Source organism: Perna viridis, chromosome 9 (assembly GCF_037379345.1).
Source record: "Perna viridis isolate PV_CMFRI_1.1 ecotype Kerala chromosome 9, ASM3737934v1, whole genome shotgun sequence".
NCBI classification, from domain to species: Eukaryota; Metazoa; Mollusca; class Bivalvia; order Mytilida; family Mytilidae; genus Perna; species Perna viridis.
The window spans coordinates 6,751,905-6,823,993 of NC_142453.1; the positions used below are offsets into that span (position 1 = coordinate 6,751,905).

Genomic DNA, 72,089 nt, shown 5'->3' on the forward strand with positions numbered 1-72,089 from the left:
CAACTTCTGCACAAAGACATTTCACCAAAATTGGAAAGTGATTTCTCCGAGGTTTTATATCTATTGATCTGAAATTGAATGTTATGCAATAGGAGGTTATTAAATTTTTGCAGTATTTATTTATTTAAGTTTTTTTAAATTCAATATTTTACACCAGTAGTCCTTGTTTACAATTTAAATTACTTTCCTGTTTATATTGGTCCAAATAAATATCTTTAAACGGTCCACTATTCACCATTAATCAAAGGCCTTTTAGAAAAAGTCTACAATTAAATTTAATTTGATTTTCAATACAAAACATGATAGGTTTGTTATAGGTTCTTGTTAAAAAACGGCAAGTGTGAGATTATCCATTTAAAGTCTATATCAGTATTTACGCCGTGTACATTTCATTCCCTTGAAACCATGGTGAGACTATACGTCTTTAACATGGCTGCCCCCATGGTGTGTCTGATATTAGAATAAGTTTAATGTTTACCCAGTGGAAGTCTTCCAAACATAGGATTTGCATTTATTTAACAAGGTAAAATGGTTTCATATTTTATTTATTCTGTAGAATAATTTCAAAGGTCATTTTCTAACGTGTGAGATGATATTGTCAACATATGTAAATTTATCTATCAGATCTTCGTAGTGTTTCCATTTAATATTAAGTCATTCGTATTAAATTGATTATCTTTTCAATAGTTTAATATAATACACAATATAAAGTATATATATACCGTTAGCTTGTCAAGTGTTCAATTCATACTTATGTATGTTTTAATTCTTTATAATCCAATTTCCAATTAGACTGTGATGTTTGCCGTTAAATTTTTCATGTATTTAAAAGCTAAGAGGAAAAAATATAACCGAACGCATCTTTTACACTATAATTTTCCAGCTTTTTAAGAGTCTCTCCTCCAATTTTGTTTGAATTTTCAGTTCGCCTTAGGATACATGTATGTTTCAACCAATCTTTTTATTAATCTTTAGATGCAAATTAATGCGGATACAAAACTAAAAATTAACAAAGACACTTCACCTCACGTTTTTGTGGCTTTCATTTCTTTTTGTCGTAAGTGCAGTTTTCTATTTGGTCTAGGTAAAAACCATTACACATTATCTAAAGGCACACAAAAGAAAGTCGGCAAAACTCATTCAATAACCATAAAGAGCTGGAATTACTTTGTAGGTTGATCTTGGCTTATTCATTTTAAGAAAATGGTATCACAACTTAGGTGCATGGATAGAATATATTTAAGACATCCCTTATAAATTGACTCGCAAAGAACGATAGCCTTTCTCCGTAATAATATGGCAACACTGGAATCAATTAAGATACATGTATATTGTAGTTTCACAAATTGTGTCACTACAACGACATAATACAAATGTATATATCAACGACACTTGTACCATTAAATCATGCCTTAATTATACTTTTAAACACATTTCGTGTTTAGAATATTTGCTATTACTACTTAGTGTATACTAATTATGTAATCTGTCGTTTCCTTTCACTTTTGAGTTGTCAATTCGTAATAACATTATAAAACCTTTTAAACACTCAAAATAATACACACCAAAAGATATACATGTTTGCCCTTTGTATTTTCTGTAATGTATATCTCTAGATGTAGCCCTTTCCGTATCATACTTTTCGTATCATACATTGCCTGGTGTTATCTTCAGTATTACCCCCTTTTTTTATATTACTATATACTGCTTATGATGTATCCGAACTATCCGAAGTTGTTTAGTTCCCTTGAAAATGCTTATGTTTGAATATAATTATGCCAGTGGCGGATCCAGGGGATGGTGCAAGGGGTTGACACACCCTTTTATAGGAAATTTGTCATTTTCATGTTTAGAGAAACGCCGGCTGGCACCCCTCTTTTTCAAAGAGGTCTTGGTCTGCCCCTGAGTATACTTTCTGTATTTGATGTGGTTTTTTTTCTGTCCATCAAAATTGTCTCCCTTTTGTAATTTTATTTATTGTTAGATTAAAGAAATTGTATTTATGTGAACTAAAATGCTTTAGGAAAGTTAAGGGGCGATAACCTAAAATATGGAAATCATCAAAAGCGATACATGTAGGTTCTAGAAGAGGATTAAAGACTCATTCTCGCCTCACCAAATCGAAGAATCTTTTACGTAATTAAATCATGGTTATGTAAGGAAAAATCCTCATAAGCTACATTTGTATAAGGCATTTCCTGACCACATTTAGTTAAAACGTAATATGTTTCAAACTATATAATCTCTCTATAAGTAAAAATCGATAAATTGACCCACTGTTTTTATTTAATTTAATTTTGAGCCACAATATAACAGAAATCTAATAAAATTTAAAGTTTTGACAAAAGATCCCAGACGGGAAAAGAATTATTTTTTCTGTGACAGATCGCTTTATTAATCTATAATTGTGTGGGTCTAATATCAAACATCCCACTGGTTTTTGAGGTTCGAGTTCAACGACATTTTTTAGTTGACAAGAATATGTACTGTGCCTTTAGTTACGTTTTCATTTGTTACTTCAGATCCATGGATGTAATATTGATCTTGTGGTTCATTTCTCACGAAAGAAAATGAAAAATAATATTCTTTAATAAATTATGCAGTACCCGGAGTATAAAACACACAGAAACATTGTTTAAACTATATTTTCACAGTGGTAATTTCGAAAAGTACTCATATATACAAAGGTATTAAAATTTGTTATTTGAATCCTCGGAATACTGTCACAGTGTTAGATTATATAATACTCTTATCGACCAAACCCGCGAAGACCAAGAGCCTATACATCCATTTCTACCGGAAGTGTTTTGTCATTGTTTTATTTTAAATTTCATTTTTACCTCATATTATAGTTTTTAATTTTTTGGCAACGGATACTTATGGATGGGAACCACACCAAATGTACTTTATAGAAGGCTCAAATACATATTTTGTCTACATTTATTGTCGAGCTGTACGGACAGACACACATGTTAATGCTTACAAAACTGTTAATACGTGTATGTAGATCAGTATTCTAGTCTAACTTTAATACACACCATCGTTTCTAATTTACACAAAGTTCCCAAACAAACACCCAAATACTTTGTTTTGTCAAGAGTTCAAGTGTAACAATGAAATCCTATATCCTTATTTATTTTACATATTGATTCAGTTTAATGCATACAGTTTCCCATTGTGAGCATGTTCTCAATTCAAACTTTTCAGATATTTTGGTATGAGAAGGGTTTCTAATTAGTATGTCTAGTTTAGTGCCAGGGACATTGTTCTACGCTACGGGATTGAACCGGAAGCACACTCCGACGCCAGCAACAATTTCTAACGACGAACTTAGTCAAAGATATGCAAGGTCAGTTCCGCAATATTGTTTATTGGAAAAAATGGGGGGGGGGAATATGTGAAATGAAAAGATGAGGTGTGAATAATAAAACAGATTACTTGCTGTAGTTATTAAAAAAAAACTTTAAGGAGGTAGACGTAGGGTAAAGGACATAACTAATGCAATCAGTGATATGTTTGTATCACAATCAATTTCACAAAAACCTTTCAAGCTTTCATTTGAAACATAATGAAATCAGTCCAAGTTACTTTGGTGCTTACATGAGATTGATGTAAAATACTGAATACAAACGTTCCACTGATTTGTAAGAGTTGCGTCCCTTAATCTAGGTCTACCTCCTTAAAAGAATCTCACGAAACTGTATTTTACTGCGATGAAGAATTAGATCATACAAACTGTCTTAAAACGGCCAGAAGGACAGGTCCATGGCAGCTCTAAGTCCTTCTCAGATAGTAAAACATAAATAAGGGTGGGGTGGGGTACAAATATGAAAAGGCAGGACGGTAACTAAGAGTTGTTTGTTCTCTATTTTTTTTTCATACAGGATCAAAGATAAAACTGGGTTTTTTTGTGCTTTCACACACTAAATATTTTTTTCATTAGATAATATTTTGTTGGTGATTTTGTCAATCCACACTCTACTTATCAAATGAGTGATACTTTGTTAATTACATTCAAGATTTTTTACAATAATTATTTAAAAGGCAGAAGCTTATTCAGTTGCCGAAAAGAATGGAGGGTCTGATGGTCCAATTTTTATTGGAAAATCTTTTGCAAAATTAGGACAATAAAATTAGACAATTGACTGGAACTCCCACCCTATCTTTTATAAATTTTAGGATAAAAATCCCTTTATAACTTTCTGAATCAGCCCCTAGTTTGTTTTAATGAGATCTGAAGTCTATACAATTCCAAGATATTTGTGACATTAATCGTAATACATGTACATGTAATTACCACATATTTAACCCTAAAAACAGTGACAGAAGCCTTTTAATCCGATCAATACATTTAAGAAAATTCTTATGCAAACAAAACAACAGTTTTACTGGACTATAATAAAATTAGAATTTGTGTCATAATGCCAGCGACAAGCATTATCTCGACAAAACCTCTTAACAAAAAGTCTTAAATCACAATACACAGTAATATTGTGTCATTCTAACGCAACTTCAGGTGAGAAATTTAAAAACGTAAATATTTAAAATGTTCGTGAGAAAAGCTGTTAAAGTATTTAGTACTTCTTATTAATGCTATACCACTTGAAAGCAAAAATTGTTGAGTTCGTGCTTTTTATACGCCTTTTTGATATATCGTAAGTACAAGTAGCAGATTTTTGTCTATGAAATTCCGGCACTGCCTATGGTAGAAGTGATTCATAGTGTAGAAAATCTCACCGAACTTAAGATGCTTTTTCGGTCTACATATGCTGTATTTTGGCGTACCGACAGTCCTTTCTGTAATCAGAAAATTTTGAGAAAACCATCTCCCAATAAGTACCTGTCCATCTAAAATTCAGACACTGGCTATGGCGAGGTGATTCATGGTGTAGAAAAACCCATGGATCACACAATGTTTTTTGGTCTACATATGCTAAATTTTTATGTGACAATAGCCCTTTCTTTATTTAGATCTGTACTTTTGAGAAAACTACACTTTAACCTCCCACTAAAACCAACCAAATCAAATCAAATCAAATCAAGAACAATAACTCTTGTAAAGTGATAATTTCATGTACAATCTATAAAAAAATTATCTCAAAAGCGCAACCAAATGAAAAACTAAGACTGGTTATGTGATCTGTAACGGTTTCTGAACAAGAAATAAAAGTGAAATCGGTGGGGTTTTGATATGCATGAATCACCTCCTGTCTGATTTTTATAAAGACTGATACTTAAAATCAAATCAAACATATTTCTTGTAAAGTGCCAATTTCAAACACAATCTACATATTTGGTATCTTGAAAGTGCAACAACCAAGTGACAAACTAAGACTGGTTATATGGTCTGTAACTATTTCTGAATTAGAATTAAAATTAATTCGATGGGCATTTGACATTCACAAATCAACTCTTGTTTGAATTTTATAAAGACTGCTACTTAAGTGTTTCAATATTGTATTACTACACACTAAAGTAAATTAGCTTGATAGATCCTGTAAATTAAAAAAAAAAACTTTACAATTAATTTAGAAAAAAACTGTCAGATTTGTAGAGTGTTTTTCCATATATTGCTTTATAAAATTCTTGTTTAGCTAAGGACAATGGTATGAATCCATTTTTTTAATTCATACCTGATTTATTATTTTTGTATATGACCATGGACTATATACATGTATTGTTCTCCATGATATACATGTACCCATGTTTTGAAAATGAATATAAGTACGTGATCAGTACTGTAGTTCCAATGTTACTCTGAGGAGCATGATATTTTTTCATGGGAGTAGGTTATACAAAACAGTTTTCCGCGTGCTAAACAATACTCAATATTATTGACCAACGCTCAAATATTAGTTTAAAAATATAATCAAAATGCCAATATAATACAAAATACAAAAGTGCGCCAATACGGGATATCAGGCCAATAATATGACGAATTTGATTAGTTAGTCAATAAAGGTATAATTTCGTAAGGTTTTCCATATTGACTGAGCTATTGGTCCTCGGCTGGCGATACTGGACTACGGCTACACATCAGTCCAATATGGCTAGTCTCGGACCAATAACTACGCCAAATTGAATATGGGAACCTTACGCGGTAATACTATGGTATTTGTATATGATGGGTTGAACTTTAAAATTTATTTTCCTGATTACGGTCCTTATTTAGAAGAAAAATGAAATACAATGCTAGAAAAAAATAATATTACTTTGATAACCGGCTAAATTATTGATAAATTTATTTTGAAGCATGATTTAAAAAAAAAATAATTTAGTTTTAAAGTTCCCAATATAATAGTTAAAATGTCTGCAAATATTTTTTTAATTGTACTGAACATTGTGCAACTGCTAAACGCATCCCTAGTTAAGCGAAACAAATGTTTTAAAATATTAAAAATGAATACGAGAGAAAATCGTAAAAATGACTTGCAAAACAATTGTGATACAAATTACCACATATAAATTTACAGACATTTACAGACATTTCACAGATTTACAGACATTTTACAGACATTTACAGACATTTTAGTAAATACACTGAAACATATGTCTCAACCGATATTATTCAGGCTTTAAGATTAGTTCGGGTTAGACACGTGTTCAGTTTATCAAGTTACAAATATATTTAAACTTTATAAGAAGGGACATTGCAAGTGTCTGGTTTAGAAGGTTTTCGGATTATTTAGGGTTCGCGGTTAACACGGGTTTTACTGTGTATTTTTTTCTACATCTTATGCACTTCATTTCAATTAATCAAATAGACCCTTTTGTGGTAAGTTGGTGAGCATGCCCAATAGACACTTCCGCGAGGTAGGGCTTGGGTAGAACAAAAGAATTTTCCTCGCGGAAGTGTATATTGAGCATGCTCGACGCATGCTCATCTACTACCCAAACGTTAGCACAAAAGGGTCTGTTGCTCAAATTAGACACGAGCCTTGATGACATGCATGACCTTGATAGTATTAATGATATATTGATGAAAAAATTTCATTTGTGTTTCCCGATATTTTTTGGAGGCGTTATTTAGATTTTCTAATCATTTGCATTGGAAATGCATAAACAAATAATTCTACCTTCTTTTCCAATATTTACCTTGTACTCTCTGACGCCAATTATAGTGACAATGATTAATTACTGATAGATAATCTGTAATACGTCACGTAACAGCCTTCATATCAGTTGGAGTAGAATTAATTTTTTTAATTAAAAGGTACTACTTGAGAACAAGAAAATTGTGAAGTGAAATCGATAGATGATAAATGAAAGCATTGTATTTCAATGTTTGCGTTGGAGAGTTAATATCAATAAGTTCTACGAAGAGGAACGTCGATATGTCCGATGATCCTCATTATTCTCATAGCCATGCACCTCACTCTCTGACAGATGCAGTCCAGATTCGAATGTATGTATGCCTAGAATGGTTTCGTAGCAGAAAATTGTTTTGTTTTCTAAACTTCTCCCAAATAATTTTATCTTCAAATACTTACAAATCAGCCCATCAGATTAATGGAAATGGTCAATTTCATGAAACTTTTTTTCAACTACTTTGGAGCAGGGACATGCTATATTTTGTACCACCATATTTTGAAATCACTCGAATGCTTACTCTCCCCTTTAAATTGATCGCTGCTTGTTTTGTTTATGCATGACGTTTATTTTGTTTTTGTCAAAACTTCGTCATTGCTTCGAAATTCTTCTTCGTTTTATTTTTCAAAGTACTGATTTTGTCATTTACATATTTACTGTTCATAGTGACACATGTCTATATATCTTGTAACCATTTCTGTTCTGTTCAAACAAGGATTATCTCCCCTAGTTCAAATACAATAACCCGAAGAACGTAATTTTCGAGAGTTAATGAAATTAAACTGCTACATGTAGACGTTTAATTTACAAGAAATTATCCTAAGCATCACGACTGATAGAAACCACAATTTAAGTAACAAGGATTTAGTCTATCTTCTTGTACATGTAATTTGAATGGTTTTAATTTGTATTTCGCATTTGGGAGTGTTCTTCAGTTACCATGGTAATGTCATAGGAAACACCCGATTCTTCGAATTAGGACTCCATGTTACACGTGATCTTGTTCTGAGTTGGGGGGGCCCCCCCCCCCCCAAAAAAAAAAAAAAAAAAAAAAACAAAAACAAAACAAAACAAAACAAAACAAAACAAAACAAAAACAAAACAAAAAAACAAACAAACAAAAAAAACAAATAAAAGGTTCAACGTAAAAGGGAAAACATCATATTAGATTGTGTCATATCCCTGTATGCATTATTGATGCGTAATAGGAAAAAAAACCAACGCGTGTGTAATTGGACTTCTTTATCAGCAAGAATATCATGTCATTATTCAAATTAACTGAACAGAAAGTTATCATTACTTGCTGATGGATTCTACTAAGCACTGTAATGAATTAAAACTGACAAAAATATCTGAGAATTAAAATAGAGGGAATACTATTCTCATCGTAATAAAACAAAGGTCATTCTGTCGTCCCTGAATGACCAAGTCCTTTTAACAGACAGAGATCTTGATAAATAAGCGCAATCTTTATCAAGTTTTACTTGATAGTGTAATCCAAGAGGAAGCTTGGGAAATAGATGATGTGTGCTATGAAATGGGGAGTTCATGACAAACTAGCAATGTACTTGGACTTTATACCGGATTAATAGGAAAATACCCATTTTATAACAATATATACTATATAATTACATTTGTATCATGAATGTTTGTATGAAAACGAACTCTTTATGCAAACATATTCGCGTTCCTGATCTTGAATTTAGTTGCTTTTTTGGGTATCTTGAATTATTTTCATTGAGATAACAATTTTATTTTTTTTTGATATAATAACATCAAACTGGGCCTGTCGCTTGTCCTTACCATACATGTGGCACAATGTATTTTAATACAGACTATATCTGCCTAAGTACAAAAAAGTATTCCCGACACTGTAATTCATACCACGGAAACATGGAAGAATAAAATTCATAATCATTTCGTAGCTTAAGTAGAATATGGCAATAATTGTCACATAACAAATGTCAGAATTACTAGGAAGTCCGTTCATCTGATGCAGCTACTGCCATTATAAATATTGAAATACTAAGCATACATTATCTTATTATTAACGACTCATTGTTCACAGCTGCATTTCAATTAAAACATTAAAACTCGTCATGTTAAACCCGATGATGCGAGTGATTACGGACGTACAAACCGTAACTTCAAAACACTAATAAACAATGAGTTTTGCGAGGCATTCGACCGGGTCATTCAATTGAAATACGACGTAGGGTAGATACACAATAAAGACAGGATAGTTGTTTATTGTAAACAAAGGCTATATGCTGATGATTTGATAATCTGTAGGTATAGCTAGCCACATTCTGTGAACAAGGCTTTATAGAAATTAGCTGTTTTAGTGTTCGAAATACTGCATTAAGTCAAAGTCGAAGTTTGGTGACTTTAGAATTTGGGACTTATTTTTCACTATTCGGTGTTTAACGGTAAGTTTATAAATCAAAATCCTACAGGAAAATATATTTATAAGAAAAATATATTGCTGATCTAACTATGTTAAGTGTTATTAGAGTTGAACTATATTGTTCAAATTTCAATATAAAACACTTGGCATTTAGAAATAATTATATGATATGAAAAAGCACTGATAACAATGCTTAAATATCAACTTTAAAAGGCAACGAACACTTCAGAGAACGACTTGACCGAAACTAGCTATCTATATGCAACGTTTAATCTCTTTTATACGTTTTTGAACAATGGGTCGTCTGGGGTTAATATTCGTGTAAATTACCATTTGATAAAAGCAAAACATTACTTTCATCTTGATGTGGATCATAAATACAACGTTTCTGTGAACTATGATTATTTTTCCTATACTTCATTTACTAGTTCGTCCTGGATTCCTTCCCGTATTTTGTAAGAATTAGGCAGTGGTTAAAACCTGATGGAAAAAAACACGTTAGTATTCAATGAAATCTCATTCAAGATGTTATATGACAATACAGAACTTTTATTTGATTTGTTTAGATATTGGACATGCATATTTCGATAGCAATAATGGAAAGGAAATATCAGACGAAAATACGATTGACGTATATAAGTAAATCAGTAAGAATCAGGCAAAATAGAAAAAGAAGAGCAAAATAATGAATCATGCTCAGACTAAACACACGAATTTGACAATGTGGGCACATGGTTTATGGTCATTCATCTTAAATATGTCAAGAGGATGTAGGAAAACGATTTCAGATAACATTTTGAATGAGATTTCATTGAATACTTACGTGTTTTTTTTTTTTCCACCAGGTTTAAACAACTGGCTAATTCTTACAGCGATTAACAGCTGAATTTTCACATAAGTCAATCCTAGCAATACATCTCTAGTACATTAAAATATGTGCATGTGAGCAACATATTGAATAAAAACGGTCTTGAATGAAAGCAATCCGTTCTATTGTGTATTATGGACCGGAAATGATATCGCGCATATTCTTCAGTATTAGTTTGAAGTTAAACATAATTCATATTGTAAAGAGTTGATCGACAATATAATAAAGTACATTTAATAAGGATAACATTTGTGCATTAACAATGGGTTTCGTTGTTTCTTGGTTTGGGACTTAAGTGGAAGAATATTTTTATAAAGCAATGGTAAAAAGGAAAATAGTTTTAGCATAGGGTAATGGGAAAAGGGGAATTTTGTATGATAATAAGTAAAAGAATGGTGTACGAAAGTATCAAATATGTTTCTGACAAAATATTATGGAAGATGGATATTCACAATATTAAACTCATCATACTTAATTTACTGTCAGTACTGTTTTGACTGCTGATTTTGCCAACTTGCCCGATGATAATATTGTGTTTTATTGCAACGCAATTGGGAGGTTAAGAAGGTAGATCTATGGTAAGGGACATAACTCCTGAAAAAGTGATATGCTTGTATTCAATTTCACCAAAGCCTGTCAAGGAACAGAATGAAGTAAGTCCAAGTTACTTTAATGCTTATATGATATTGATGTACAATGCTGAATACAAACGTTCCAATGATTTGTAAGGGTTGTGTCCTGCACCCTAGGTCTATCTCCTTAAGCGCGGTGTATAACATGGTATGAACCATGGTTTCCATCGAAAATGCCCCTGTCTAGTCAGAACCTTTGCGTTTGTTTCCATGACAACATTGGTTGGCTTGGATTATATTATTTCCATTTATTAAATAAACTTTCCTTCTTTAGGCTATTTCCTTTGGCCATTTCCCAGAGTTTGCCTGTCAGGTCGGTAAGGGAAGGGGCAATGATACATGTAAATTCAATATTTGTTTTTTACAGGGATTTATTTGGGGATGGGTCAAATGGTGAAATGGTGTTATTGGTTCGTTGGTAAATGGACTGTACAAAGCAAAATGTGCCACATATGATTATCATATGGTGGTCGAGTTATATGATAATAATATTATAATCATATGATATTTAACATATGATAGTCATATTATTATATGATTCTCATATCTTAACTTTGGCTTGAAAACATATGACAATCGTACATGTATGTTTGTGGATAACATATGATAATCATGCGATAATCATATTAAACAAAAGTATATGATTATCATATGGTGCAAATAAAATGATTCTTATGTGTTGGACATTTTTCCTATACATAGTGTAAATTTTGAGATAACACCATGAAAGAGCTGTATTTTAATTTAAGTAAAAAGAGTTATCGGAAATTTTTTTTTATAAAAGAACCGTTGAGATGTAGTGTCGGATAACGATTGTGCTAGCTTAATATCATTTCATGTTTTACAAATGGAATTTAATAATTAAAAAAAAAGATAAAATTAGAATCTAAAATTGACAGTCGACAAGAATAAGCTTTTGTGTTAGTTATGAATTAATATTACCTCCATAATGCTCAAAACTGTAGTTGAATAAAGATCTTTTTAACAATATGAATGCAATACGTGCCATGTTAAAATATATTACTGATATATTTATAGACACAACTGTATCAAAATATTGTTATATATTTTAAATTCATACAATTACACAACAGATATATAATAGAACAATCAGCATTAAAAAGACAGTCCCAAACAAATAGCTGAACGAATGATATCATATTTGTACAAAAAGATTAGTTTCTTATATCTTGAAACTGTTAATATTGTGATTACAGCGTACCAATATATACCCAATGTTCGTTTCTTACTGGAGGTGCCCAGTGCAGGTCCGGGTGTTAAAAGAATAGGCCTGCAGCAGCGCTAAGCTTGTCGTAAAAGGCGAGTAAATAGTGCTCAGAACCCTAGTTAGGGCGCTCTGCCCACAGAGCAACTGGGATGTGTGCCCCAGGTGGTGGAATGGGGTACACCTGGTGTGTTACATGCTGGGGTTGTCAGGCTATAATACGGAAAACCTGACCGCAAACCATAGTGGTGCACCGTGTTGGGAAAGATGCCACGTTTCTCGCACGTTAAAGAACCCTACTGTGGTATTCTCTCGGAGTAGGAACCATAGGGCTCCGCCACAAGAGGCTAAATTGCCCGACCCTACCCACCTCTCCCTATTTCCAATGGCAATCAAAATTTGTCGACCCCATTGTCCTTGTGACCCATCCCTTTTTCATTTCATCATCATTTCATGTTCATATTGTCACCAATTTCATGTTCATCGTCTGAATATAGCTGAAATATTGCTGCTCGGACGTTAAACCCCAACAAACAAACAAACAAACTTACTGGAGGTAGACCTAGGGTAAGGGAAATAACTCTTGACATCAGTAATATGTTTGTATCATTTTCAGTTTTACCTAAGCCTATCAAGCGTACATTTGAAACAGAATGAAATGAATCCAAGTTACTTTGATGCTTACATGAGATTGATGTAAAATGCTGAATACAAGCGTTCCAATGATTTGTAAGAGTTGTGTCCCTTACCTTTGGTCTATCTCCTTAATTACAAAATTCAAAAGTCCTAATTTAATGTGGCTTCATTTCTAATATTGAACTTTGTAGAACTTCTTGGTGCTGGATTTGGTTCCCTATTTCGATACATTTGTTTTTGAGTGCTTCTGGTATAGAATTTATTTTTGGATTTGATCTTCCTATATATTTAGCTCTGATGTTGGTAATGAGAGAATACTTCTTGAAACAGATGTACAGATAACAGAAATTTTCAATGTGTATGGTACTTTTGTATTCGTATTATCCCTATAAAACATTCCTTATGGTACGAGCCATAACAAATTCAGATATATATCCACGAAAGAAAGAAGACAATTCAAGGAATGCAAAACATTAATACACGAAAATAAATGATTTATACACTAAGATAAAAGCGCACAACACAGGGTAGAAAGTTCTATTGGATTAAAATCCATGACAGCTGGTACACAATTGAATTATATCTTTCTATTCCTCACATTTGAGCAACGAAATCATCCAGAGGGTTCATAATGATATATTGATAGCTGCGTAAAAAGTGACAATCAAAACTATGATATAATATAGAAGACTAAAACCTAACAGCTTAAAAATTGACAATCAATGTATGGGGTACATTTGGAATGGGAAATTGGAGATAATCTGCACCATGAGAACTGCGATTTGTTCAACGTATATTAGTTTTCTTTTTTCTCTTTTATCTACCCCTGACTGCACTTCGTGTAAGCAACTCGGTAGGTGTTTCTAGAAAGAAAAGCACAGAACGATTTTCCTACCGGTGCACCTGGTCCATGCTCCCAGTTTTGAGTGTAGTCCAAGTTGCTCATTCTCATTTGTTTCTTTGTACGTGCTATTTTGGTTATATCATGTCCTTTGTTGTGTGTGTCTATTTCCTCTGTCGAGTCTTTATCCCTGGATTGCATTCTTTTGATTTCCGCTAGAATTTTTGTCCCCCTAATTACTCTCTAGAACGGAAATCAGTTTTAAAGTATATCTACTTCCTAATATATCAAATTTAATTAAAACAATAGTTTAAATGCTTTACAACGAAAACTAAAGTTTCTTAGTTGATAAATGTAATAATATATAAGTGAAAATGCTATGGTGACGCTATGCAGAATGGATGATTTCTATCGAGAATGGGGAACAGGAGGTTTATGGAATCAATTTTAAGTTAATTCCATTCAGGTGCTGTTAAGTGTTTTCAGTTGGTTGCTATGTTCTTTTTTATAATGGGTTGACTGTTAATTGAAATAATATCACGATTTTAATCCCGTATTTCTTTGATTTTACTTTAAAGATCTTGGTATCGATAATATTCATTCTGCCAGTTTACCTACAACTAGCATTTCCGTGTATTATCAGCAGTCAATTTCATTATTACACGTTTATCAATATCGCTTAATCCCAAAGGTTCACTGTATAGGAACAATTGGTTGCATATGACAAATTTAATCAATAATTAAACAATATATATGATTTTGCAATTATTTCATCATAATGTAAGTCCTAAAAGTTTTAACACACTTCCTTAATTAATTTGCAGTCATTTATCAACGGTAACGTAATGGTTAGAAAACAAAACGTCTCATGTATGCAAAGTGAACTTATTATTCCAATAACCAAATTTCAAAAATAGACAAATGTATAAATTTCATTCAAGGACATATATTTTCCCCATTTCAATCATAATTACACCGGTTCTGTCCATCCGAATATTCCACAATCTCTCAAAAGAATAGGCCTGCAGCAGCGCTACGCTTGTCGTAAAAGGCGATTAAATAGTGCTCAGAACCTTAGCCAGGGGCTACGGCGCTCTGCCCACAGAGCAACTGGGTTGTGTGCCCCAGGTGGTGGAATGGGGTACCCCGGTGTGTTACATGCTGGGGGTGTCAGGATATAATACGGAAAACCTGACCGCAAACCATAGTGGTCCACCCTGGTGGGAAAGATGCCATGTTCCTCCCACATTAAAAACCTTACTGTGGTATTCTCTAGAAGTAGGAACCATAGGGCTCCGCCACAAGAGGCTAAATTGCCCGACCCTACCCACCTCGCCCTATTTCTAGTGGCAATCAAAATTTGTCGACCCCATTGTCCTTGTTTCCCATCCATTTTTCATTTCATGTTCATTTTATCATCCACTTCATGTTCATCGCCTGAATATACCTGCTCGGGCGATAAACCCCAAATTTTGTAGGATTTTATATATTACGGGAGACGTATTGAAAATCTGTAAATATATATTTTTTATATAGGGTTATACAATTATGTTTTGGATGTAGTTCTATATATTTTATTCTAATCTGCTGATGAGCAATTACTCATTGAAACATGTGTACAACATATCGACATTTGCGATATATATATATGATTGGTATTTTGTATTTATTTAGCATGCCCTATTTTAAGCTACTCTCGTGACTCGTTCTACTATCGTCCTTTTTGTTGTCTTGAAATTTTCCCGTATATACCGCTATTAATAATTCTACTTTTTAACATAGATGAAACCATATTAAAGTACTAATTCACCTATAATTATAGTTAGTCACAATTTTTAAACTAAAAATATTTCCCGTCAACTTTTTAAAAACTGAGCAATCCATAAGTAATATTTTTTTCTCCACTTTCGCAGGCTTTTTCATTACTGTAGATAAATTTCAAAGAGTAGTTAAGGGAACCAAGGTTCTAGCGGTAATCAAAAGAATGTAATCCAGGGACAAAGACCAGACATGAAAAACAGACATACACAACAAAGAACATAAGTAACTAAAATCATTCATACAAAGTAACAAAAGCATATGAGCAACTCAGACTCCACTTAAAAACTGGGAGCATGGACCAGGTGCACCAGCAGTGTAAGCGTCCTCTGCTTTTCTAGAAACACCCGCCGAGTTGCTCATAAAAAGTCAAGTCCGGGGTAGACAAACGAGGAAAGGAAAACTATGACCCGTTCAAATCATTAATGTGGTATTCTGGATGGATTCTCAGTATTACTCTTAACAAAAGTGTCGAACATGTGGACTAATCGCCGTTTGCATGACGCTTGAGTGAACCTGTTATTAATACCTCAACTGTTAATGAAAATACATAACGTTTGCAACTATTGCTTTAGGCTATTGAACTGTTTATTGCAAGTAAGGATGGACTCCTTATCAACGAACAGATTGTAGAAAGCTACCATATTCTTTGACCTTAAATTGAATTTCGATTTACTCACAATTTTTACACATTTAATCATATCGATATTTTGACGGTGTTTAATTATAATTAAAGCTGTCTAACATAATAAAGCTTAATGATTAAAATATTAATTAAGTGCCGGTGTATATAAAAATCAGGCAGTGATGAGATATAGTGTTAAATATATAAGTACAAGAAAGTAAGATAGTGAAAGTGCTGAGCATTTTATAATTTAATAATAATAATAATAATAGAAAAAAAAGACATGTCGCGAACGTCTAAATTTAGTTTAATACAACCTGCAGTGTTACATTTGGTTTGTCTAGTGATTTTTTTCTTATCTGTTTCACTCCTGGAAACTTCCTAAAAGTTTTTTTTCGCTTAACGATTTAAACGAATGCAACTTGGTTTGATGTAATTCGAACCAATCCGTTGAGAAAAACATACACCGAGTGAATCGTTTTCTTCACACTGGTCAGGAAGTGTAAAATATGACTACTAACTCGACTACAGTTTCAATATTTCTATATGCACAAAATAAGTAGTACGTTTATTTTAGGTCGAAGTAGATCATATTTATAAAAATGAATTGCAACTGTCCGATTACTTGTAAAAGACAATTAAGGAGGTAGACCTAGGATATGGGAAATATCTCTTGATATAAGGGAAATCAATGATATGTTTGTATCATATTCAATTTCATCAAAGCCGTTCAAGCTTTCCTTTGAAACAGAATGAAATCAGTCCAAGTTACTTTGATTCTTACATGAGATTGATGTAAAATGCTGAATACAAACGTTCCAATGATTTGGAATTCTTACCCTAGGTTTACCTCCTTAAATCTTAAAAAAAACCATTTATTTCTAACATTCCACTGAAAGTCTTAAAAAAGAAAATAAACTTTTTTAATCATACAATTCACTAACTGTAGGAGTTTTAAAAGACAATTCACTTATTTTAACACACCATTTTCTAACATTCCACTGATAGAGTTGAAGTTCATGTATCGGATTCGGGTTTTGACTTGCGTATTTCAGAGGTCTTATTTTATGCATTATTCATATACAAGGTAGAGCTCCATATTTGTTTCTTGTCAAAGAGTAACCAAGGGAACCAATAATTTAGTGGAAATCAAAAGAAGGTATCCCAGTGACTAGGACCAGACAGGGAAAACAGACACACACGACAAAGAACACAAAAAACCCAAAATAATACGTACAAGGCAACAATAGTAAATTAGCAACTCGCACTCCACTAAAAACTGGAGCATGGACCAGGTGCACCGGTAGGGTAAGCATCCTCTGCTTTTCTAGAAATACCCACCGACATTCACACCAAATTTCTTCGGAAGATTAAAAAAAACAAAAACATACTCGTACCAGACACCAGATTTGATGATTCGAAAACCAATACGTAATTTAATTAATCTTGATAATTCAAACCTGCATACCAGTAAGTTATTTGAGATCAAAGAGATTTTTTGAATGATTGAAAATACAGCAATTTAATAGTATTTGTTTTTTACATGAACATTCAGTTGTCGACAGTAACATTATGAATAAATGTTCAATATCAATTCAAGGATGACAAAAGCATTTTAACTACAAAAGGAAAGCTGATTTTGTTCAGTTTTTAAATTATTTTTCTTTTTTCATAAAATGTATATTTTTCTGATGACAAGTTGCACATTGATTTATTTCAAAATATAAATGGACAATATCTGTAATCTTATGCAACGTAAAGCACAAACCATTTTTGATACTGTAGATGTTTAAGTATTAACCACAATAATTAAATTTTTACAGTGTAAAGGCTTTATGATTTTAATGCAGACTTGTACTGTTAATATCCATTATGTGGAGCACAATATGATTGTGACAATGCCTTTACTGGCATTGCAATTATAATTTCAGCCTTGACATAGAATTGACGTTTAGATAATGTCCGAACTGCCAATCTTTCCACCGATTTGTGATTACTGCACAATAAAAATCGCCTACCGATGCAATCATCAATTGTAATTTCATTAAGCTCGTTTTATCTACAGGATACTGCTGTATCATATTCCAATAAAATTTAATTGCAAAGAGAATTCTATATTTTTTTTTATATTTTTAGAGGTATCAACTAAAGGCCAATTTATACTGCAGTTGACAAATTTGTGGTGTATCATTATTACCGTAAAGCGAGCAATTTTCCACTAAATTGGTTAGCTAAGAGAAGTCGAGTAAAATATCTCCCACCCCCCCGATGCCTGTCCCTTACACAAAATTAAAGGCTGCTTATTTTAATTCCAAATAAAATCATACAGCTGAATTCTTTGTCGATCGAAAATAGCTGTTTTACGGTGTTTCTAGTTTCAAAATTGAGGTTTTATATCGTATTTGAGTGATGGAAAAATTAGTATCATTATCCACAGTTGTTATTCGTCAGTGTCTTCAATTAATCAAACCCGATTTTAAAATTACGAAACTTCGTTGTCACGCAAATAGTCTACTGTGAATGAACTTTAATTCGTGGATACCAATTTTCGTGGATTAGGAAAGATACGCAAGTTCATGGATTCTTCAATTAGTGGTTCTTGGGGTTTCAATAAGCAATGGGATTCTCCTATTCATTGGAAATAAAACCTCGTGGTCACCCACGAAAACTACGAAAATCGGTACTCCACGAACAATAGTACTTTCACAGTAAGTAGACGTGTTATCATCTCAGAGCTAAAATTTGGTGTGTCCAGTAAAACAGAGAATGGGGACATTTGTAATAAATCGAATGCAAATGTTTAAGGACTCTTACCCTACCGGTGCACATGGTCAGCAATCATAGTTTTTTTACTGGAGAGCGGATTGCTCATTTACTTTTGTTTCTTTGTATGTGCTATTTTTGTTATTTCGTGTTTTTTGTGCGTCTGTTTTCCCTGTCTTTTCTTAATGCTTGGAATATGCGTATTCTTTTGATTTTCGCTCGATTATTGGTTCCCTTGATTACTCTTCCTCAAGCTCAAGACAACAGCAGCCAACTTTCCTTATACCAAATGCACGACTGTGTATCTACTCTGTACCAGTAATATCGAATTAGTTATTTCAAATAAAATAAGTGATTTTTCAACGTGTCATATTTTTCCTTTCCTTTTTCGTCTACGACTTGACATTTTATGAGCAACTCGGCGGATGTTTCTAGAAAAAAACAGAGGACGCTTACTCTACCGGTGCACCTGGTTCAGTGGAGTTCGAGTTGCTCATTACTTTTGATACTTTGTTGTGTGTATCTGTTTTCCATGTCTGGTCTTTGTCCCTGGATTACATTCTTTTGATTTCTGCTTGAATCTTGGTTTCCTTGATTACTCTTTTCATTGTTGATATATTTCGTTTAGTTACCGGTTGTTGTATCTGTCTCTCAAATGGATTATCAACTTCAATTTTTTTTTGCCCCGTGCAGGTCCGGGTGTCAAAAGAATAGGCCTGCAGCAGCACTAAGCTTGTCGTAAAAGGCGACTAAATAGTTATCAGAACCTTAGCTCTCTGCCCACACAGCAACTAGGTTGTGTGCTCCAGGTGGTGGAATGGGGTACCCCTGGTGTGTTACATGCTGGGGTTGTCAGGCTATAATACGGAAACCTGACAGCAAACCATAGTGGTGCACCGTGTTTGGAAAGATGCCACGTTCTTCGCACATTAAAGAACCCTACTGTGATATTCTCCAGGAGGCTAAATTGCCCGACCCTACCCACCTCTTCCTATTTCCAGTGGCAATCAAAATTTGTCGACCCTATTATCCTAGTGTCCCATCCCTTTTTCGTTTTATCATCATTTCATGTTCATGTTATCATCAATTTCATGTTCATCGTCTGAATATAGCTGAAATATTGCTGCTCGGACGTTAAACCCCAACAGACAAATCAATTTGTTTTTTAGGTGGTTGCGTAAGGTACTGTGGTCTTTTTCACAAAAAAAAATCGTAAGTGTAAAATTAGTCGTAAGTTATGACGTCACAGTACTTTGATTTACTATGACGTCATAACTTACGACTATTTGTACACTTACTATTTTTTTGTGAAAAGGACCACTGAAGTTTTTCTTAAATAGCAATACTGCATGATAATTACTACTCAATTGAATTAATTAATCATTTCAATCTCTTTTGACTGTAGTATATTCTAATAATTACATTGGGTAATCCAAATAATCATTCGTGCGGAAATCATCAGCAGTCAATTTCAGACCGTTGTCAACAAACACTGGCTCTCGAATGCACATACAACCAAAGGATTAATTGTGCATAATCCCCAATATTTCTCAAAACAAACACCAAACATAAATAATATTTACACATGACGCAGTTGTTAGTATGCAAATTGAAAACGCTTCAGACTTAACTTTGTTAAAGCAATGATTTAATTTCAAATTAAAAACAAATTCAAATGAGTTATATATAATTATATTAATAAGATACAAGACAAAGATGACTGTATTTGATATTATTGAAGAGCTGACCAGTCTTGTTAATCTAGAAATTACGGCCAAAATTGATAAACGAAGTAATTCTTATATGCTTAGAGAATGTCCATGTGCAAAAAGGCAGATCCTATGATACAGGTTAACTTTTATCCCACTGAATTGTTTGTTCCAATGCTCTCTCTGTCTCTCTGTCTCTCTCTTTCTCAATATATATATATATGTCAAATTTGCGATGCAAATTTTTGGTCGTTCCCTTCGCGGGACTCGAACCCGTACCGCTGTGACATCTATGGCAACACTGCCTGCACAAAGCCCAGCGCCCTAGACCACTCGGTCAGCTAGGCTATATAAAATATAGCTTTAGCTGACAGGGTCATTCCTCCTCGTATGATTAATATAGAGCTGTAACTTAGTACACGATGTATGGTAGTACGGGACAGTTTATATAGGTGTTATTATGTAGGATAAAGGATCAAATATGTTATATGTCATGTTATGTATGTTAAATAGGATAAAGTTTGTTTTAAATCTACAATGGATGGCTCAGAAAATGATTTTATATTACTTAACAAAGCAGTCAAATTTTACTCAAATTAAAGAGTAATCTCCCTTTTTTCAATGATTTACATTGCTTTTTATGCAATTTATTTCTCTTCACTCGTTGCAGTTAACCAAAAACCATCATTCAACATCATCCAAAAAGGTGCATTTTTCATATGAAATAGGTAAAAAAAATTTTCAAAACAAAATTTGTCATGTGCCACCCACTGCCTGGCTTTTGCTTGGACACCCTCGTAAAACATATTTCGTTTCTTCATATATAGATTGAGAACAATTCTAGAATATGCCATAGCGCTGTTGAAAAACAGATGAACACAGATTTATTATATTACTAGATTAGCATGTACCAAAAGACAACTAAGTTGCTAATTTCCCTGTTTCTTCATCTCATCTTCACATAGTCTTGAAAAATTCAAGAAACAACTGGATTTCTAGTTCTCCTTTCTCTGGCAAGTCTTACACAAATGGTAGAAGTAATCACATATGTAGTCCGTTGCAGCTTGGAACACATTTATATTTCAACGTCTAAACTAATATACTTCTTCAACTTTGTGTAGGAACGATACATAATAGCGATACACATCTTAATTATAGGTATTTGAACTTTTAGAAGTAGACTTTAAATTCTTCAGTAGGAAGTTATTAGTTTAAAATGCATTAAAGTTAATGAACCTTATTGTCGTTTAAAATGTATAAATTTTATTCAGATTTATAAGGCGTAAAGAAGTAATCAATGAATTTCACCAACTTGATACTAAAACGAAAATGAAACAGTGTAATATATTTTAACCATACATGGAATTGCACAATAGCCAAGGGGGATTTCTTTAACATAATGGAAATGAGAAGGTAAATACATGAACATAATCATTATTGTATTGGATTGAATGAATATTTCAAATGAGCATGATTTCAAATTTTGTGCAGTAATTCTTTTATCTCCTAAAATATTCTTCTGTGTCATATCGAAACCATGAGTGGTTCTTTAAATTAATGATCGGATGCCGTGATCGACGCACAGATCATATAATCGTGTTTACGTTAGGTTGCAGATTGCTACTTACCCTTTTTGACTCTATTTCCAATCCTCATTATTGTTTCCCAACATTCAGTAATGAAACTTTTAACAAGTCAGTATGATATAATTGCATGTATTGTTTAGATCTAATTTCAAATACCTTCCACAAAAACGACTGTAGGAGAATTGACTTTAACGTCAATCTTTCTCTATCATTATTGCAATCAAATTTCAAATGTTGATATCATTTCAATATTTATTCTATACCGTGGTACTTTGAATAGTATGAGAAAAAAATTAGGTGAATTCTCCCGAAAGACAGCATAATATTGTTACAGTTTGTTGATGACATTTTCATAGTAGTCTTTGCCCATCCGCTGTACTAGTATCCACTCATTAGCTAAATTGCTGTAAACCTTTTTTCTCCATCCCGCAGATTTTCTATAGGCCCATGGTATATTATATCCTGAATCTTTGACTATTTAATTATCTATGGGGCATATTAATATGTTATGTTTGGCGTGAAGCAACATAAAAATATAGCAATTGTTAAGGAGGTAGACCTGGGGTAAAGGGACATAACTCATGAAATCAGTGATATGTTTGTATCATATTGAATTTCACTAAAGTCTTTCAAGCCTTCATTTGAAACAGAATGAAATCAGTCCAAGTTACTTTGATGCTTACATGAGATTGATGTAAAATGCTGAATACAAACGTTCCAATGATTTAAAAGAGTTAGGTCTACCCCCTTAAATAGTATGTATTTTTATGACGTTACTTTGTATCCGTTTCAGATCTGCATTTAATGGACGACCATGGCCACCTTCTAGTCCAGTAGCTGGTGTGTACGATATTCGGAACTCTAGTACGTCACTTATACTGCTCAATAATAAAAAGCGAAAGGTAGGTGTTTTTAGTTCTGATGAGCTGCCCCGTGCAGGTCCGGGTGTTAAAAGAATAGGCCTGCAGCAGCGCTAAGCTTGTCGAAAAAGGCGACTAAATAGTGCTCAGAACCCTAGCCGGGGGCTAGGGCGCTCTGCCCACAGAGCAACTAGGATGTGTGCCCCAGGTGGTGGAATGGGTACCCCTGGCGTGTTACATGCTGGGGTTGTCAGGCTATAATACGGAAAACCTGACCGCAAACCATAGTGGTGCACCGTGTTTGGAAAGATGCCACGTTCCTCGCACGTTAAAGAACCCTGCTGTGGTATTCGATAGGAGTAGGAACCATAGGGCTCCGCCACAGGAGGCTAAATTGCCCGACCCTACCCACCTCTCCCTATTTCCAGTGGCAATCAAAATTTGTCGACCCCATTATCCTTGTGTCCCATCCCTTTTTTCATTTTATCATCAATTTTATGTTCATCGTCTAAATATAGCTGAAATATTGCTGCTCGGACGTTAAACCCCAACAAACAAACAAACAAACAAAGTTCTGATGAACTAGATTAAAGTATTAAATACGGGTCTTGTTGATATGCACTAAGATGCTGTGAAACCTAGCCTAGTGTCACAAAGCATTATCGTCATGGAACATACTATTGCCCGCTGCGACTAACAAAATTGTTCTGGACTTTGACATATATAATTTTCCGCTCAACATGCTACTTTAAATACTACTAATGTTATCTATTGCTTGATATTGAACAACTGTTGAATGGTATTGACACATTAAATTTTAACCGTAGATAAAAATCTTGTAAATTCCTACCCATTCACGGTTGTTTGGAAATATACGCCGGTGTAATTCTACTTTTTAAATCGATTTAGCTAGCATGACGCGAAGTATAAATTACAAAATAAGAATATATTTACACAAGTTTCAACAGTTCACAATGAAAATTTAAAGGAATAAGTTTTTTGAAGTAGTACGCAAATTATATGTCATGCAGATATATCTTGGTCTTTATATTCATTGACGTATAATGTATTTTACGATTTGGATTCTATTTTATTTTAAGACTTGACGCTTTTTTGGAGAGTTGATACGGCATGTGATAGAGATTTTAACATGTGATGTTCATTATATCATATACTTTAACCATACTTCAAGTATAGTATGTGAAGGTCTGGGGATGTGATATAGGATATGCGATATAGGGTAGACGATATAGAGTTTATATCACAACCCTAGACCTATGTCACCATGGATGCCAGTGGCTGTTGGGTGGTATAGGAGTTTTGGCTTCATATAGATTTAGGAATGTATTATTCAGCATATATATCAAGCTAAGTTACGTCACATTTATTGTGACGTTGTTGATATAAATTTAAAAAAGTTTATTTCGAAGAAATAGTTGAAATACACATATTTTGTACATGAACATAACTGGCTCAAACAAGGTAGCATTCTAAATAAACAATGCTACATGATTTATTTAAATGTAATTTTAATTAATAAACAACCAACGTATTAGTTATGCAATAGAAGTTACGGGAAACGAGTCACATCAATGACTGATACGCTCGATTTTTTCTGTATAATGTGATCATAATTATTCGACGAAATATGAACTAATCTAGAATCGTTAAAATTTAATTTTACGCACTATTACTCAATGTAAATATGTTTAACTGGAGAGAAAAGTGATGGTCACCCTGATCAATTTGTCCTTAATTGTTCTACACACTTAAAACTGGTAATAAATGGAGGTAAAGTTTTGATAATTTGGTAAACCGAGGAAAAATAAATTCATGAAGGTAACCACATTTTCATGAATGGAATCTATACTCCTGCTTTAGTTTGAGGGTTGATTTAAGAGTCGATCGTTTGTATAAATATACGACGAGGTAACCAGTTAAATCATTTACCTGGAATTAAAAAAAGACGCACAGACACACAGACCCGGATATACCGAAAAAATGATGTAATAAAATGCAGACACCGTTTAAAGTCACAGTCCTTGCCAACTTATTACGCGGAACAGTATGAGTGTACACAAAACAAGCCAAAACGAGAAAACTCTCTAAATACTTGTTAATTTACCAAACCTACTCATCAACACGAACTTCTCTGACCTACAAAACCTTTTTCCGTGTATATTAATAACATCTATTCTGTTTCCTTGAGTAGACCGAGTCACCTCGATTTACGATACAAAAAGAGTATTATCTACCTTTATCCGACAGTCTTTTCATACCCCGGAGAGTATAATTGGAAGACCGCTGATAGCTATAAATCTTCCGTAAATGTAATTTTGAGATCAATTGACAGTGAATGTACACAGCTTTCATTATTTACGTACACAATTCATTAGCAGTCGAGTTTGTTTGACTTTATTTTGCATCACGATATTCATCCTCGGGGTATTTTCTTATGTTTACCGATATCTTGTATTAATATTTTAGATTTTGTTTAAATAGGTATTTTAATACTTCTTTTGTCAATATTTTCATGTGATATTCTGTAGGAAAGTCAGCTACGAGGACGAAGTAATCCGCGGAAAGAAGAACACAGGTTTGTCTTCCATTTTTTCCATAGTTTATACGTACCGCATAGAATAGTCAAGTTTTTTTCTAGTGTAACATGTGCACGGGAAAAATGTTCGGTTTGATTAATTTTCTGTTCATGAAGAAATTGGCTGTTGATAATAACAAAGTCATGTTGGTAATAAAAGATACAATTCCAAAATAAAATGTTTTACAAGTATATGTTTAGTAGAAAGTTATTTGGTAATCGTGTTAGCTGTTTCGATTTTTTCCTACTCGCAAAATAATACAAAAGAATAATATTTGTCGTAGGTCTTTGACAACAAAATTATACCTTAATGACATCATTTGTTATATTCTCACTTGTATCTTGAATGTTAAAAATAATTAGTATAAAGAGTAGTTTACATTTTCAAAATATAAAATTTAACGGCCATGATTGTTAGTTTTAGTCCATAGGATGTTTAATGGTAACAACATTTATGAGATATGGCGCAGATTTTATTAAGTATCAGTCTTTATAAAAATCAGACAGAAGGTGATTCATGCATGTCAACATCACACCAAATTCAGTTTTATTTCTTGTTCAGAAACAATGGCCGGTCACATTTTAGTTTTTCATTTGGACGTTGCGCTTTTGAGATGAAATCTATATAGATTGTACATGAAATTAGCACTTTGCAAGAGTTATTGTTCTTGATTTAGTTTCATTTGGTTGATTTAAGTGGGAGATAAATGCACGATTTTCTAAAATGCAAATCTGAATGCAGAAATGGTTATCGTTATGTGATTGTGTAGCGTATATAGACTTTAAAAGCATCGCTTGTTTGGTGGGTTTTTCTTAACCATTGGTTGTGTCTGCATTTTATGTGGACTTGTGTTGAATTTAAATCGTTAATCACTGTGATAAAATTCAAAGTCGTATTTACACCAAATTGTGTACGACGTTTTTTTTTCTTCGTAATAACGGCATAGTATAGTGGCAGTTTTCTTTGCATTTGATCATGTTACACCAGAACACGTATTGGTTTGGTAGATACCTGTTTTGCTTTTTACCCTTTGAACTAGGCCAAATACTGATAACTTAATGGCGTTCGAAAAAAAGTGTATCGAAAATTGAAATAGCGTGCCATGTGTTATTTCCTGAATAAAATGTTGAAAATTATAAGGGAAAAGAACAAATTTTACTGCTTTGGCTATCTTTTTAAAAGACAGTACTTGTTTTAATTTTTATTCGGGCTTTAAACACCCTTTCTCTTATACGTGCCCTTTACTTCCTTACTATAAGTTGTTGAAGTATCCTACATGTAATATAAAGCAACTTCAATAATATGATATACAAGAGAAGTGTATTCACTTGTAATAAATTGATGTTATAGTACCAGTGTATAAACCTTATAGCCCTTTGATATAGTTTAAGGCGTATCCCAGACGGCGTGCCTCCGTTGGGCCAACGTTGGCTGATGGTTGCATCGTTGGCTTTTAGTTGGTGTTGGCAGGACAACGTTAGCCCAACGTTGGCCCAATGTAGTAGTCCGTAGTTATGGAAATGTTTCTTGATTTATTTTTAACCAAAATGGTTTTTACTTGACAACAAAATGATTAAACACGACATTTTGAAATTTTAAATACTTTCATAACATAAAAAGGTTCTACGTTGGCCATACTATATTTGAAAAAAAAACATTTCATTTTATGTTTCTCTTTAAAAACTTGTTTTAGAAGCGAATTCTGCGTGAGAGTATTGTTAAATTTTGCTTTCTAAATGAAAACCATGATTATATTATTTGCATTATTCTATATTTGTCCAACCCAGAACCAACAGTGAGCCAACACTGAACCAACATTTAACCAACGTCGAAACGACTTTGGTAACAAACATGTTAAAAAAGACCTAATATTATTTTTTATGCAAAAATGTATGTCGCTCTCAAGAAAGTAAAACTAGGCCGTAAATCAGGGTGTATGAAAGCAAATATTGTGTTACATCTAAACTGCGATACTAAGTTGGGCCAACGTTGACAAACTAATATATATATATATTTATTTATTAATATAATTTTACTTCTTTCAAAAAAGTATTGTTGGCTCTTTTCTCGAGTTCTGTTAACTGCATGATTAATTGTCATGCAACAAGTATTCGCATTTAATATTTAGAACTTAATAACACAAAATAATTACTATGAATAACCAAATCAAATTTATGATAACAACAGTGTACCTGATTATCTCCCCCTTATGCAGCTTTGTAACTGAGACCACAATACACCTTTCCAAAACAAAATTTGTCTCTCATATAAACTCATTTAAAATAAATGTATACATATTTTCAATGTAAATTCATCTTAAACACAAAACATTGACAGGTATAATCATATGTCTATTCAATGCAAAAAAAATGCAAATTTTCAATAATTAGTATACCAATGCTCATAGTATCTTCTAATTTTATAATAGATTTTCTTGTTTTAATCTTTTAAACTACAATCAGCTTGTCATTGGTATATTCGTACTGTAAAAAATTTATGTGATAAACTGAGGGGAAGTAGGAGTCCTAACTCTATAGGAGTGCACATCATCAGCACTCTGCGGCATGACCAGAAAATTCGTAATAGAAATATATTCTAATATCTTAAGGAATACAATCGTCTGGCCTCATGGTTGGGATAACGTTGAGCTTATGTTGGGCCAACATTGGGGATTCTTTAGGTCAGTGTTGGCATTACGTTGGCCCAACTATTGTTCGCCTCCGTTGGCTCTCTTTGCACTTACAACGTTGGCCCAACGTTATTGACTCCGTTGGCCAACGTTGTCCCAACGTAGGAATGCTGTCTGGGATTACAAATGTATTAAGCTGTTTTATTTAACAAAATGCGTACCATCTTCAATACTAAATGTATAATGTGATATTTTAATAAAATATTTTCTCATTCTGTAGGTACCCTGAACCAGAAAGACACTCGAGATGTAAGTTGAAAGCAAATGTACGGTTAAAACATCAATTTGCTCATCTGAAGTTTATATATTACATTTGTACCTGTTTTTTCATGTTTTGATTAATGGTACATCTTTCCATTGCTTTGGCGCTGTTTTATCGAACTGTATCTATTTTAAATCATCTGCATTATATAGATAGCAGTGTTTTATCGAATGTTCCAAGTGTAATAAATTTCGATAATTCACACTGTGAAATAAATTCGGTAATTTCATTCTTTCTCCCGCCAAAACGTCACAACTTTGATATCAATCCGCCAAACACTGAATTTAAATTTTTTCATATTGAAAATATCGATAAATTATGAAGAAAATCTACATAATAAATAGGATAATCAATTGGTTATCGTGAATAACCAAAATATGATCACTTGTGCCAAGAACGCTTGCGGATTTATACGTGCGCGGAACAAGTGCGACACACTAGTTAAATCTAGGCGTCTTCGGCACTCGTGATAATATTTTGGTTATTCACTCTTTCCAATTAATTATCCTATTATTATCTGTTTTACTTTTGACTTTTTTCGAATGACGTTGATACATATACCGAGGTAATCTTACAAGTATTTGTTTGAACGTGTTGAAGTATTGAAAGAGTGAACGATAAATAAAATCGGTACAGTGACTGATTTGTGTCTTGATTTTATATAAAAAAAAGATCATTTCCTAAAAACCAAACCAAACAAACAAACAATCATTTTCTTAATTTAAATTTAAATAACACAACTTTTAACAAAATTCGAAGGCTTTTCTTTCTTCAATACATAAAGAGGAAAAATAAGCATGGTTTCTCACTTTCAGATTATTTAATGCGTAACTATTCTTCTATCTAGATCTGATTAATTTATTTATTAAAATAAATAAATAAATGAATAAAAAAACTTTTTTGTAGGTTCTACCCCTGTTAACAGAGACTATCATACCCAGTGTTTAGATTCTAGTTCACCTTACTACGAACCAGAGATTGATTTAGATATGGACTGGCTAAACAGATCACAAAGACCAGCTAATAGATTCGCCGGTACGTTATTTTTTAGAAGTAAACTCTCAAATATTTACTATATATATAAACTACTCACACGTTGATGATATTTATATAGTCTCAATTTTACCAATACCTCAAGTATATTCAATAGGATAAAACCATTTACCCTATCTAACGAAACATGAAAATATTTTTTTTGTAAAAACCAGGCTCCGTATCCTAGTGTTATCAATGTTTACATTTGATGGTCATGAGTTACCATAAACAAAACTTATTTAATACAAATATAAACCTCAATTTTAATCTAACATCTCGAACACAGCTGCTAAAACCTATCTTTTAATATTAAAAACTATGTGATGTTGAAAATGACAAAGCAAACAACTCGGAAAAAAATGGTAAAAAGCGCCGATATTCATGACGTCATTCGTCTTGCCACCAATCGCCTCTGACGTTTGTCATGGTAAATAAAAACATAGGTTTGATCTAAAAGGGTATATACACCAAATGATGTATATCAGAATAGTTAATAAACAGCATCTTTATCGAAAGTGAGTATACCTTTTTTCGTTATTTAGCCGGATCGGCAGTTAACCCAAAACGCCATACGTCATGCCAAGTTCCGTCCAACCCCCAAGCTTTCGATATTCGTCTACACTCACCACGGCGGCCAACAAGCAGGACATCTTTGCCTGTCAGCTTTGGTAAATCACACACGGGCTTTAGAGATTTGACCCCAGGAGAACAACGATATTTTGCTAGTATTTCAAAAGTTTATTTAAACACCCAAATGGTTCGTTTAAAACGAAGACAATATATAGACATACTTAACCAGGAGTTAAACAAAGGTAAGCAATATGTTTTGTTAAGTCTCGTTCTAGTTTCATTGTCCTTTCCAGAACATTTCCTATGAAGAATGTATAATCCGAAGACCGGTCTGCATTTTATAGTTTATTTCCGGGATCGTGATACGATGCATTACAAAACAAAATATTTAACATTAAAGTTATTTTTTGTATCATGTTTATCATGTAGATCTAGATATTTTTCATTTTAGCTCACCTGACCGAAAGCCATCACTTGGCATCCATCGTAGTACAAGGCAGGGTCTGTTCGATTGGTCAATCGTTCTCGTCCTGAAATTCTTGAAATATCTACCATTAGATGTCAAACCTTAATCAATCAATTAATCATTTGTTTATACATTTTGTAGTATGTAACCCCAACTATAGTGTTTAATCTTGCTTAATTTGATATATGCTAACATACATATTCAGATGTAGTTAAACTATTTTTCAAAACTCTTTTTCTCTTGCACTATATATTCGACCAATTAGAACAAAACATAGTATGAGTGTTCCTTTGGGTGTTCTGCATAAAACTGAGGTCGGGATTTCGGATCTGTCTAAACACATGACCGCCGTTACTAAAAATATTACATAGGGTCAGATAGAAGTTTTTTTTTGTTGCAAATATCTTTAAACTTATTAGCAAAATTCTGACAGGAATGAAAGTGTTCAGCATGATAAGATCTATCGGTGATTACTGTTGAAGTCCTGTTTTACTTTTTTATCTATATTTAATGTCTTTTTGTTACAAAATCTTCTCCTGTGACTGGTGCGATTTTTACTGCCAATTTTATCAGACCTTATATTTCCTTGTCAGGGTTATACTCAAGGTCGGAATATGAAAGATACAGAGACTACATTGCCCTTGGACGACAACGGCAATACCTTAATATAACAAACAGGGCCACATCAGCCCCCGTTAGGTAAGATACGTGATTTTAATATTTGTCTCATCAGCCCAAATTTAAAGTAAAATATTCTGGTGTTAATGATGTACTGTTTACAATGCAGTACCTTGGAAAATTATGAACAGGGCACATCAACCCGTAGGTTAAGGTGCACAACTTTGATATAGGTCACATCAGCCAAAAAAAGTCGATTATCGTAGTATTATATAATGAAAGGTATATTAGGCTCTACCTTGACATTTTGAACAATGCTATAGATTATTTATGTTTCTTTTTCACTTTGCAGCGGGAGATTTATTATTTGAAATTTTTTCGTGTTTATTCAATATTAAAACATTCAACCAACTGAAATATATTCTAAACATTAAATGAAAAAAGTTCAGTAAACAATTATGAGTATATGAATTATTGTATAACTGTCTTGCGAAAATTGAAATGAAGTAAGAGTAATCAAGGGAACCAAGGTTATAACGGTAATCAAAAGAATGTAATCCAGGGACAAAGACCAGACATGGAAAACAGACATACACAACAAAGAACATAAAGTAACTAAAATCATACATACTAAGTAACAAAAGCAAATGAGCAACTCGGACTCCACTAAAAACTGGAATCATGGACCAAGTGCACCGGTAGGGTAAGCGTTCTCTGCTTTTCTAGAAACCGCCGAGTTGCTCATAAAATGTCAAGTCCGGGGTAGACGAAAGAGGAAAGGAAAACTATGACACGTTGAACAAATCAGTTTGATTATTTCTACCATCTATTCATCGCATTCAGAATATTATATAGTTTTAGAGCCACGAGGTAATTGTTCAAATCATTTAAAATGCGGGAAACTTATTTCCTTCTAAAAACGCAGTCTTGGTTATATATTTAAAAGATTCATCATATCAAATCGCACGAGTACCTTTCAAGTTGGAAGCCTATTAACCTGTTCAATGCCCTTAATCGCGGCTTCGGAAAAAGTATGTGTGTGGCCAATAAACGAAGGAATGGCAGTCGAAATGATCTTATTTGTGATTACGAAATCCATTTTGAAGTAATTTTGTTGGTTTGACAACAATTCTAACACAATTTATCTTGTCTAGGCGGACCACTTTTAGCGACACCGATACAGACAAAAGTTTTACGTCATACAACGATGAAGAAAAGTCATATATGTCTGAAATGGATGCTCAAAAGTCAAATAAAAAATCAACCGAGAAAACACAAACTAAGCGTGCTAAATCGCCCGATAAGCAGCGTCCATCGAGTGTGACGTCATCGACAGCTTCAAGAAAGTCTCTTGGCCAAAATTCACAGATCAAATCTAGATCCTCAAGTGCAAGGTCGACATCGTCGGTCAAATCTGTATCTGCAAAGTCAGAAGTATCAGTTAAATCAAATGCATCTTCAAAATCAAGCGAAAAGCAAGAGGAAAAGAAAGATGAAGAACGTATTACAGAGAAGAAAGAATTTGAACAAGCACCGGACAAGATGGAACCAGAACAAGATCCGGATAAACAGAGCAAGGAACAAACTGAGGAAACTAATTCTTCGAATGGAGATACTGACCATATTGAATCTGTCAAGAAACAAGAAAAAACGTTGACCTTAGACATTGTAAAGACAAAAGAAGAAACGTCTGACTCAGATACAGGTTTACCGTCAGATAAACAATATTCAGCACGGGAAGGTCATGATAGACCAAAATCTAGATTGGGTCATATACCAGGTAGGTCAAGATATCACATGTTTTATCAAACTCAAAAATATTACATCTACTCGGAAAAATAAAAACAGCTGTGCTACAGCACATAGTAAACCCGATCTTCTGTAAGTGCATATATTCCATAACTCTGATACAAACAAATGGATCTTATTTTCATTAAAACTAAACATTGTATTAAAAATATTTTAAGGTTGTTGAATATAACGGCAACTAGCTGTCGGGTGTAACAAATATAAACTCCAACAATCAAGACATTCTCCGTTTGGGAGATGGAATTAATCTTGGTTATAGATAAATAAAAAGCATTGCACCTTTCAAGAATTTGGGTCGAAAAGTTTGAAATATGGTTGTTTTTTATTCGTTCATCCATATAAAAAGGGAAATAACTCTACTTGAACATGTGCAAACAAATTCAAAGTTAGATCTTGTAAGAATTATAGGCAGACAATAACACAGTTGAAAACCTTCTGTTATAAGACTTTTAAATTTTTCCAGCAAATAGTTATTTTTGTTTTAAAGATACCGCCAAATGTGTTGATATACCTTTCCTGTCGAACAGTCATGTTATCTAAAGAAAATGATTTTCGTTCGTATGCAAGGACGTTGAAAAGCCAAAATGTTACATTATCTAAAAGACCTAACTACATACTTCACACTCGCAACAAGTCCCTTTTTTCTGTGATTGATTGATTGATTGTTGGGGTTTAACGCCCTAGCAGCAATATTTCAGCTGTAGTCAGGCGATGAACATAAATGATGATGAAATGAAACAAGGGATAGGACACAAGGATAATAGGGTCGACAAATTTTGATTGCCACTAGAAAAAGGGGGGATGGTTAGAGTCGGGCAATTTAGCCTCCTGTGGCGGAGCGCAAAGGTTCCTACTCCTATCGAATACCACAGCAGGGTTTTTTAACGTGCGAGGAACGTGGCATCTTTCCCAACACGGTGCACCACTATGGTTTGTGGTCAGGTTTTCCGTATTATAGCCTTACAACCCCAGCATGTAACACGCCAGGGGTACCCCACTCCACCACCTTGGGCACATATCCCAGTTGCTCTGTGGGCAGAGCGCCTAGCCCCCGCCTAGTTTCCTGAGCACTATTGTATCTGTCTGTTGTTTTCATGGAAAACCTAGAAGTATCGTCGATTGCATAAAAAAAGTAAATCAAATTAATTTATGTTATGTGAAAGGCCCTTTTTGTTGGTCATTGACAGGAACCCTACTTTTTTGTTTTGAATCGGTGTTTTCTGTGTGTGTCCATTGGTTGTTTTGTATATATTTGTTCCTGTTGCTGACCCTCATGTTTCGCTAACCCGATGTTTCCGTATGTGTATTTTGTTTTGTCAATGTTATTCTTTAAACATTAGAATTGTTTAAAAACAAACATTTGAAAAATTATAAATCGCCATCATCTCAACTAACGTATTTCACCTATTTGGAAACAACTCTTATATGTATTATAATACATTGGAGATCAATTTAGTGCACTTACAATCCTCGCAAACAAAACAAGACAAATATTCATTGCAAAACCTTTAAAACAATTTTAATGATCAGATATACTATACTTTATTGTAATAGGTCGAACCGGAAAAACAGGTAAAATTTCCTCTCATGTTGCATGTTCATAAAGCATCAATTCATGTTGATCATAGACTTTAACTCGTGTTACGAAAAATTTAACCTGGTTTTACATTGTCAAAAAAACGACAACTAATTAGGAGAGTTGTTCAGGGGTGAATGTAGGTCTTTTTGAAATATTGACATGGAAATCTGGTCTTTAGGAATCCAAAATAGGTAGGGTTAATTAATAGTTTTCGGAATCCTGCATGATTGCGAAATATTTGAGATTGAGTTTGAGGTATGCTAGAAATATCCAATGATAATATGCCTACTTAATGATCAGCTGAAATATTATAATATTGACCTTTGGTATAATGTTAAAACAATTAAGTTATTGTGTCTATTTTGTGCCAAGCATCGTATAAGACAAGGTCTAGAATATTGAACGTTTACATGTATTTATGACAAAAATATGGCCAAATAACATACATGTATATAGAAATTCAATTCAATCGTAGTTTTCGTCAGAATCTCACCTTTCACAAATGTAAAATTAGAAGGAAACACATAGATTTTTAGTACTAACGCACATATACATATTTATTTATGTAGATAAAATAAGTATAGGAGAGACAGAGAAGATTGATTGATTGATTGATTGATTATTGGGGTTTAACGCCCGAGCAGCAATATTTCAGCTATATTCAGGCAATGAACATGAAATGGATGATAAAATGATCATGAAATGATGATGATGAAATGTAAAAAGGGATGGGACATAAGGATAAAAAGGTCGACAAATTTTGATTGCCACAAGACAAAGGGGAAGATAGATAAGGTCGGTCAATTTAGCCTCCTGTGGCGGAGCGCATAGGTTCCTACTCCTATCGAATACCACAGCAGGGTTCTTTAACGTGCGAGGAACGTGGCATTTTCCCCATCACGGTGCACAACTATGGTTTGCGGTCAGGTTTTCCGTATTATAGCCTGACAACCCCAGCGTGTAACACGCCAGGAGTACCCCATTCCACCACCTAGGGCACACATCCTAGTTGCTCTGTGGGCAGAGCGCCTAGCCCCCGGCTAGGTTTCTGAGCACTATTTAGTCGCCTTTTACGACAAGCTTAGCGCTGCTGCAGGCCTATTCTTTTTACACCCGGACCTGCACGGGTCGAGACAGAGAAGAAGGGGAGGGTGTAACTTTTCATTGAAAGAGTCACAAACTTATATATAATAATGAAATTTAAATTAAAAATTAAAAAAATAATTTGGGGTATGATAAATAAGCCATACATTTATATCAGTAAGCACATTCGAGAAGAAAAACGTGTACTGATGATGTAGTGCATTCATTTTTTTTCAAATTTATTAGGTACATATTCATTAAAGAACGGAACATCAAAATAGGTATAATCATAGTGCTCCGTTCCATTTCCATACATGTTCCATATATGTTCAGCACAAACCATGTAATTATTTCCACGTTTGAATTCATTGCAAACTGCACCGATATCACGAATCAGAACAAAAAATTTCTTATAATATGTACAATACCGACTAACTTGGAATCCATGCCTGATTGTGTGAAACATATATCTTGGTAACACTTAGTTTATGTGAGACTTGTATGTATATTATTATGTATGTAAAAGTATGATATGGTTATGGGAGGATCACTGTATGGAGGGATAGATCCAGAAAGTTATAAAAGTAAGGTTTCTAATTCAGATATTTATGAAAGGAAGATGGGATTCCAGCCTATCATTTGCACATTCTTACTCATGGAGGTAGACCTAGGGTAAGGGACATAACTCTTGAAATCAGTGATATATTCAGTGATATATGTGACATATTCAAAATTTCACCAAAGCTTTTCTTTGAAACAGAATGACACCAGTCCAGGTTACCTTGATGCTTACATGAGATTGATGTAAAATGGTTAATACAAACGTTTCAAAGAGTTATGTACCTTACCCTAGGTCTATCTCTTTATGTTATATATAAAAGCTTCATAAGTTTGCAATGTATGTGTTAAAGAACGGGGGTTCCCTGTAACCTGCACTAGTATCTTCCAATCACATGTTTTTATACGTCCTGTTCCTTTGTCCTTAACAACGACTAATTCTTGTCAAGTAATATTTTACCAAAATGTTAACCATGTATACTAAGTCTTACCTTTCGAATAATTTATTTACTGGCAACTAACTAATATCAAGTTTTGAGATGTTTACACCTCAATACGCTGTTGTCTTGTAGCCCAGTACAAAACTTATAGTATTACAAGTATGAAATTTTTACAACATAGAAATACATATGGATGAAAAAGAAAAATATGTGCCAGGTGTATTTGATAGTTTATTGCGCATGTAAAATGTTTACTGTATTTTTTCTATGAGAAATATTTAAGTACTCCTCCATCTAAGAATTAGGCAAAATGTGTATAAGGTGTGGCTCATGAAGAAAAATTACACAGATATTTATTGCATCATCAAAATATTTATACCTCATAACTTCAAGAAATTACTGTCAAAGTTTGCGTTTTTTAAGATATTGATAGGTCAAAGTTAGTTAAAATGCACTATGAAAAACTGGCGGGAAAAATTTCCCGAAGTTTTTCCTAATTATAAGCAGTCAAAAAATATCTACGTCACCAATGCTTCGGGAGAAATTTAAATAGCTTAATAGTTGTTTTCTAGATGTATTTGAAATGTTCGAGGCAAAAAAGACCAAATTGAGAAATATGATGTGCCACCCCTTGCCGGATTCTTACACAGAATGGTACTTAACTACAGTGAAACCTGTCTTAAGCGAACTCTTTCTAGATTGAGAGACTTAATTGTTTTGTTAGTACTGGTTCGCACTGGACCAAAAAGTATTGAAACTGGAATGAAGGGACCTTATATGATATCTAGTTTACCAAGAGCGCCAGATTTTTTCCGGGGTCCTGTTAGGATAGATTTTACTATACTACAACATGTGAAAAGCAATTTTCTACACACCTCTTTGCTTTTATCCTTTTGGTTCAAACACTTTACCATAATTTAGTCCATAATTACAATACCTTACATTTGTATTTTTCAGAGGATGACAAATCAACAACCGAAGATGAAACCAAGGATGAAGACAAAAATTTAGATACAGAAATAAAGAAAGAATTCGGTGATGAAGAACAAAACGAAAAAGAGATAAAAGACACTACGCAAGAAAAGACCGAACGCGAACCAGATAAAAAATACAGTGAAACAAAACATTCAAGTGACTCGGATAGTGAAAGTGACAGTGAAGTTGAAAAAATAAAGGATCCCGATAAATTGCCATATTAGTTTTGAAAGATAAATGGCGCAATTATTTAGTTATTTCCCTCCAAAAACTTTGTTCTAGATTAATTTTACACACTGTTTTTATGTTGTATTTTATGAAGAAAAGCTACGCTTTAAAGCTTTTAGTCAGAAACTGTGATAGAAGATTTGGTATTGTTTATGTTTCCAGCTCAGAGAATTTAACTTCTCTATTGCATTTATAAAATACTATTTTACTGTTTTTTTTCACTTAATTTGTTGGTAGGTTTTGTAAAATTAGTGTTATGATTTTAAAAAAGTTTTCAAATTATATGACATTAAGAGAAACCTTTTATAATACTTACAGATATCACCAAAGGGTCTTCAATAAGTGCATACACACTTTCAAGTAAACTCTGAATGACACCGACCAACAAAAGTAATGAAATCCACGGTAACAGATGGACGATACTGCTTCAAAATAAACTAAAAATGCAAATAACAACGCGGACACATTATATCCATATTGACACTATATAGATGTCTCATCAGGTATCATGCTTCAAGCACAGCAGACAACTTGGAAAACCTCCGAAACCGAGAAAATTCGATCACGGCAAAATCCCTTTTTGTGAACATTTATTGGATCTACGTCATGTATTCCTACAAAAACAAAAAAAAAAGCAGCAAAATTTTGTAACACTAACTGCTTTCACTTCGCGAGTGGGCCAACAAACTTGATTCCCGAATCCGTATCTTAGCTACTAAAACATGGGCTGAAATTGTATTTACCTGACATATATACAAGACATGCTATTAAAATACTATTAATCTGTTGAATTAAAAACAATCCAAAGAAATTCCACATGTACACAGCTGACTCTTTATTCCATTATACCTTTAGCAGCATACATATCATATTTAAAAACAAGACTGAATGATTCTGATTTACAAACGCGATTATTGTAGGTCGAGACACTTTTTACAAAGAACATTTCGTTTTGGTTTTTCCATGAACTTCTTGATAGACACTTGTTTAGTTCAGATAGCTGGTTAAGTTACAAAAATCTTTGTTTCACAACACCACTAGGCAGACATTATCCAAAACTCAATCCAACGTAAGAACACAGTTGGCACATTCCCACATTTTCATTCTCCACTACGTAGTAAATGTTTTCTCAATACAGTGCTACACTTAGTGTCTCCTTTCAACTTATTCCAAATAACTACTTGTAATTAAGGTCATTACAGATAAACTTCAATTTGGCTTTGATAATGAACTTTTATCTCGACATTCTCAGAAGAGGAACATTTTGTCTTCATTAAATTGCATATGTATGACGTCGATGTACCTAATGTCTTCTTCTCAATAACTTTTGTATCATACTAGACTTCTTGTTGCTACAAGATTGAATTAATCGCGAAACGTTTTATGGGTCGTCATTATGAACTCGTAGATCGTTTTTGTGTATCTATCTGCACCATGGACCCTTTATTTTTTTTCCTTTCCATGTTCGTCTTCCCCGTACGCGGCATTTTATGAGCAACTCGGCGGATGTTTCTCGAAAAGCAGAGGACGCTTACCCTATCGGTGCATCTAATCTGTGCTCCCAGTCTGTCTTCCCTGTCTAGTCCTTGGAATATTTTCTTTTTTTTTTTGTTAGAATCTTCGTTCCCTTGATTACTCTTGGTGCGACATTTAATTAAGCTGTTCCATCGCCTGGAGCTTTTACGCTTTGCATAAATGCGATCCTCACAATGTAGTCGTACAAATACCACAAGAAAAGAGATGAATATATAGTCCATTGGCTACCATTGACACAGACTGTCTAGTGTTCTAGACTGCAATCTCCTGCACAAAAGGAATATTTGCTAATTCAAAGCTTTACATCTCTGCCACACTCAGTGTTTATAACCCCAACCCTTTATGCCAAATAATACATTACAGCAGAAACATTTAACCTCCTGGCGTCGATTTCACAAAACGTTGCAAGTGTGAAATTGATCGTAAAGTATGACATCACAATGCTATTGTAGTTTGTGACGTCATTACTTACGATCATCTTTACAACCACGACTTTTTGTGAAATTGACGCCTGTATAGCAGAGCATTTAAACTGGTAAAGTGATTGCATAGTCAATTGGAAAGCGATTTTGGGTCTGCAGAGAAGATTACCAAGAACAACGAACAAACAGATGGTCATATCTACAAACGAAAAAAAAAATCAATATTTGTCCAAATATACCATCATTTTATTTCAAAGTCGGTAAAAAAAATAAATTTTTATATGATTATTATATGGTATCTGAATATCACCGCTTCAGAGTTAAATCCTTCGATAGTAGTTCAAAGCTGCACGTGGGGGGGGGGTGTGCAGGGGGTTAAGGGACTTAATCGAAATAGTGCCAGGGGTTCACAACCCACCATTCCATGGAAGAAAGGTATAGTTCAATTTATAGTGAAGTGCCAGTCGACTGAAAGTTTAATTTTTGAACTAGGAAAACGGGTGGATCCCACTTTGACCCAATTTTAAGGGTCTAATTTGAAAAAAAGAGACAGGAAGCTATGGGGTATAGCGTTAGAGAAGACATGGACGTATTATTCTGCGGCTAAAATGTAGTTTTAGTGCCAATTAACATGAAAGCGACTGAAAGTTTCCGGACTCTGAATGGGTAAGGGGGAACACTTGGACTCCCTTACCAGCTTTATAACTGAAACTTGTCGAGATATGACATGATATGGCAACAGCTAAACCAGTATTTTGGGATTCAACGTGAAACGTTATAAACGCAAAGCAAAATTGATTAAAATACTATTGTTTAAAGAAACTTGCCTAAACCCAATTGTTCCTGTTGCGAGCATCGTTACCTCTTATTATATAACTTCATTAATACAGTTCGTGTTATCCGAATTTGTAAAATCCGATACAAAAATTGGACATAAAAGTCGTACTTTCTAGCATCATTAATGATTGAAGTATGATCTTATCTCAGACTGGTCTGAACGAGTTTAATAACGACCGTTATTCTGGGTTTAAAGCAAAGTCTTGGAGAGTAGTTAGATTTTGAGCTCGCATATTCACATTCATGTTTTTTGCATGTCATGGAATCTCTCATGATATGGTTGATTGATTGATTATTGGGGTTTAACGCCTGAGCAGCAATATTTCAGCTATATTCATGCGATGAACATGAAATGGATGATAAAAAAAAACATAAAATGATGAAATGAAATGAAAAAAAGGATGGGAAACAAAAATAATAGGGTCGACAAATTTTTATTGCCACTAGAAAAAGGGAGGTATAGGTAGGGTCGGGCAATATACCCTCCTGTGGCGATCCACAAAGGTTCCTACTACTATCGAATACCACAGCAAGGTTCTTTAACGTGCGAGGAACGTGGCCAACACGGTGCACCACTGTGGTTTGCGGTCAGAATTTCCGTATTATAGACTGACAACCCCAGCATGTAACATGCCGGGAGAACCCCATCCCACCACCTGGGGCACACATCCTAGTTGCTCTGTGGGCAGAGCGCCCTAGCCTCCGGTTAGGGATCTGAGCACTATTTAGCTCAGCGCTGCTGCAGGCCTATCCTTTTGACACCCGGACCAGCACGGGGATTCAGGATATGGGATCTTTCAGGAAAGTATGCAATCAGTTCTACAATAATACTATGAATTTTATACTATATTTCTTTAGTCTAATTCTGAAGTCTTCAATAGTATTCGAGACAGTAGAATCTCAGAAAGTGGTGCTGTATGCACGTTTATCAAAAGTATTAGACTTTAGCATTTTTCACAGGATAGATCAAAACCGGCGTTCTTTGCCATTTCAATCAATACAGGAGTAAATCGAATAGATGAGTTTAAAGAAATCCCTGACACATTAGAAATTACAGAAATCCAGAGCGATGCATCGAAGAAAACTACCAGTACCATACTTGTCTGCAAGTTTGAATCATCTTTGTTCGATGCTCTTTAATCAAACTATTGAAGATGAGAAATGCGTGAAGTATTGCGAATCATTAGACGGGGGATGGAATAAAGAGGCAGTAGAAGATGGTACAAGGTACAAGTACATGATATTTTTTTTAAATGTTAATAACAAGAAGGTATGCAGGAGCAGCGTCTTTCCCTTAAAGTTTATGGATAGATGTATGCAGATTGGAATTACAATAAATGTCATAAGCCTAATTTTAAAATATATGTATTAAAATAAGAATTGGTAAAATTATCAATGTAGAGCAAGAAAATAGAAATTCACAACATGAACTTTCATATTTTGAGATAAAAGAAAGGCCTACGTATACTTCTGAAATAGATGCAAAAGAAACAGTTAATTGATTAATAATTCCTGATACTTACTAACCACCGAAACAAACTCCGATCAAGTTTACAAAGAAAAGATGACAGTGTTACTGGAGACCACATGTGTCAGTAAGTTTAGAAATCAATTGCACGCAGTATACATGTGTGGGTTTTTTTTGTCTGGTGAAGCTAACACATAAAGCTTAGTATTGCAATCGTACAAACTTTTTGAAAGTGGTATAAAAATCATTTATTTGTAACATGCCATGTAAAGCATTGGTGCCGTTATGAATAACACTTGTGCTGACTGATCGTTACGATTTTACCGAAAGTATTGTTTTGACAAAACCAACCTCTAATCGTGTCCTTGTTATACATATCCACGTATGCTATAAATTCTGTATCATAATATGAAGATTTTACATAAAATAGTTGGCTTCTAACCGATATTCAAAACAGGAAAAAGAAAATGATTTGTGGGTATAATTAAAAAAGACACGAATGGATTCATTGATTGTTGGTTTTAAAGCCCAAGCAGCAATAGTTCAGCAATATCCGGGCGATGTACATGTAATGGAAGATATAATGAACATGAAATGATGATGAAATGAAAAAGGGGATATGACACAAGGACAACAAGGTCGACGAGGTTTGATTGCCACAGGAGAGGTGGGTAAAGTTGCGCTATTTAGCCTCGTGTGGCAAAGCCAAGGGTCTTTCTCCTGTCGAATCCCAGAGCGCGATCCTTTAACGTGCGAGGAACGTGGCATTTTTCCCAACACATTGCACCACTTCAGTTTGCGGTTAGATTTTTTATTGTATTATGGCCTGACGACCCAAGCATGAAGCATGCCAGGGGTACTACCTTCCACCACCCGGTGCAACCAACCCAGATGCTCTGAGAGGAGGGCGCCCTATCCCCTGGCTAGGGTTCTGAGCATTATTTAGTCGTCTTTTACGACAAGATTAGCGCTGATTCTGGCCTATTCTTTTGACACCCAGATCTGCACGGGGTTTCACGAATGGAAGATAGAAAATTCATACAAATGGCACAAATTTCATGACCCCGTACTATATTAGTGATAGCGTTTCGTTTCTGTTTTTCTTTTCTACCTAAGACCTTAAACATCAGTGACATATAGAATTTAAAATCAACAGGATAAACCAGTGCTAGAAGTTCGATGATAATCTATATCAATTCTTTTTGCCAAAATGTCCAATAGGTCAGTCGACATCAAATATTTCACACGTACACTTCTACCACACTAGATCCTCCATATATATTACAAAGGCAAAAACAACTAGAAACAGTATTTGATCAACTTTGTGTCAAAAGATTAAACGTTGATTTCTCATGAGTGCAAAGATTTTAATTAATGATATGAAACTGTAAGACTTGTTGATGATTTCAACAACAAAGTCAACTTAGATTTTCTGATACTATATTCCTTTCCATAACCTTTTCAAAATTTAAAATCTAGGAAAGAAATCGTTTGCACAATCAAATTAAACCACAGGAGAAATACTTGGATCGATAATGCCCATAATGCACAAGACGCCATCCTTGCCTTCACGCACTAATCATTCTAATGGAAGCTCTCTTGGTTATGACCGCAGCTAAAATTTGAAGTCGCACTAGAATTTAGGTTAGTAACAATAATGCAATTCAATTCAGGACAAAATCTATCCTCCGAACATTGGCTTATACTATCGATTTGTGCGTAATGTTTTTCGCATGAAATCTGCATAAATTATATACTGAAAAACAAGTCCTTCCTTTTTTATTTGGTGAACTTAGTGATAGTGTGTTGTGTTTCGTATTTTTAAATTATTTAATCAATTGGATCATTTCGTTCTGCTACAATGGATAGCTTGGAAAGCTTTGGTGAAATTGAATATGGTACAAAAATATCACTGGTTTAAAGAGTTATGTCTCTTAATCTATGTCTACCTCTTTAATATCAAACATCTCAAAAAATCGATTCATTACCTCATATTATAATTCGATGTTCTGGCGTATTTTGTGTTCGAGAATAATGGCACAAGAGATCATAGCATGGAAAGTAAATCGATCCTGGTAACATCTCACCTTTACCATAACATTGTTAGTCTTCAACATTTTCTGTTTAAAGAGTACTTCATTTTGTAACCCTCCCTCCCGATTTTCTGTATCCAACCCACCGTTTCATAAAATAACTCTACGTTTTATTGACTAAGTTATATCTAGATCAAGGTTATTCATTTGCTTTTGTTACTTTGTATATGTGGTTTTGGTTGCTTTATGTTCATTGTTTTTCTTGTCTGGTCTTTGTCCCTGGATTGCATTCTTTTGATTACCGCTATAGCCTTGGTTCCCTTGATTACTCTTTAAAAGGGTGAATCAACAAGGTTGTTATAAATGCCTTTGAACATGTCCCAAAAGGAATAAACAAGTATATCAGCAAAATATATCGTCCCAGCTTTTTAAGTCGCTAATATGGTCAGCGACATTTTGTACTCGTAATTTCAGTATTTTACATTCGCATATGATTTGCGTAATTATACATAACTACTTCATATTAAGCTGCTGATAGTTGCAATACTAACCGTCATACATTTAGCTTCATAGTTCTATCTTCATTCGAGATCAAAATATACCTCTTAAATACCATACCATACACATGTGTTCTACGTGTGTGTTTTTGTTTGTATGAGAACAGGAAGTTGACATTAAAAGATGAAATGCTCGGTTAGCATTGAACATTACACGGTTTCCGATTCAAACACAGGGGCTCATTACAATTGACTACATGCATTAGGGCTCCAGTATATATGTATAGCCATTGCCAGTTGTTTAATCTGGTTCCATGGTCAATATCATAAGCCACCCAAAGATTGATAAAAATTTGAGAGAAACTTGTCGAACAAAAATAGTACCCGCTATTCCTGGTAATCAGTTATTTTGATCGAAAACCATTCGGGTTACGAAAGACTAATCTTATCAAGAGAGCCAAAATTCTAGTGAAAGTCACTCGATTTTTGAGAAAAACGCTAAAAGCAAGCCAAAATCAGTGGCAAAGAATATTTAACGATTAGCGACTTAGAAGATTTCAGTCAACTGGGATAAACAGGTGTATGATCAGGTACGTGACATTGCAATGGGAACCAAGGTAAATTGATTCGATTACTGTCAGGCATTTATAAATGATACGTAAATTATAGAAACAATTCTGATATTTTAATGTTCGGAGACGTATTTTCAAATAACTATTAATGTTCTTAACATTTGAACCGATATCCTTTCTTTGTTTTTATAAAACTGGTTCCACCAGATTCGATGTAACTGGCGGATCTGACAATAATTAATCGTCAAGAATATCTATTAATTCACATATTCTCTCTATTAATACTTTCGTCACTCTGGAAACCAGTTTCAACCAGAGTCGACGTAAATTGCGAATATTTATTCGTCTTAATCGAACTTACAACAACCAAAATTTTTTAATCGAAAAATGATGAATGGAATTGTAAACGAGCCTGTCTTATATTACTAGTAATTGATTAAGATATTACATACGATAAGTAGTGATAAATGTTGATCTTGAACTTGCTACGAGTTCAACACAAAGTTCAAGATTTCATAAAGTAATCACGTGGTACTTCACGTTTTACTCATTTAATTTTAGTATATGTACAAGATATACTTAGCAGTTCGTACGGTTCAAGATTTTTCAAAAATTCCAATCGACCATCCTTAACCTTGTGTAACGTGTAACGGCGAGCGGTCAAAAAGGTTCGTTTCAAGAATAACTCCGGATTCCCGTTTCTAAACTATTTGTCACTATGAATTCAAAAATATGGTAGTTAGAAAATAACACAATGCACTTGAATTTATACACAACAAAAATCACTTTGAAAGTGCATGTATTCCTCAGTATATAAACAAAAAATGTGCACACTGCTACATTTACTTATTCTAGTAGGTTTGGTCTTACATAAGAATCTGATTAATAAATAGTCGAAATGAACACTGTCCAAATGAACTAAACACAGAAATAATAGAATGAACTATCAAACGACACTTCGGAATATCACTGTTTTATTGATTGTCTGAATCACTAATAAAAAAAATCACATTAACTAATCCTATTGTTAAGAATTTCCTATTTAAACACAATACTGTTAATTTCACTAGTCAAGATCCTTGCTGAAAACGCACAATCCAACGGCAGTAGTTCTTTTTGCTAAGCCAGTGGTCACATACTAAAACACAATTAAACACGATGTTATCGGAATGGTCAGTATTCCAAACGCACTGTAAATTATTAAAATATCCAATGAATATATTTATACTTTATTATATACACGGCACTGTCAATTTGCTACCTGCAATTTGACCACTAGTCCATAGTAAGGAATATACACTTATGTAAAATATATATCACAAAATAATCCAAGTTCACGAATATCCAGTACACACGCAAATTGCACAATGCTAATAACACTTCACTTATTCCTTGATATATTTGGATCCCGGAATTACAGAATTATAAAAATAATTCACTATCACATGGAATCACTATATTGAATCCAAAGGAACACAGTAAAACACTTACCAAGCAATATTTCGTAGAAATTAATCCTACAATGGCCACACAATACTGACGACGAACTGGCTTTCTGAGCTGCCTTACATACTACCTGTTTGGAAGAGTCCAAATTCAGATTTTAGGTTAGAGCGGAAGTAAATATTGGATTGTCCATTTCAATTAATAGGGGTGTTCTATCAGAATATCTGTTTCTTTTCCATGACAATATTTTCCCCTAGGGTAAATTTCGTCACATTACACACGCCTCAATTTTCATTCGCCCTCGAATGATCCTTTGCAGCCGCAACTGTAACCAATAACATCAGCTCAGCTACCACGTGTACTGCGGAGCCATACTCATTCCACATTCAAGCCTTGAAGCTTCTCATCTGTGGCTACTCAGGGACTACCTCATATACAGCAACTCTTTTACAGTCGCCCGCCATCTCTAGCTACATAACCTCGTATGCTAGGGTCTTCATATGGACATCTACTTCTGTCCAATCTAATGCAGTTTGGATCCAAATTGGCTACAGTTTACATTATTTCACACATCACTATTCAGAAAACACTTCCCCAATATTTTACTTCCCACAACCTTCTATTGATATTTGGTACCTGTATTGTCAGATGTTTGTTATTCTACATTAATCTATTTATTTCCTGATGAAAATTTTATACTGAGGATAAGCAACTGGAACTGATATTTAATTTACTTTTAGACCATATAAAACCTGCCGAAATTAAAAAAATAGTTTTGATTGTTACTAGTGAAATTTATGCCAAAACCATTAAGAAAGAATTTTGCCTAGCAACCGGCCACTTGCGGACCACTCAAAAGAGTTTGTTGACCTAGGGATCTTTAACGTGCAAAAGTCGTGACGGTTCTTAAACACGGAGCACAGGTTTTACGTCTCATTCGAAGGACAAATACAAATACATAAATAACACACATTTGTTATCAAGTGAACTTCCTATTACTTTATTACAACAAAAAAAAACCTTATAATATTCAAATGCATAAAAGCAATGTTCTTTTGTTCTTGGGATCACTGAGTTGTCTTCGGAACTTTCTTCTCTATCACTTTTATCTTTTTGCCCTCCTTCTTGTAGGTGGTGATGATCTTAATATACTTGGTGACCATTTGAGGCTCCTGATGATTATTGGTATTTTCCTCTACTTTTCGAATTCTGGTCACAGTTTTAGGAGGGGATCTAGGGGTGTTTACTTGTTGAGAACGTAAGGTCTTGGATAATTTTTGCCTTAGATCTTGTAGTCGTCGTCTTGGTGCAAATACTGGAAGAGGTCTTGTTCTTCAAGAGGAAATGTTCCAATCTCAACTTCACTGTTTTCTCTCTCACTATCTACTTTTTCATCTGTTCTTCAACAGGTATTTGATGAACACATTCGCTTTCTGTTTTACTATTTGGTTCATCTTATAAAAGATCTTCAGTTTTACCTTCTAGAACTTTCTAGTTTTTTTTGCGCATGCGATCCACGTGAATGATTTGTGATCTTCCTTTGTTCCCAGTCCACCCGATATGTAACATCTGTGCACTTCTCAAGTACTGCGAAAGGTCCTCTCCAATACGAAACTAGTTTTGATGACTGTCCTGATTTCTTTACGGGAAAATACACATACGCTTTATCACCTACTCAAAAATTTTGCCATGAAAGCTTAAGATCATGGTAACGCTTCTGCCTTAGCATCGCCTTTCAAATCCCAAACCCATTGATTCCTGGACGGAGTTTTGACATGTGCTGGAATTTCATACATTATGTCCAGCGGAGTGGATACTTCCCTACATAGCATTAAATAGTTTGGTGTGAACCCCGTTGTTTCATTCTCGGCACTTCGGTAAGCCATCATCACATATGGAAGTTGTTTGTAGGAGTGTATGTAGGAGGGTACACCAAATCTAGCTATGACTTCCTCTACTATCATTGTTGCTACTGGTTCTGCTTCCATATTCGGCATAGCAAAGCTTTCAGTCCATTTAGAAAAATAGTCTGATACTACCAGGATATACTTGCTACCACTTTGTGTCTCAGGCAGTTCACCTAATATGTCAGTAGCTATCCGTTCCATAGGAAAATTGCTTTGCACTAGATTCATCGGAGCCTTTTAAGTGGGGCTTTTTTTCTGTTACAAAAATCACAACCTGCAATGTATCTTCGGATGTCAGATTGTAAGCCAGACCAGTAATATTTTTGTCTGATCTTTTTCGTACTCCTAAGTGTGCCGACGTCTTGCTGTCATGACATTGAAAAAACACATTCCTTCTTTCAGAGAAGGGCACTATTGCTTGCAGTCGATTCTTTGATGAGTTTTGAGACTCAAACCTTCTATATAGCACCCCGTCTATCACCTCTAATATGTCCCATTGTGACCACAAACACCGTGACACTAAATTCTTTCCAGAAATGTCATTGAATGTTGGCTTTGTATTATCAACGAACTTTTTCTTCATGAAATTAATACTTTCGTCTTTGTCTTGTAATTCCCGAAGTGAGATCTGCTTGTCATTGGAGAGATTATTAGAAAAACTATCTGTACAAACCTTTCGTACTGATGTCATACTATTTTGTGGTGTTTTCTCCCAATTACTGGAATAGCCACACTGTCGACATGGCAAACGACTTAATGCATCCGCATTGCTGTGCTTGTAGCCTGGCATATGAACTATTTCCATATTGAATTCACTCAACACCTCAAGCCACCGAGCAAGTTGTCCTTCGGGATTTTTGAAATGCATTAACCAGCGAAGGGACCCGTGGTCAGTTCGGATTGTAAATTTTCTTCCATACAGATAGTGTTTGTAATGTTTAAGGAAATGGACAACCGCTAATAGTTCTTTCCTCGTCACGCAGTAATTTCTTTCTGGTTTGCTCAATGTACGACTTGCATACCCGATAACTACTTCTTTGCCATCTTGATCAATCTGAGATAGAACTGCACCAATTGCTTCATTGCTTGCATCAGTGGCTAGAATAAAGTCTCGGGAAAAATCTGGATAAGCCAGGATTGGGGCACAAGTAAGGTGTTGTTTTAAAAATTCAAATTTAGACATCCCTGTGTCCAAACATATGCTCTGCCTTTCTCCGTCAGACGATAAAAACATTTAGCTTTTGCCGAAAAGTCCTTGATATAGCGACGGTAGTAGCCACATAGACCAAGGAAAGAACGAAGTTCAGTTACAGTTGTAGGGGTTGGCCAGCTTTTGATCACTTCTACCTTGGATGGATCAGTAGCGACGCCTACCTCGGAGATAACATGTCCCAAATACTGAACTTCTTTGGAACAGAGGCAACACTTTTTCGCGTTTAGTTTTAAACCAGCGTCTTTTAGACGCGAAAACACTTTTTCTAAATTTTGCATCATGTCGGCAAAAGTTTTCCCCATCACGATTACATCGTCTAAATATATTAAACATATATCCCATTGTAGAACAGCCAGTACAGTTTCCATTATACTCGGCGTCACATAAATTACATACTGTTAAAATTTGAATAAAAATATTTTCTACGACTTTATTGACACCTACCGTCGTTTAAATTGTCTTAAATGACTTGCTCATTCGTTTAGCCAAACGGCTTCTTCCTAAACATTGAATCGTTCAATTCCGGTCAGATTTTAATTCTCGGTGCCAATATTTACATTGTAAAAAGTCGGCCATGGTTACAGTGATCGGGTTGCTAGAAGATGTTGTTTACGTTGAAATGGTTTGTCCAAAAACCGAAGAACCCAGAATGCATTTCGGCGCGTTATTTCGGATATCTCGGATTTATTTTACGCGAACAACGTACAATACCGAGAAGTTGATCAAGCAGACGATTGTCACCGGAGTTCGACGGGAACTTACAAACTTCGTTTGTAAACAAATCGTCCCGTAGAAACCAACATGGCGGATATTAGTATGGGATTTTCCCGTAAGGATTTGTTACGCATGATTTAAGCTAATAAGCGACTCGTTGGTACTAACACGTCATGCATATATGCGAACTATCTTCATATTAAATAAAAGAGAGACAACTCTAGCGGTAAGTCCCGACGGTTTAAAAAATAGAGCTTCAATTCGAAAATGTGTTGTATGTGACGTCGAGTATAGTCTTTCAAATGTGCTGGGGGCACAACACAGGCGAAAGGGCATAGTTGTGAATTGAAGTAACCCACGTCTGGTCCCGAAAGCAGTTTTATATCGATCCTCTGGGCTTAATTCCACTTGCCAATATCCCGAACAAAGATTTAAGGTAGAGAACCATGCATTGCCTGAAAGCTACTCTAACGAATCGTCAATTCGAGGCAGTGGATATGCGTCCTTCACAGTTACTTTGTTAAGACGCCTATAATCAACACAAAATCTCAGAGAACCGTCCTTTTTCTTCACTAACACAACACCTGACGCCCAAGGACTATTCGAAGGCTCTATTACATCTTTCTCTAAGATTTCATCAATATGTTTGTCAATTTCGTGTCTGAGATGTATAGGGGTACGTCTAGGTGGTTCTTTGAATGGAGGTGCATTACCTGTATTTATATTGTGTTTCACAATGCTGGTTCGACCTAAATCTTTGTCTTTCAGCGAACGAACCCTCGTATTTGATAAGTAATTGACGAGGTTCAAGTTTTTGACTCTCATTTAGATTATTACTTGACCTGTCTAGAAGGTCTCGTAAATCTGGTCTGAGGGGTTTTTTTCTATTAGAAATACTACGGCTAATTTCACATGCAGAGACACTCTGTATTTTACACACTGTCCCCAAACTAGTTCCTTTATGAACGACTCGCACTTCTGGTGTCACATTCATCAGTCTAACAGGCACTGTATCACTTGTTTTCACTACTGCCCGAGCAGTTAATAGAGAGTTCGCTTCACTTCTCTCTTCAATAGGTTCAATTATCCCCTCGTACGATTTCACGTCCTCTCCTTTGGGTGAACAAACCTCTCCTGGAATAATAATCTCAGTCATTGCCGGAAGACTCACAGTCTCACTAGCAACTACTCTATAGCATCCAAGGGGACCTTCAAAATGCACTTCATATGAATTTTTCCCTACTATTAATCGTTTCGACACTATATCAATAATACAATCATCTCTTTCAGAAAGTCAAGCCCAAGAATTCCTTCAGCTCGCACATTTGCCACAATTGCCTCAACAAGAAAAGATTTTTCACTTATTCTGATATCAAACCTACCCTTTCCATATACTGATAAATATCCGCCGTCGGCAGAAGTAATTTGTTGAGAATACTTCTCTAGCTGTGGTTTTCTAATGATTTTATCAAAGAATTTAGACGAAACTATGGAGAGAGTCGCACCCGTGTCTACTAAGAACTGCGCATTGACATCTTCTACACATATATCAATATACATTCCGGCTTCATATACTATCGACACACTTGATTTTGTGCAAAAGTTTTCTGAATCACTAATGATAAAAAAAATCACAATAACTAATCCAAAGAATTTCCTATTTAAACAAGTACTGTTAATTTCACTAGTCAAGATGCTTGGTGAAAATGCACAATCCAACAGCAGTAGTTCTTTTTGCTAAGCCAGTGGTCACATACTAAAACACAATTAAACACGATGTTATCTGAATGGTCAGTATTCCAAACGCACTATAAATTATTAAAACATCCACACATTTCTACTTTATTATATACACGGCACTGTCAATTTGCTACCTGCAATTTGACCACTAGTCCACAGTAAGGAATATTCACTTATGTAAAATATATATCACAAAATAATCCAAGTTCACGAATATCCAGTACACACGCAAATTGCACAATGTTAATAACACTTCACTTATTCCTTAATATATTTGGATCCCGGAATTACAGAATTATAAAAATAATTCACTATCACATGGAATCACTATATTAAATCCAAAGGAACACAGTAAAACACTTACCAAGCAATATTTCGTAGAAGTTAATCCTACAATGGCCACACAATACTGACGACGAACTGGCTTTCTGAGCTGCCTTATATACTACCTGTTTGGAAGAGTCCAAATTCAGATTTTAGGTTAGAGCGGAAGTAAATATTGGATTGTTCATTTCAATTAATAGGGGTGTTCTATCAGAATATCTGTTTCTTTCCCATGACAATATTTTCCCCTAGGGTAAATTTTGTCACACTTGTTTTCCCATATCGAAAAAGAGTCGCCACAATTTTAATGCAAATAACTTAACTCGTTAACGGAACATTTGTTATTCCCTTTTTGCCAGTGTTGTTCTTATGGTTAAGTTTGACTGAATCTTCAATCAAATTCCCAAGCAGAACATTACATATTCTCATTAATAAATGCAATAAATCTATATTATCACATGAGTCAATACTATGTTAAGCAGGGGTGGGTAAAGACACCCGTATTTCATTATTTTCTGTTTACTTTCCTCTTTTTTACTCATCACCATTTCCTTATTTGTTGAAGCGAGACCTTTTGACTAATAAAAATTTTCAGGCTTTGACATTTTCTCTATTTTGCGAAACAAGCATGCGTAGTTAGGGTCAGCAGATTTCAACCACGGAACTGTAAGTAGAAACTTCACGTCTCCTCCCAAAAGTATCTTGAACTTACACTAATTTTGCATTTTCCTGTGTAGATTTGACTAAACAGTTCACCAAAATATTCTTTGATGGTTAAATATTTCTCCTAAGAGCTGACGATTGCTAAAGTATGCAGACTGGCTTTTGACATTACTTCGTCACCATCATTTTAAACGGCTAACGACACAACCCAAAAAAACCCTTGAAATTGTAGGAACTTTTGCACCATCGGCAAAACTAACTACTTATGGCTCAGTTGCACATTCTTTGTTTTTATTGTGTCCAACAATCAGTCTAATGTTTGTTTGTTTGTTTGTTTGTTCGGGTTTAACGTCCGAGCAGCAATATTTCAGCTATATTCAGACGATGAACATGAAATTGATGATAAAATGAACATGAAATCATGATGAAATGAAAAATGGATGGGACACCAGGACAATGGGGTCAACAAATTTTGACTGCCACTGGAAATAGGGAGAGGTGGGTAAGGTCGGGCAATTTAGCCTCCTGTGGCGGACCCCTATGGTTCCTACTCCTATCGAATACCACAGTAGGGTTCTTTACAGTGCGAGGAACGCGACATCTTTCCCAACACGGTGCACCACTATAGTTTGCGGTCAGGTTTTCCGTATTATAGCCTGACAACCTCAGCATGTAACATACCAGGGATACCCCATTCCACCACCTGGGGCACACATCCCAGTTGCTCTGTGGGTAGAGCGCCCTAGCCCCCGGCTGGGGTTCTGAGCACTATTTAGTCGCCTTTTACGACAAGCTTAGCGCTGCTGCAGGTCTATTCTTTTGATACCCGGACCTGCACGGGCGTCATTCTGTTTCAGAAAGGTGTAATTATTCGCGTGGATGTGGGGATGGCGTTTGTAGTATTAAAAATGTTTCGTTAATGTTTCTCGAGTCAAAAATATAAAGAATGTTTTTAACCTTCTCTTTTTAACATCAACCAGGTCTGTATAGTTAGTGTTGGCTTTTGACTAATTTAAAAGATCGTACATTTTTGCCATTTTCACCTGTTCCTGTTATGTTTTTGAACTGAATGATTTTGTTAACCATAGTGCCTTTTTAACACGGTCCCTTAAAGCGGGAACTTTTTTATTTGCTTGGGTACTTTTCAGACCTGGTATAGCTTTACCCATATTAGAATACTGTATATGGATATTTTCCAAGTATGTATTGTATATTTAATTTTTGTCGGCAAATTCCTCGAGACGATTTGTTTTCTTTGGATTCTCTTTAGTCAGAGCGTTAATCTCTGATTGAAGCTTTGGAATTCCTTAAACGGTCATGACTCTTATGTTTTCCTCTGTTTTCCAACGGGGTTGTGTATCCCAGGCAGTGCAATTGGGTACCCCTGGCATGTTACATGCTGGGGCCGTCAGGCCATAACCTAGTGGCACAGTATGTTGGGAAAGATGCCTCAATTTTGTTAAATTGGTATATATCTTTAGTTAGGTCTAAACTTGACTATGGATCTATTGTTTATGGTTCCGCCAAAAAATCTTACCTTAAAATTTTAGACGCTGTTCACCACCAGGGTTTGCGACTTTGCCTTGGTGCCTTCAGAACCTCTCGTGTTGAGAGCTTTTATGCCGAGGCAAATGAAGCATCCCTTGGAGACAGACGTTTAAAATTAGGTCTTCAATATGTAAGTAAACTGATGGCTTACCCTGATAGCCCTGCCTATGACTGTGTCATTAATCCGATTTATGTCGACATTTATCGAAAACATGAAAGCAAAATCCTCCTTTTGGAATTCGAATAAATACTCACTTGCAAGTATTTTGTCTTGAGACCAATGCAGTGACACCCGTTGTTACTTCGAAATGCCTTCCATGGGAGCTTCCACACCCTTCTTTCATTTTTGATTTGCGTGAATATAAAAAGTCCTATACCAGTTCTTTATTTTTACAACAAAATTTTCTGAAATTAAAGCAAATTATCCAGAAATTTCGACGGTGCATACAGATGGCTCACAAGATGGCGATAGCGTTGCTTGTGCTGCTGTCCATGGTGACAGAACTTCAACTGAACGGTTGCCATCGAACGCTTCCATATCACAGCTGAAGCTCGAGCCATCTTGTTAGCTTTTAAATTGATTACTCAATCTAATCTTTTGCCCCGTGCAGGTCCGGGTGTTAAAAGAATAGGCCTGCAGCAGCGCTAAGCTTGTCGTAAAAAGCAACTAAACAGTGCTCTGCCCACAGAGCAACTGGGATGTGTGCCCCAGGTGGTGGAATGGGGTACCCCTGGCATACTACATGTTGGTTTTGTTAGGCTATAATACGGAAAACCTGACCGCAAACCATAGTGGTGCACCGTATTGGGAAAGATACCACGGTCCTCGCACGTTTAAGATCCCTGTTGTGGTATTCGATTGAAGTAGGAACCTTTGCGCTCCTCCACAGGAGGCTACACTGCCCAACCCTACCCATCCCTCCCTTTTTCTAGTGGCAATCAAAATTTATCGACCCTATTGTGCTTGTGTCCCATCCTTTTTTTTTTCATTTCATCATTTCATGTTCATCGTCTGAATATAGCTGAAATATTACTGCTCGGGCTTTAAACCCCAATAATCAATCAATCATTAATTGAACTTTCATTAAACTCGCTTTATCGTTTACAGGATAACCCGTACTTATTTTAACCCTTACTATGGCAATCTAATACCTCCCTGTGTTATTCAGACAGCCACAGAGCATGTCATATGTTGAAATATAGTCCTAAAAAGATAGATTTTAATCAATATTTAGAAATCAAAATATAAGCGAATTCGATATTGTATATAGAAACGTTTGGTGAATGGTTGTCATGCATACGTAGCAAACAAAGTTTGAAGTCTTGATCATTGCATGATGGAAAAATAAACAACAACTGGGTTATTTTGCTATCTTATGATTATATCACTATAATGTTTTAATTATTTAACTACTAAGGAAAATACAAATATTTTTCAAGCATTGATATACGAAAATTTTAAATATCCAAAATCATCCTTGGTATAGAAATATTACGTTTCATGTAGCCACGTTTCTCGCACGTTAAAGAACCTTGCTGTGGTGTTCGATAGGATCCATTTCATGTTCATCGCCTGAATATACCTGAAATTTTGCTGCTCGGGTTTTAAATCCCAACAGTCAATCAATCATCTATTTATAAATTGCAAGCAATAAATGCCGATAATACCTACGGAATATTGTGAAAACAATGTCTTTTTAATCAAAGAAGATGGATAGCTCTGATTTAATTATTTTTCGCCATTACTTCCGAAGATTGCCGACAGGACGTTTACCTTAGTTAACAATACTTTCACCTTGGTTAAAACAAGTAACAACAACGGATACACAGGTAAGCACGTGTCTAGTTTACATTTCATTTCATCTATTTCTTGATTAGTTTTCAAATAAATAATTACAATAACTGGCCATATTTGTGCCACATAATATCACAATACGTAAATGTCAAATGCAGCATTGCGTTATATTCGAACTTCTTTCTTTTACGGCTTTAGTCCATCGGTCTTCCTTGCCGTTGATTTACAACTTTTGCTTTGCAATAAAGAATCGACCCTTACAGCACATGCGTAAATAAAGGTCACAAGAAGTCACATGCATACGAATTTATCTAGGTCGATTTTTTGTCTTGCAAGACAATAAATGTATCGACACCTTTATTAATGCACTTAATATAATAATAATAGATTTTTCTCTTAGAAAGGTAATGGTGATAATAATATGGAATTGGAAGACTATCACTTTTTAATCCTAGATGAGACTTTCTCCTTTGATTGAAACATATTATTTAGGACAAGGCTTTCTACAGCATTTACATGCTGCAAAATACTGTTAATGATCAGTATTAATATATTTAATTATAATCCGAAAATATTTATAAAGTTATCGTTCATGATTGTATTTGATTTGCTTGATTTTAATGGAAGATAAATGTATGATTTCCTCAAAAATACATATGCTATTACAGAAAGAATTATGACGTAAAGGTATTGCATATATAATTAGAAGGGCATCAAATCTTTTCCCAAGAGTTTTTATGCACCGTGAATACCATTGGGAATTTTTATGGACTTGTACTTGACAGCTATCAGATAAACATCAAGTCAAATACAATCACAAATACATAACTTCATAAACTGAACAAAAGTCATAGCGTTAATTAAAATTCGACACAGATATTTCATACTGGAACTATTCTGTATTTCAAAATATATCTCACTGACTCAATGTCTTACATAAAAAAAACCAAATACATTTGTATATTATAGAATAAAATATAGAAAGATGCTAAATCATTACCGTTACATATAGAAATATTGATGATACATCGTTCGTCAACAACCATCCTTTTGATTAATGGTTACCGTCAATATTCCCACCAGAGTTCTAAATAAAGGAGATTTCACAAACAGCTTGTTCTGGGTCTTTTTTACCTACATCTCGAATTTGACGCAATAGACTCCTGTAACAGGGGTATGAGAAAATGCGTCTCAATTCGTCTTACCTAATTCGTTTTAGATATCAGTCCTTATTAAAAAAAAATTGAGTAATTATTGTTTTTTGCAAATTGTTCTTTGTGCTTATAAGACTGTTGTTTAACCGATTATGACGCATTAGCATACAAATGATTTGTAATAACCACTATCTATTTTGCCAGATTTATATTGGACTTGACTTGAATTTTGTTGTTACCTTTACAAACCCTTTTCGCCAGGTCTATTGGTCAACCAAAAAAAAAGAAAGAATTCATAACCTTGAAAATATAGCAGTACAATAAATCCATGTGCTATAGAAGCCCAAGAACACATGCATTTTTGTCAACTTTTCATGAATAATTACATTAATTTATTGGTAATTAAAGAGCTGGATAATAAAAGTAACATGAGCATTGCTCAAAGAATAACCAATAAATCATAATTGTAGCAAACTTCAAATAAATACAGAATTTAACCAATTGAGACCCAAAAAGGCCTTTTCTAGTAGAAACACGTCGGTTGAAGGACAATATGGAGAGTATGTTAATGTCTGATTCATAGCCAAAGTGGACCTACCATATGTGCCTTACAAATTTAACTTGACAAAGTTATCAAATTCAAACAAGAATTTGTAAATATAGAACGGGAACCAAATAAAAACATGAAATGTATCTGTATACAAAATATATTAATCATTTTGTAGACGTGAACATTTTACTGAATAATGAAAATATATAGATAAAATAAATCATTCAAACTTGATCATTCAAATGTCTAGGTGACGTTTTTTAAGTCTTGTAGGAACAGATTTGTACCATGAAAGGTCCCTTGAACTTCAGACGCCCCAACATCACATTTCGTTAACTAAATGTCGGTGGTTTCAATAGTGCAAAAGAAAACATGACTAAAATACAATTCTATTTATATTTCCAGAAGTTATAAATTGTTAAATAAATAAAATTCAGAATACAAAATTTATGAAATTAGTATGTTATACAGGTAGGTTGATGTGGCACAAAAAGGAGTATGTTGTCTTTCTGTATTTTCATTCTTTCTTTTGTTTTTGCTTTTAGCTACAAATGTAAATTGCTTACCACTAGATCTTTCTTTTAGGATTAATAACATTTCTATAAAAATTAAATAGAACAATGAACTACACGTGTTTTCTTTAATATGTAGGACGACATTGATGTCTTTTCCATATACAAAAAATATTACCATTCCAGAAGTATGTTAAACAACTATATATGAACTGAGACTGTATATGAAACGTTCATTCAATACACTGTACATTGAGTGCCACATTGTAATTGTTATGTCATCCTTGTGACATATGCGACACGCTATGTCGGAAGGGGGATACAAAGATAGGTTTTTGATTTATCAAAATACTTTATGTGGCCGGTCCATCACTGGCACTTCCCTACTATTTCTGAACACTACACACAAATATAGTCTAAATGTAATTCCTTTAGATCATTCAATACTTCTTTTATAACCAGAAAATATGCTTCTTGCAATTATTCAGCTCAATAATATTCTATTATTTCTGCAAATAGATAGAGGTTTAGTCTTCATATCAGCTGAAGATTTGAGGGACTCCTTTTAGGCCAAGAAAGATATTAAGTAATAAATTATATTTAGGAAATTTAGTTCTTGCAGTAATGTGTCAAGAAGCATAAAATGTGTTAAGCATGTTCCATTTAACACACTTATAAGTTAAAGTCTTCATTCTTTCATTAATAGTTTACATAAATGAACAGGAAGTGAAGAGCGGTGATTTTAACCAAGTAAAATTGGCGGGAAAATTCAAATTGATAAATATCAAGTTTTTGGAATTCTTATGTTCATCGAGGAAATTTTTTTCTTAAGCTGAAATTAATTTTATTTGAGTACATTGTACAATGAATAATCTGTTTTTATAGTTTATTTTAATGTTAATGCAAATTAACTTTTGAACAGTTTTAAAATTTAGGAAACAAGCTCGAATGGAAAAAAAATGTATTTGTGTGTGAAGTTAGATCAGTAGTATGGATTGACATTCAGTTTATACATATTAGGGAAAAACAGTTCTTGATATTAAATATGAAAAATGCAAATGTATGATCACAATTTTATTTAACATCATATAATCTTTGAAATTTTGTCCATGATACAATTTTCATACGGATCAAAACCTCCAGTGCTGACAGCACTTTTATTGACTAACGGATGTGCGAACATCTTTTATACATTTTTTCAATCTGACTTCCATGATTACTTTTGTTAGTTTATGTTTTTTTTTGTGCATTAATATATTATCGGTTTATTGATATTTTATCATTCAGTTCAAGAACTATCGTTCTATGCCTGGGGTTAACTTGTTCTGTGTATCATTATAATTTTTGACATTCTACATTAGTTTGCCTATTCGACGTATTCATATTATTTACAGCATGGCACTTTAGTTGCATTAAATAGTACCAACCACGTTTGAATTGCAAATAAAGTTGCGTCATCGTCATTAGCCTGACATCTTTAAACCTTTGTCATGACGGAGTGTGTCGTGAAGTTACATAGGTGTAGTTATATTCTTATTGAGGACTATGACCTGGTTACTCTACAGGAACACATGATGCATTCCCGTTTTTATATATAGCTAATCCACATTGATAGTGCTTTAGCTATTTGTGTGGTGCCTTGTATTATTTATCAGCTTTTATTGTCCTTTCAAAGAGGCTTCAGTATTTGTCTTCGATATTAATAAATTATTCTTGTGAGGATAAGGAAAAAAATCGTATTAACATTGATTTGGAAATATTATTATTATTATTATTATTTTATGTATAATGTCCAATAAAATGACCTGCAAATTTAATCAATAAAATTATTTTAAATTAGTTTCAATATAAATATTTTTAATTAAAAAAAACAAATCTGATTTCATAGCTTTTTCGCAAAAAAGACCTTGCCAAATATAAATACAATACAAAGTCTATGACATTCAATATAAATACAATACACAGTCTATGACATTCAATATAAATACAATACACAGTCTATGACATTCAATATAAATACAATACAGTCTATGACATTAAATATAAATACAATACACAGTCTATGACATTCAATTACAACTAAAATGGTGGAAAATCTTAACATTTGAAAATTCCATTTTTCTTTTTATATCCCCGTGTAGGTCCGGGAGTCAACAGGCCTGCAGGATTGCCCGATCCTACCCATTCCTCCTTTTTATCTTGTACCAGTCAAAATCTGTCGACCCTATTATCCTTGTGTCCCATCCCTTTTTCATTTCATCATCATCATTTAATGTGCATTTTGTTATCCCTTTCAGGTTCATCTCCTGAATACAGCTGAAATATTGCTGCTCGGGCGTTCAACCCAAATAATCAATCAATCAATTTGTTTTAATCGTACAGTGCCTTCTTAAAGTAACTTGCTGGGGTTTTCGATTTTCATGGATGGTGTGCTTGTGCGTCTGTGAGTTTAAACCCAAACAATCAATCAATCATATTATTGGATTGAAATTGAAGACAGAGGTTTTGTTACTGCTATTGAGTAGCCATGTCTTCTTCCAAATTCATTTCACGATATATCAACATAATCTAACGACATTGTAAATATGTTTGTAAATATGTTCAGTTTGCCCCGTGCAGGTTCGGGTGTCAAACAATAGGCAACTAAATAGTGCTCAGAACCCTAGCCGGAGTCTAGGGTGCTCTGCCCACAGAGCAACTGGGTTGTGTGCCCCATGTAGTGGAATGGGCTACCCCTGCCGTTTTACATGTTGGGGTTGTCAGGCTATAATGCGGAAAACCTTAACGCAAAACCATAGTGGTGCAAGCGTAATCCCCTGCCGTATTACGTTCTCCCCTCAGCATCAAATGGCTAATTTTCAAAATGATTTAATTCGCACGAACTTTGGAAACTATAATCGCAAGAGAATGAATCAAAAGGGGTCGTATACTTTTTACCTTTTTTTCCACCTACTCCATGTATGCTTTCATCCTTAGGTAGTATCTAAGTGCCTGAAGTTTATAAAACATTGTATTTGGCTGTTAGTTTTGGAAAGGCACCCCTGATATGTCCTAAAACTCAGTAATCTTTTTTCAGTATGTTACCATGATTACATGATTACTAAAATAATCACTTAATTACTCATAAATGACTTGAACCTCCACACACAAAGAATTTCAAATATACAAACTACCAGTTTAATGTATTGTAAATTTCGATATGCAGTTCATGTGTTTCAAGGAGTAACCTCTCATCAGTAGCATTAAAATCAAATATGTAGGAAGATCATAATCAATACAAATATGTAGGAAGATCATAATCAATACAAATATGTAGGAAGATCATAATCAATAGCCCCGTGCAGGTCCGGGTGTTAAAAGAATAGGCCTGCAGCAGCGCTAAGCTTATCGTAAAAGCCGACTAAATAGCGCTCAGAACCCTAGCCGGGGGCTAGGGCGCTTTGCCAACAGAGCAACTGGAATGTGTGCCCCAGGTGGTGGAAAGGGGTGCCCCTGGCGTGTTGTATACTGGCGTTGTCAGGCTATAATATGGAAAACCTGAGTGCAAACCATAGTGGTGCACCGTGTTGGGAAAGATGCCACGTTCCTTGCACGTTAAAGAACCCTATTGTGGTATTCTTCCGGAGTAGGAACCATAGGGCTCCGCTACAGGAGGCTAAATTGCCCGACCCTACCCACCTCTCCCTATTTCCAGTGGCAATCAAAATTTGTCGACCCCATTGTCATTGTGTCCCATCCCTTTTTCATTTCATCATTTCATGTTCATTTTATCATCCATATCATGTTCATCGTCTGAATATAGCTGATCGGACGTTAAACCCCAACAAACAAACAAACAAACATAATCAATATATTAGTTGTATACAAGAAGTACTCATAACCAAATATGCAATTTTTTCTGACAAAACACTTAAAATTTCTGTGCGGACTTCCTCAACAAAATGAGACCAAATTTTCTGAAATGACCTACCCGTATTGTACTACCTTAAAAACCCTGCTGTGGTATTCAATAGGAGTGGAGTAGGAACCTTTGCGCTCCGCCACAGGAGACTAAATTGCCCGACCCTACCCATCCCTCCCTTTTTCCAATAGCAATCAAAGTTTCCCGACCCTGTTACCCTTGTTTCCCATCTTCGGCCAGGTGAGCTATTGGAATCACTTGGCGTCCGTCGTCGTCGTTAACAATTTTTCAAAACTTTTCTTCTCTGACACTACTTGACTAATTTAAACCAAACCTGGTATGAATGTTCCTTGGGGTATCCTGCATAGAACTGATTTGGGGAATTTTGATCTGTTGTAAAACATGGCCGCTGTTACTAAAAATAGAACATAGGGATCAGACATTAGTTTTTCGCATATATCTCCAAAACATAAGGTTTAGCTAAATTCTGACAGGGTTAAAGTCTTTAGAAAGATTAGTTCTATCTGTGGTCAAATTATCATTTTAATCCGTAAAGCCATGTTGGAGTTATTGCCCTTTTTCAACATTTTTCTGCAATTTTTTATGTTATTTCTTTCAAAAATCTTCTCCTCTGACACTACAAGACCAATATGAATGGTCATTGGGGTATCCTGCGTGTAACTGCTGGGAGGATTTTTGATCTGTCAAAAACACATGGCCGCTGTTACTAAAAATAGAACATAGGGGTCAGACGGTAGTTTTTCGCATATATTCCCAAACCATTAGGTTTAGCTAAATTTTAACATGGGATAAAAGTGTTCAGCATGATGAATTCTATCTGTGGTCAAATTTTCATTTTAATCCGTTAAGCAATGTTGGAGTTGTTGACCTTTTTCAACATTTTTTTTCTATTGTTTATGTTGTTTCTTTCAAAAATCTTCTCCTCTGACACTATTTGACCAATTAGAACCAAACTTGGTATGAATGTTTCTTGGGGTATCCTGCATAGACCTGATTTCAGGATTTTTGATCAACATGGCCGCTGATACTAAAAATAAAACATAGGGATCAGACATTAGTTTTTCGCATTTATCTGCAAAACATAAGGTTTAGCTAAATTCTGACGGAGTTAAAGTCTTTAGAATGATTAGTTCTATCTGTGGTCAAATTTTCATTTTAATCCGTTAAGCCATGTTGGAGTTATTGCCCTTTTTCAACATTTTTCTGCTATATTTTGTGTTATTTCTTTCGAAAATCTCCTCTGACACAACAAGACCAATTTGAACCACACTTGGTATGAATGGTCCTTGGGGTATCCTGCATATAACTGCTAGGACTACAAAAAATCTTCAGGTATAAAAGTTGTCATATGCCTCCTTAAAAGAGTTATTGCTCTTGACAGGGGAAAATGACAGGTTTTTTTTACGGTTTTCAGCCAATGTCTTGAAAACTATGATAGATTTCAACTTTCATTTGCTAAAACGATCCTTATGATAAGTCCTATCAAAGTTTTCTTGAGCGAAAATTGTTGGACAACTTCTTGTCTTCTTTTGACTTCTTGAAAGGCAAAATTCAACAAGGTGAGCGATTCAGGCTCCTGGGAGCCTCTTGTTTTCTTTTCATCTTCATTATCATTTTATGTTCATTTAGTCATCCATTTCATGTTCATCGCCTGAGTATAGCTGAAATATTGTTGCTCGGGCGTTCAACCCAAATAATCAATCAATCAATTTGTTTTAATCGTACAGTGCCTTCTTAAAGTAACTTGCTGGGGTTTTCGATTTTTTATGGATGGTGTGCATGTGCGTCTGTGAGTTTAAACATTTTTTTTAATCCTGATTTTGATTTTAATATAATTTATAGATATGTTATGTTTTTTTTAAAACTTTCTATGCAAAATTTATGATAAAAATATTTAGACAATAAAACTGATACAATCTGGTGTAAATATACAAAGGTCAAAATGTGCAACATAGGAATGACGCACTGTAATTTATTTCTAAATTTGACTTTATTTGCTGAGTTTCAAAAATCATTTTCAAATTTGTTGTATTGGATTGAGGGAAGAGTAAATTCATTACCTCAGGGTAAGTATCATCACGCGGGGTCTGACGTTTAGTTGAGGGTTGGTTGAGAATCAAACAAATAATTGATTTCTGGCAGTGATACACGAGTTTTAGGCAAAAAAAATACTCGATTTAAAGTTATTTTTTCTATTGTATGAATTATAAAGAAGAGCTAAATTGTTGTTTGTTTGTTGGGGTTTAACGTCCGAGCAGCAATATTTCAGCCATATTCAGGTGATGAAATTGATAACAAAATGAACATGAAATGATGATGAAATGAAAAAGGGATGGGACACAAGGACAATGGGGTCGACAAAATTTGATTGCCACTGGAAATAGGGAGAGGTGGGTAGGGTCGGGCAATTTAGCCTCCTGTGGCGGAGCCCTATGGTTCCTACTCCGGGAGAATACCACAGTAGGGTTCGTTAACGTGCGAGGAACGTGGCACTTTTCCCAACACGGTGCACTACTATGGTTTGCGGTCAGGTTTTCCGTATTATAGCCTGACAACCCCAGCATGTAACACGCCAGGGGTACCCCATTCCACCACCTGGGGCACACATTACCAGTTGCTCTGTGGACAGAGCACCCTAGCCCCCGGCTAGGTTTCTGAGCACTATTTAGTCGCCTTTTACGAACCTCTCCCTATTTCTAGTGGCAGTCAAAATTTGTCAACCCCATTATCCTTGTGTCCCATCCCATTTTTCATTTCATCGTTTCATGTTCATTTTATCATCCACTTTATGTTCATCGTCTGAATATAGGTGAAATATTGCTGCTCGGGCGTTAAACCCCAACAAACAAACAAAACACAAGACTTTTCATAGAGAGAAAACAAAATATAACTTATGCCACACTTTCCTCATATTTCAGAAAGATGTAATGCAAACGCTATTAGGACCGTCGCAAACAAAGGGTTATGTTGTAATCACCTTGTTTGTTTGTTCGTCTTTCTGTCCAAATTTTTTGTAAGCACAACTCCCCTAAACCGCTCAGTGGATTTTGATGAAATTTTAGAGGACTTTTTTTTTTATTGCACTTGGATGATTCCAACAGGAGATAATCAAACAAGTTTTTACATTTTAAAATCAATTTAAAGCGGGTTTATTGCATTTGTGTTGGCTTCCTCACATTATTTCTAGTTGATGAAAGTTTCATGTCAGTACATGTAAACAAATCATATGCAAACTGTTTGGACCCCATGAAGGTCCGGGTGTTAAAAGAATAGGCCTGCAGCAGCGCTAAACTTGTCGTAAAAGGCAACTAAATAGTGCTCAGAACCCTAGCTGGGTGCTAGGCGCTGTGCCGACAGAGCAACTGGGTTGTGAGCCACAAGTGATTGAATGGGGTACCCCTGGTGTGTTACATGCTGGGGTTGTCATGCTATAATACGGAAAACCTGACCGCATACCATAGTGGTGCACCATGTTTGGAAATATGCCACGTTCCTCGCACGTTAAAGCACACTACTGTGGTATTCTTCCGGAGTAGGAACCACAGGGCTCCGCCACAGGAGGCTAAATTGCCCGACCCTACCAACATATCCCTATTTCCAGTGGCAATCAAAATTTGTCGACCCCATTATCCTTGTGTCCCATCCTTTTTTTCATATCATCATCGTTTCATGTTCATTTTATCATCCACTTTATGTTCATCGTCTGAATATAGGTGAAATATTGCTGCTCGGGCGTTAAACCCCAACAAACAAACAAAACACAAGACTTTTCATAGAGAGAAAACAAAATATAACTTATGCCACACTTTCCTCATATTTCAGAAAGATGTAATGCAAACGCTATTAGGACCGTCGCAAACAAAGGGTTATGTTGTAATCACCTTGTTTGTTTGTTCGTCTTTCTGTCCAAATTTTTTGTAAGCACAACTCCCCTAAACCGCTCAGTGGATTTTGATGAAATTTTAGAGGACTTTTTTTTTTATTGCACTTGGATGATTCCAACAGGAGATAATCAAACAAGTTTTTACATTTTAAAATCAATTTAAAGCGGGTTTATTGCATTTGTGTTGGCTTCCTCACATTATTTCTAGTTGATGAAAGTTTCATGTCAGTACATGTAAACAAATCATATGCAAACTGTTTGGACCCCATGAAGGTCCGGGTGTTAAAAGAATAGGCCTGCAGCAGCGCTAAACTTGTCGTAAAAGGCAACTAAATAGTGCTCAGAACCCTAGCTGGGTGCTAGGCGCTGTGCCGACAGAGCAACTGGGTTGTGAGCCACAAGTGATTGAATGGGGTACCCCTGGTGTGTTACATGCTGGGGTTGTCATGCTATAATACGGAAAACCTGACCGCATACCATAGTGGTGCACCATGTTTGGAAATATGCCACGTTCCTCGCACGTTAAAGCACACTACTGTGGTATTCTTCCGGAGTAGGAACCACAGGGCTCCGCCACAGGAGGCTAAATTGCCCGACCCTACCAACATATCCCTATTTCCAGTGGCAATCAAAATTTGTCGACCCCATTATCCTTGTGTCCCATCCTTTTTTTCATATCATCATCGTTTCATGTTCATTTTATCATCTATTTCATGTTCATTGTCTGAATATAGCTGAAATATTGCTGCTTGGACGTTAAAACCCTACAAACAAACAAACAAACAAACAAACAAGCAAACTGTTCAGTAATCCGCAAACAGCAGAGTTTTCTATCATCTAATGTTTGGCTTATGTTGTAATAAATATGCTCTCCGTAGCAAGTGTGTTTTTATGGTTTTTTTTTTTGGTGGAATATCTCCAATTTTCTAAAATCCTTGTCTGAATGGATAATAAAACTGGATAAATTATGCATTCTCGAACGGCTACATCCGTTGTTACTTTCCAATTCATAGTCATTACTTACAAGTTTCTGTCATGCATTAAATGTAAAAGTCACGTTTTGTTATAGAAAAGAGTATAGCATTAATCAATATATAGGTGTAAATTGACACCCTATGATAATGCAACAAACAAACAGTTGAAAAGAAAATGAAGAAGATGATACATACTTTTAGGATAATTCTATTGTTTTGCACTTTTTATTGTCACCAAGGAGTTAAAGATAGGTTGTTATTTATAAAATCAATTTAAAAAAAATAATTAAGAAAATCAGTCGAAAAGAACATTTTTGTTAGGTTTTTATAATCATACTTCTTTTTATAAAATTGTTATGCGGTTACAAAAATTATACAATGTCCGCTGTGACCATTCCCTTTCGTATACATTGACACTTACATAGAGCTGTTTACATATCGCTGAGGATATGTATGAGCAACGATACATATATTTGTGCGTCCAGTTGATAATTCGTGCATAATCAGGACGAGAACAATTTGATCAAGAATTGATAATTGATAGGGAGTAAAGGGAAACTAGAAAAAAAAGCTGACTGTTCTATTACTATGAGGAAAAATTGCCATCCGTAGCGTCTCCAAGAACCCAACTCATAAAGAACAAGCGAATAAAGTGTGGCATCGTTTAAACGCGTTGGCATACTATGCGCCATTCAGCCACCTGGGATACATACCTGAACATCGGTGCTAGTGTAGGCTGATTATCAAATATCTCAGTTAACTTAGTCGCTTTTCAAAGATGCATGATGCATATTTCGCCATAAAAAGTCCTCTTCCTTTTATATAAAAACTCATTGATTTCATCACATTCAAAGTTAACTCTATTTTATACCCCTCACTCTACTACACTCCATTTTACAAAACAAGTCTTGACACTTCTTTTTCTGAACCTACCTCTGTTATATAGACATATATTATATATGCCATCATTTTGGATATTGGTTTCCATAGACCCTTTAAACTAGTTCGTGTAAAAGGTCATGATGAAGAAAAACGATCATTTCTTCCACTACCGTTTGTCAACAAAGTTATAGATGCAATTAATTTGACTAACATCCCCATTCAGAAAAACGTAACCAACAAAGTTCCCCCATACATAAGGACAAATCAATACTGATTATTTCATATTGCTAAACCTCACCTATTGCATCCTGGATTTTCAGAAGTGGACGTAGAAAATAACAGCAGTGAAAAGACCTATACTGCCACTACGCTCTTCAAAAAAGAGATAGTGGATAAGCATAAATCCATTCCATTCTATCCTCTTTTGATCTCTACCAAAGACGATAATTGTGATTTACCGTCTATGTACTGGATTCCTCAACTCCACAGGAATTCATACAAATATCGTTACATACATGTAGCTTGATCTGCAAAATCTGCCTTCAAACATCTTTCAAAACTTTTTTTCCTACTCAGTCCCCTTGCAGGTCCGGGTGCAGCAGCGCTAAGCTTGTCGTTAAAGACTAAATAATGTACAGAAACCAAGCCGGGGACTAGGCGCTCTGTCCACTGAGCAACTGAGATGTGTGCCCTAGGTGATTGAATGGGGTACCTCTGGCGTGTTACATGCTGGGGTTGTCAAGCTATAATACGGACAACCTGACCGCAAACCATAGTGGTGTTTGGAACGATTTTCACGTTCCTCGCACGTTTAAAGAACCCTGCTGTGGTATTATGGGAGTAGAAACCTTTGCGCTCCGCCACAAGAGGCAAAATTGCCCAACCTTACCCATCCCTCCCTATTTTTAGTGGCAATTAAAATTTGTCTCATCCCTTTTTTCATTTCATCATCATTTCATGTTCATCGTCTTAATATAGCTGAAATATTGCTGCTCGGACGTTAAACTCCAACAATCAATCAATCAATACCTACTCACAGTGGTCAAGGAGGATCTCCAGTAGTACCACAACACCTGTTACTCTCGTAATGGTATTAATTCAATGTGGATCCTGGAAAACTCGAAAGATCTTTTGGAGACCCTCAATTCAAGATTATTATCAGAGTGTAATAGCATTAAAACCTACGATTTTTCAGCACTGTATACTTCTATTCTTCATACTCATTTAAAATCCCGACTCACAAACATAATACATCGTTGTTTCTCTTCAAAAGATGATATACCTAAATCAAAATATATAGTTCTTTGTAGATATTCCTCATACTTCGTAAAAAATAATTCCAAATCATCTTCAAAATATAGAGATGATATTTTCAAAATGCTGGAATTTTTTCTCGGAAACATATTTCATCCAGTGTTTTTCGGAACAAAGTGTGCTCCTCTACTTGCTGACCTATTTCTTCATTCATATGAGGTTGAATTTATTGCTGATCTGATCCGAAATAAAGAACATCGATTGATTCATTGTTGGGGTTTAACGTCCGAGGAGCAATATTTCAGCTATATTCAGACGATGAAAATGAAATGGATGATAAAATGAACATGAAATGATGAAGACATGAAAAATGGGATTGGACACAAGGATAATGGGGTCGACAAATTTTGATTGCCACTAGAAATAGGGAAAGATGGGTAGGGTCGGGCAATTTAGCCTCCTGTGGCGGACCCCTATAGTTCCTACTCCGGGAGAATATCACAGTTTTGTAACGTGCGAGGAGCGTGGCATCTTTCCCAACACGGTGCACCACTTTGGTTTGCGGTCAGGTTTTCCGTATTATAGCCTAACAACCCCAGCATGTAACACACCAGGGGTACCCCATTTCACCATCTGTGGCACACAACCCAGTTGCTCTGTGGGAAGAGTGCCCTAGCCCCCGGCTAAGGTTCTGAGCACTATTTAGTCGCCTTTTACGACAAGCTTAGCGCTGCTGCAGGCCTATTCTTTTGACACCCGGACCTGTACGGGTTACAAAGAACATCGTTTAGCTAGATCTTTTTATCCCATTTTCCGCTATATATATGACGTATCATCGTTAAACAATCCTAATTTCGGGGATTCGATACATCTCATCTACCCTAAAGAACTTAAGATAAAGGATACCACAGACACTGTGAATTCAGCCTCATATCTTTACCTACATTTAGAGATCGATGGTAAAAGAGAAATATTGACGTATGGAGTTTTCATGCCACAACTCATACGTTATGCCAGAGTTTGCCGTTACTATGCAGATTTTTTGTATTGTAATAGATTTCTTACAATTATGATTCTGGAACAGAGTTATGTTGTTACGATATTGAAACGATTACTACAGAAGTTTTATGGTTGTCATCATGAACGATGTATCCGTCTGCACCATGAAAACTTGTTTGTTCGTCGTGTCGTAGTTTTCCTTTCATCTATTGGCCACCTCGGACTTGGCGGATGTTTTTTTTTTTCTGAAAAGCAGAGGACGCTGACCTTGCCGGTGCCCTTGGTTTATGCTTCCATTTTTAGTGGAGTCCCAGTTGCTCATTTACTTTTGTTACTTTGTATGTATGATTTTAGTTACTTTATGTATTTTGTTGTGTTTGTCTATTTTCCATGTCTGGTCTTTGACTTCTCTTGATTTACGCTATAATCTTGATTTCCTTAATTACTCTTTTAATTTTGCTTCTGGACTATTTTTTATACCTATAGGACAGGGTTGTGTTAATCTCTATTCGCATTAAATAGGCGATTTTAAGAATGGGAGATAAGACATGTAATGCAATTGTTCTTATACTATTAGTAGTTTAATGTTGTGCCTCTTTTATATCAAGACGGCTATATTTAGTAGTCATTTCAGTAAGCCAGTACACTTTTTGTAACTTATAAGCTCAGTCTGGTGTTTTGACACACTGCATTTGAATGTGGTTGTCAGGTGTACATTGTCTTCACCAATTAAGTAGTTAATAATCTTATTTATCTGTGAAATACTTGATGCGGAGTTATTGAATCTGTATATGTATAGGCTTCTACTTATTACTTTCAATAATTGAAAATATGATTTTAACATCTTATTAATCCATTAAGTTTACACGTGACGTCATCATTTATTTATTTTCTTTTTGTATTTGTATGAAAAGGAGAATATCAATATGACGTCACTCTAAGAACAAGCGGGACCAGCAAGACCTCGTTAAAGCGTCAGCATTATCTGTCGGACAGCAACACTTTCCCAACCAATGATAATTTTGTAAGATTCCAATTAATGGGAATTGGATGCCGCTTCTTTTTAGAATCTATAGATAAGTCTGCACTGGAGCCAAAAATATTTTATTACGTTTTAATATCAGCGTGGGATAATACTAAGTCTGCGATTCTTCTAATAAATAAAACATTTTCGTCGAAGAACAAATTTGCTGCACACACAATGACAGAAGCTTATGGTTCCTACCTGTCTGGTTCTACGTTTCGTGATTTCTGGATGAGCTGGTGTGGAGAGATT

At 34.9% G+C, this 72,089-nt stretch overlaps 1 protein-coding gene across 5 annotated transcripts; it reads left to right on the forward strand.

Moving 5' to 3' along the window:
* The first annotated feature begins 366 nt into the window (after positions 1 to 366).
* LOC148606488 (uncharacterized) lies at positions 367 to 38,181 on the forward strand. 5 transcript variants are annotated; one of them, XM_088543693.1, is made up of 12 exons: positions 386 to 523; positions 1,085 to 1,170; positions 3,208 to 3,349; positions 22,993 to 23,101; positions 25,609 to 25,655; positions 28,566 to 28,594; positions 29,514 to 29,642; positions 30,185 to 30,454; positions 31,272 to 31,377; positions 32,451 to 33,076; positions 34,660 to 34,677; positions 37,723 to 38,181. In XM_088543693.1, exons 3-12 carry the CDS (start codon positions 3,240 to 3,242, stop codon positions 37,962 to 37,964), a joined length of 1,686 nt encoding a protein of 561 aa, XP_088399819.1. In that variant the 5' UTR covers positions 386 to 523; positions 1,085 to 1,170; positions 3,208 to 3,239; the 3' UTR covers positions 37,965 to 38,181. The 5 variants fall into 5 exon arrangements, with proteins under 5 accessions (XP_088399818.1, XP_088399819.1, XP_088399816.1 ...); XM_088543692.1 differs by lacking the exon at positions 1,085 to 1,170 and having other exon boundaries at positions 367 to 523; XM_088543690.1 differs by lacking the exons at positions 386 to 523; positions 1,085 to 1,170 and adding an exon at positions 7,214 to 7,405 and having other exon boundaries at positions 3,210 to 3,349.
* Positions 38,182 to 72,089: the final 33,908 nt, after the last annotated feature.

What these genes read in the sequence shown, in the direction of transcription:
- LOC148606488 (XM_088543690.1), top strand. Translation starts at nt 7,263, where the DNA reads ATGAAAGCATTGTATTTCAATGTTTGCGTTGGAGAGTTAATATCAATA. An exon ending in ACCAGAAAGACACTCGAGAT is followed by an intron (nt 28,595 to 29,513) that starts GTAAGTTGAAAG and finishes ACTTTTTTGTAG; the next exon opens with GTTCTACCCCTGTTAACAGA. An exon ending in ACCAGCTAATAGATTCGCCG is followed by an intron (nt 29,643 to 30,184) that starts GTACGTTATTTT and finishes TTCGTTATTTAG; the next exon opens with CCGGATCGGCAGTTAACCCA.